This window comes from Athene cunicularia, assembly GCF_003259725.1.
Source record: "Athene cunicularia isolate RWA chromosome 2 unlocalized genomic scaffold, athCun1 chr2_part1, whole genome shotgun sequence".
Taxonomy (NCBI): domain Eukaryota; kingdom Metazoa; phylum Chordata; class Aves; order Strigiformes; family Strigidae; genus Athene; species Athene cunicularia.
This window is the reverse complement of record NW_020799095.1, coordinates 137,359,545-137,431,633: the sequence shown is the minus strand read 5'-3', so window position 1 is coordinate 137,431,633 and position 72,089 is coordinate 137,359,545.

The window sequence follows — 72,089 nt, the reverse complement described above, 5'->3', positions numbered from 1 at the left end:
AGGATTGAAGTGGTGATTGGTTTAAAAAAAAAAAAAAATGCCTACAGTTTTAAACTGGGCCATTTTCAATTACTGTTGACTATGATCTTACTATTCTGAGATATAAGAACCACATGTTTCTAAAACAAAAATTAAAAAATTAGTGAACAGGTCATTTTGTCTCCACTAGATTCCAAGTGTCTCATCCCTCTCAACTACATAATTGTAGAAAAGACTACTTTTATATTTTCCCACAACTACATATAAAAGCCTGAAACAAATTCCATTTCAAGCTCGGATTTTCAAAGATCCAGTTGCACTGGAACAATACATAATCTGCAAGTTGTTAGTCCAAATATTTGTGGGAAAGAGAGGAAATAAACAATGGAAACTTGTGAAGAATTTTTTTTTTTCTTGTTTTCCTGAGAACAGACATAAAGTTGTGGATTTTAGGGCATGAAGGGCAAAGGGAGGAATAATTTTTTTTTCCTTTGTTTCCTCAGTGATGCCTTCTTCCCTAGATCAAACTTGAGGACTTCAAACTGGAGTTTTAACAAGACTAAATGGAGTGCCTATATAAAATATTTGTATATAAAAGTAATAAGACTACTGTTGTGCTTTGTTATCACAGACATTACAGGTCACAAAACACTGAACAACATCTACCACATAATATTGTTGAATACAAATTTTTCATCTTGTTAGTAACTTGATTTCAAAGCAGGTTTGCAGAGATACATATGAATAGGCTCTAAAGGAGTTATTAGATTGATAACACCACTTAACCTATTTCTTAATTACATCCATGCTATACATGGATGGTAGCCTAACAGCAGCCAGGGAGCTGTTATGATATCAGTGCAATTAAACTGGGAATTTGTTGACTCATCATTTTAATGTGAAGTATTCTTGCTGGGCAAAGTCATCTCAAGAAAGGACGGACCATTCTTGCATTATTTTCTCTGAACAGGAATATAGAGAGAATAATATGGCTGAGTACTTCAAGAAAGAAAAAATGAGTTGCCGAGAAATATGTCTGGGGAAACTAGAAAATAGGTCACTTGACAACAGGTATTAACATATGTGAAGAGCACACCATGGCTTGGACACTACCACAGAAGGCATAACTCGGTTTACGATTTTTGGTGACCACAAAGTTTTGCTTATGCTCTCATTTTCAATGTTGTCTACAATACAAGGTTTTTTAGTCATGATATATATTCATGTGTGTATATACATATATCCTTACATATATATATATATACACACACACATATATGTACATAAATGCAGTTTCTTTAATTTCTGATATCTTACACTGCATTTTTAATACAAAAAAAAAAAAAAAACAAAACAACTGAAATAGTAAAAAATCTGTTAATATATATAATTTCTTTTTCTATTAAATCTGTAGGAAAATTTTGATGTACTTATGATATACACAGTCTTTTTATTGCTCCTAACCACGTCTCTGCCTACTAGTACAGAATGCTAGTATCTGTGGCATTCTAGTCCTCTAATAATCTGTTGTACTTTCAGGAACAATTGAGGCTCTGTTTTATTTATAAGCTCTTCAAAGCATAACTACTATCCTATACTCAACCTGTGTTTTGATTCCAGGGCATCCTGCTAGAAAGTATAAAACCTTTCCAGCACTCTGCCTTCTCATTTTGATTCCAGATTTTCCTTGTAACACATTTTTCAAAAGAGAAATTTTGGATCCAAACTTCTGGTCAATTCTGTGTGATGCCTGTCTTTGAATAAATAAAACTACTAATTAAATATAGCACAGGTCATACAGGTAAACTTATCTTTAAGTGAGAGTTTGTGTTTGGAATTTCCAGTAAATATTAAAGAATAATATGTTTATTGTTCTCCCAAGACAATACAGAACTTTAAACAAAATTTGATATATTCATCTTGGTGCACACATCACAATATATTTTTTTTAAAAAAGTGCTTCCCATAGATGTCACTGAAAAGTGAGAAGAGACTCATATCTGAAACAGGTTCAGTTAATTAATGATGCTGAGTTTTTCTCACTGATGAGATCACTGTGATTAAATGGTGCTATCCATGATCAACTTGAAATATAGTCTACCTCCTAAGTAGTCTAACAATGAAAAATTTTAGAGGAATAAATTAAAGAGGGTGAATCATATCCAAAAGAATTGGACTTTTTTTCCTACTACATAAATCATGAATTATTTAAAATTAAATTTTCAGAAATATTCAGCAAATCCACTGACTGGACTGTTTTTATATCCTTTAATTCTGTGAAAAATCAGATGAGTGGCTTTATTCAGGGAGCCACTGCATGTTGATTTTCGGCCTTGTTATTGTTACTAATTTTCCATGTGTTTTCTTCAACATAATCCTCAGTATCTTTGTTATTACTATATAAGGAGAGAATACTTTTACAAATTACAATGCCAATGTTATAAATAGCCCCACTATACAACAGTTTTCCCATGGGTATCCTCACTATTGAGGAAATTGACCTTACACAGGACAATAAGTCATTTATGACTAAGAAGGTAAAACTAGAGATAGTGGAATAAATTTTGGAATCATTCAGTCCCTAACTAGACACAGTTTAGCTTCACCAGGACTGTAAATATGCTGTGCAAAGTATCCAGCTGAGCTCCTAACCAATAGGTCTTCTGGTCAAATCTGTATTTGTCTGACTTTGACACCGTTTCCCACAGAATTCTCCTGGCAAAACTGGCTACTCGTGGCTTGGATGTGCACATGCATTGCTGGGTAAAAAAACCTGTTTGAATGGCTGTGCCCAAAGAGTTGTGGTGAACGGAATTAAATCCAGTTGGCAGCCGGTCACCAGTGGTGTCCCCCAGGGCTCAGTTTTGGGGCCGCTCCTGTTTAACATCTTTATTGATGATCTAGACGAGGGGATCGAGTGCACCCTCAGTCAGTTTGCAGGTGACACCCAGTTGGGTGGGAGTGTTGATCTGCTCGAGGGCAGGGAGGCTCTGCAGAGAGACCTGGACAGGCTGGAGCCATGGGCTGAGCCCAACTGGAGGAGTTTCACTGAGGGCAAATGCCGGGGGCTGCCCTTGGGCCACAACAACCCCCAGCAGTGCTACAGGCTTGGGGAGGAGTGGCTGGAGAGCTGCCAGTCAGAGAGGGACCTGGGGGGGTTGATTGACAGCCTGCTGGACAGAAGCCAGCAATGTGCCCAGGGGGCCAAGAAGGCCAATGGCATCCTGGCTTGTGTCAGCAATAGCGTGGCCAGCAGGGACAGGGAAGGGATCTGAGCCCTGTACTCGGCACTGGTGAGGCCGCCCCTCGATTCCTGTGTTCAGTTTTGGGCCCCTCACTCCAAAAAGGACATTGAATGACTCGAGCGTGTCCAGAGAAGGGCAACGGAGCTGGTGCAGGGTCTGGAGCACAGGTCGTACGGGGAGCGGCTGAGGGAACTGGGGGTGTTTAGTCTGGAGAAGAGGAGGCTGAGGGGAGACCTCATCGCCCTCTACAGCTGCAGCTGCCTGAAAGGAGCGTGCAGAGAGCTGGGGATGAGTCTCTTTAACCAAGTAATAAGTGATAGGACAAGAAGTAATGGCCTCAATTTGCACCAGGGAAGGTTTAGACTAGATGTCAGCAATTATTTCTTTCCAGAACAGGTTGTTAGACGTTGGAATGGCCTGCCCTGGGAGGTGGTGGATTCTGTGATTCTATATTTCATATATTCTGCTGAATTATGCTTCCATAAATGTATTTTCAATGTGGAAAATGTTCTGGCAGAAGAGATGTTCAGAAGTGTAACCTTTGCTATGTGGTATTTATAAAAGCATCTTCACAATTCTAGTAATGAATGTAAAGTTCATGGAAAGATCATGTTCCAGTAATAGCTTACAAAATCACAGAATCATCTAGGTTGGAAAAGACTTTGCAGATCATCCAGTCCAGCCATTAACTTAACACTGACAGTTCCCAACTACACCAGACCCCTCAGCACTATGTCAACTGATCTCTTAAACACCTCCAAGGGATGGGGACTCCACCACTGCCCTGGGCAGCTCATTCCAATGACTTAGTTACTGAATAGCTAAAAAATAGGCATATCTTACCTTATCTGCACTTTAAGAGAACAATTAAAGTTAAAAAAGCAGATCACTCTCCAAATTCCTTCACTTGTGTTTGTCTGGTGGGGCTTCGAGCATGAACAATAGCTACATGGCAGCTTTGTGATATGTGCTTGGCTTGAAAGTCCTGGTCTTGACAAGGATTTAAGTTGCTAACAAGCTTTGGGTCAGTACCTATCTGAGAAGTGTTGACTGTAGTGATGGAAAAGGGTCATTGAGCTGTTCCTAGAAATCAGATCCTGGATATCATCTTGCTTAATGTGACTTACTGATTATTCAGATTTAGAATTTATGTTGCTAAATGAGAAAGAGGAAAGCTAAAAGATGAGAGTTTATCTTCAGTAATATCTTATGTACACCAAATTTTCAGGTACCCCTTTCCCGTCAGAATAACACAACTAAATCACTAGCAAATGAGGCCACTGCATATATCCACAAATAAATCACTCTTTCAGCTCTGGTAGGTAAGATACTTTCAAATAGGGATAGAATCTTTAGTTGTAAAATATGTCTGAATTTATTTTACTACATAGGAGTCTATAGGCAGACTATATTAACCCAGACTATGTTGAAGTCCTTAGTGGAACACTTACTTAGAGGGAAAATGAGGTTCCGGCTCCTACCTCCTTTAAAAAAAACTGCAATTATTTTGCTAGACATTACCAACTGTGTAGATGCACCAATGTTTGTGAAACTGCTTTGTGCTTTCAGGCCTATTTTCCTTCGTTTCTTCACAGGACTGAAAATGATAAACACAAAGCTCTGTACATAATAAAGTGCAGTCACCTGATGCATAGCTGGGAATGCTTTATGCCATATCTCAGGGCTGGTTTAATGCTCCTTGGTGGTATAGGCAGAACTGCAATTTTGTGCCCCAGATATCAAGAATGGTGTGGAAGAGGATAGATTAAAGTAAAACTCAGAAGAAGAGCTGAGAGGGAGAATACATTGCTGGAGTCTCTTCTGCTGAGGTGATGGATGTGAGGAAAGGATGTTCCCATCAAGGAGGAATTACCCCTCCCCTCTGACAGACTATCTGAGTCTGATATCAGGTTCACTCTAACAGATTTTAGTCCGTGATGTGATAGGTAATGAGGGCTTCCCAAGAAAGGTGAGAAGATGGATGGATGGATGGATGGATGGATGGATGGATGGATGGATGGATGGATAATTACAGTGATGGGTAGAAGAAACAAGTACATATTTGGAGTCAGCAATGGAGGTGGCAGATTTAGAACTATGCAAGAATTATGACAGTTCTGCTTTCAGGCAGAATGACTCTGGATATATAACAAGGTGGACATTATGGGAAGGTTATTGTCTATTTTCCTATATTGAAACCCTTCTTTTGATATAAGGAAGGATATAATAAATGCAGTAAAATGGTCATTGTCCTTCCCATACTTTAATCCCAGTTCTTGTGATGTCTGTGGTCACAGAGGCTCCCATCTTCTCTTGCTATGCACCAGAAATATCTCTCTTCCCCTAAATTTGATCTAATACTCCTGCTTGTATATTCTGTGGAGCACCATCTACATTGGAGATGAGAAGGAAAAAAAGAAGAGAAGATTCAGAAAGATGCTGGCCCATACAGAGATCTGACATTGTTGCTGGGGTCTGGATTCCTTAGCTGCCAGTATCAGCATTCAGATCTAACATCTTGTCCTCCTCTCATTTGGAAAAAGTGGTGAGATGGAAGCTTCTCCAAACCTGGCTTGTGCAACATTGATTCAGTTGAATTCTAAGCCTCAAGGCAAGTACACCTTCTGTTCTGTGCAGGCTGTTAAACTGCTCAAAGGGGGTTCTCTCCTTCTTCAGGGGAAAGGGACTGAGAAAAGGGGGCCGAGTAACCATCACAAGAAACCTGAAAGTTAGTGGTTTAGGGACAGATAATCTTCTCCTGGAGTAGTCTTGGAAGAGTGGAGTAGGGAACTAGAAGCAAAACTCCAACTGTCAGCATCTAAAGATGCTGCTAGGAATTTGAATGCCTTCAGTATGCCATTACCTATTCAGAGTTGTTTCTGCCACTTAACTCAGATCTCAGAGGAATGCACCCTACACTGATCACTATAATAATGTAGACAATCCACCACTAACCTTGATACCATATTCTTGGCAACCCTTAAAATGTGGGGGGTTGTGGGTTTTTTCTGTGTCATAAAAAGACTCTTTGGTACCAGATTTTGGCTGCCTCAGAGAAAGGAAAAGAGACACAGGATTGCATGTATGCTTCTCATCCCTGCATTGCAAAGTGACCAGAATTTTGTCCATAATGTTTGAAATCAACATCATACTAATGGTTCCAGAGAGAGTATAATATTACCTGCACCAGATGAAGTACAAAGTTACTCTGTGGAAAGTAATTTAAATCAATACAAAATACTTCAGAATGCTCTGGGAGACTTTGCCTTCCAACCTGTTCTCTACTTTATTGATGTACTACTAAACCAAACTATGTAGTACATCAATACACAGTTTTAATTAGGATACTGGGGCCTGAGGAGATACCTGAGATTTTTTGGTGGGAGAAGAAACTATCAACTCTAGCAAAGAAAAAACAGAGCTAAAGGAAAAATCAGTGTCAAGGGAATAACAAGAAAGCTAACAAAATCACCAGAGCTTGCATAAAGCAATGGAAGGTAATAGGTGAAAATCAATGTCTCAAAGCAAACAGAAGGAAGAAAATGGTGCTATTGATAACAATAAAACTCTGTGTTTCCAGTTATTTGATAGGTTTGTTGAAATTTTTATAACACAAATGCAAGTGAAGATTTAAAAAGAGAAAGACAAAATTGTTAATTGGAAAAATAGAGGTTTTTCCCTTAAGCCTGGATGGCAAGATTTCTTTAGTGAATTGTATCTGAAATCATCACCTGTTATAATATATAACATATACATAGTCATAGCCTAATTACTAAATTATCATTAAGACTTCCAAACTGCATCTACCTATAATAAAAATGACCAAGGTTTATTTGTGTTTGACCACAAGCATGCTGTGGGCGGGCTTTACCACTTTTATGTTGTTATTTGAAATGGTATTTAAAAAAAAATAAAAATTGCATTTTGCCTGACTAAATAGAAGTGCCAGTTTTAATACACTACTAACCACTGTAAAATGTCTGTATATATATATTAAAAAATAGTCAGGTTCAATAACTTACCTTTTCTTTCCAGCAATAAAAGGTTATCTAAATCTTTTCTGAAATAATTTATTTTTAGATAAACAAAACTAATATAGAATAGCAACGTGTTAAAGAAAGATACAAGGAGACAAATTCACCACTAATGCAGTTTCAGTGACTTAAAAGTAATTTTACATCATTCAGCATGAATGCTACAAATTCATTGAGAAAGTTTTCAATTTTAAGAAATAAATAATTATGGAAAAAGTCAATTTTTATTTTGTTTTTACAACAATTATGTAACAAAAATATTAATTTCCTTATGTTCTTTTCTGAGACTGGTAAAATTCTAGTGACTACTGTCTTATTACTCTTGACCTGACAACACAGAAATAGACTCAAAGGCATTTTATTCCTGGTAGTAGTACATAATGAAGTCAATAGTCATTCAATATATTAATGAAGATTAAATTCCTAAGCCTTTTACTTGAGTAAAATAACAGTAGCAACAAGCAATAACAACAAGCAAATTAAATTTTAAAGTAATCCTATATTGTCAATGTATGTGGGGGGTTTTTTAATTACTTCAGAAATCCATTAATTTTATGTTATATTACTGATGTTATATCAGGATTTCAGAAAATTTCAGAAAACTGTGAAATTATTAGACATTTCAAATTCCTGAACAAATGTATGATAGAGATATAAGGATAAAGACATATTTTAAGAGTCCATAAAGAAAGAGGGCAGCAAGCAAAAAGTACTTTAATTGCAAATTACATGGAGAAAATACAGTTTAAAATATCAAGGCTGTGTTTTGTGACAGACTCTCAGGTATGAAAGAACTACAACAGGATAAATAATATCACTTAATTATCAACTTGGAAATATGGTTTTTTATTCCTCGTTAACCATTAAATCTACCTTTCTTGGACTATTTCACTTGGAATCTGAGTCATTCCAAATATTGACAATTACTTAATACCCATTGTAAAAACTGTAAAATTAATGTTTAACTCCGGTCTGTGAATTTATGTCATGAAAATCTTGAAATTATGCTTCTTTATTTATTATTTATTTTATTGTTTTTTTGTTTTAATCAATATTATATTTTAGTACTTTTCTCACCAGGATGACTGTAGATTTGATAAGAGCTTTAAGTGAATTTTTCAAGAATATTCATAATTTGCTCAATTCTCTTCCTATAAAAGTATGTAATCAAATGTCTTTGGCATCAGGAGAAGAACCAGCATCAGGTTTTACCTATTCTTTTAAAAGTCTCCCTTTTGGCTTCTGCATTTTCTTTGCCAGTAGCAAAAGAAAAATCAGTAGAAGCAGAAAAAGCAAAATTAGAATCATAAGTAAGACAGACTTTTTTTTTAAGAAACTTGCTCTTATTCTTTAGCAAATCTACAGTAATTGCAAAGATGAATAGATTTTTTGTCAGCCAATGAATGACATAATCTCAAGACATCTATATCTCCAAGTTTGGGTGGATTTCCTATGTAATTTGGGACAGCTTGTAAAACCTTCTGTCTCCGTCCTCTAACTAGAAAAAAACCAAACCAAAACAAAAAAATCAAAACGTCCCAAGAGTTATAATCTGTATGAGAAAGGGGCAGTGCTAGTTAAACTCATTAGTGTCTTTGATATGCTGAGATACTATTGCCATAAAGAAATTACAGGCATGGTATACAAGATCTAGTTTCCAAAGCAACCACAGCAAATACTGAGGTTGTCTTGAAGTTACAGAATTCTGTTCAGCAATTGATTACTCACATGGTTAATGATTTGATGACTAACTGCTCTTAGGTGTTGTCACAATTTATTGCATCAGCTATTGGTTAAACTGGAGATAGATCTAATGATCTTTTAACATTTGGTTTAAGAAAATTATAAGATCCAAGGCTGCAGTTACCTACATCATCAAACAATTTAATTTGCCATTAAAGGCTCTCCCAATGCAGGTCTACCACTGCAGATGGTCTGTGATTAATAATTGATGAGATCTGTAGGCAACATTTAATCAGTGGGAGAAAAGGAGAAAGAAGTAGAACCTATAATATGGGCATTGTGATTTTTTTTTTTTTTTTTTCTATCACTCTATAAATGCCTCTTCAGAGTCTTGTTATAAGGTATTCTTACTTTCTAAATGTATGGCTGTATAAGTCTGAACTAAGGCAAAAAAAGTTCCATTCTTGTTCAGTCTTCGTTTACTTTCATTTAGTTTCGTTATTTTATTACTCATTTTTTTGTTCAAATATTTTCTTTGCAGACAAGATTGTTATTAAACTTCTGCTCAGAACATGGTAGACTAAGTGTACCATTTTGGAGGTTGAGGAATGCAGTAGGAACACTAGAAGAGGGCAAAAAAGCTGCGAAATAACATTAAAATGTATAGAAGAATAATAGCTATACATATGGTTCTCTTTTAAGCAATATTGGACACAAATACTGGGTTAGTGCAATAGCAACTAAGTAAAGAATATCACCTCTTTAAAGTTTATCTTATTGAGCGAAACCTAAAATGAAAAAAAAAAAAAAAAAGAAACAAAAAAAAAAGAAACCCAAAACCAATAACAAAACCCACCAAACCTTTAAAGGAATTAATATTCTGAAATATCAAGCAAAACCTCAGACATTTATATTTTCCTTTACATTCATGTTTACAGAAATGCTGGAATCTGTCTCAAATCCATTCAACCAATGAAAGCCTAGCACTGGGTTGTAATCAGATTTTACACATTTCCACTCATGTTGTCCTTTAGTATGTTTTACATATTTGATGGTTTGTACAGGTTTTGGGTAGAGAAGTAGAAATTCCTCAGCTTAGCAAAAGAGCTATTTTTCCTTTGCTTCTTGGTTCTCCTTCTTCTGTCCTGCTTTACTAGTCTTCTGTAGGGCTGCTTTTTGGACCTTCCTGTTTAAATACCATCAATGTCCTCCTCAAAACAGTTAACAATTTCAACAGAGGAACTGTCTGACAGGCTGACCATCCAAGGAAGAGTTAGTTACAAGTAGCATCAAATTCTTTTCCTGATAATGTGTTTTATTTCTTACAATAGAAAAAATAATTTAATACAGAAGGTGTTCTTTAGCTTTGGCTGATTAGGAGACGGAAAGATATCTCCATCCAATAACATCTATTTTAGCATCAGATTACTCTTCCTTTTGTGACATTCTTATTGCAACTCATTATATCCTGGAGCCAAGGAAATGATATTGTTTAGAGTAGTGGTTATTCTATGGACCTAGACTGTCTGCATTTTGCTAGTTTGCATACAGACATACAAGGTTGGGAGGTTGAATAAGATAACAGATTTGTATTTCATCAAATGAGTCTTCAATTACCTAATCATTTCCTCTTCTCCACACCTCTTCCAGATGCATCAGAAACACCAGCAGATATTTGTCACATACATAGCAAAAATCTTTTTACGTCTGTCAGTGTCAGAAAGTGTGAATATGTGGAATTTTAGTACAGGGAAACCCAGTAATCAAATTGAGAATGCTAAGAAATAATTTGTTTGATTTTTTTTTTTATTAAAATAATTACATATTTATTAACAGACAAAAAGGATTTAATTCAGCATGAAAATTATTTCAAAAATCGAACTATTTTAGCTGGAAAAGATACTACTCTAAAGCACTGTGTGCTTTATGACAAACAAGTTTTACTACTGTGAATTCTGTTGCTGTGAATCACAAATAAAAACTGAAACCTGAGCTTTAATTGCGATTCATCATAATAGCAAAACATAGTTAAATGAACCATCACTGTTTAGCCTGCTTGTTTTTCTTTTCAGAAAGTGTCAGAAACATTATTTTTGTGCCAAAATTAATCAAACATGTCAGTATTTGAAAGATTCAGAGCAGTATTAATGCCTGATATGGAGTGTGTCCCCATGTCACAGACATGCTCAATAATAAGTGTGGTGGAGAACTGAGGGACAAGCTGCCCCATGAAGGGGTCAAGCCAGGCTGTGATCTCAGCATTGATGTCCAGTCCTGTGTGGGCTGACTTGGTGGCAGAGCCAGGAACTGGTAATGGTCCATTGGCAGCCCCTGACATGGCAAATGATGAACCAGGTCTGGAATCCTTCCAGGAGTCAAGCTGAGGGCAAAAGGAAAAGAGGTCAGGAGAGGAGCTACAGTGTAGGGCCAAGAGATCCATCCAGGGGACAGGAACTGGGCCGGAAACTGGCACTCACACAATGTTGATGGGACAGGGCAGGGGGAGGCCCCGGGTGGGACAGGGCAGGTCCAGGAGGGGTTGTTAGTGTTCTCAGGGCCCTAAGAATTTTGACCAGTGCACATCTGTCAACGCCACATTGCACAATCAGTCCTATCATCCTTTCAGTCATACCATAAAACAATACCATAAAAATGTTCTTTATGTTGAAGGTGTCTTTTCCATAAACCCATGGAGTTTTTCATCGGAACACCCTAACAGATGTTTAAAGTCAGGGCACACTGTCTGTGTTTTGTGTTCTCTCTAACAAGCTCCCTTGTTAGCTAATGGATTTGTGTTCAATTAAACTACCAGAAAAAAAAAAAAAAAAAAAAAAAAAAAAAAAAGCTGCAGCACAGCATTACAGTTTTCAATGAACTTTTGAAAAATACTGTAATAAAAATCTCATGTACTTCTTCTTACGTAAAGTAAATCACTGAATTAATGTTTAAAAATGGTATTTAGGTGACTAAATAAGGATTTATGTCCAAAATATTTGTACTTGACTGCCTAAAATTAAGAAGGGTAAAGAAATCCCTAGTTAAGAGAAAGATACTCAAGCAGAAGTAGATTCATCTTCAAAGCTGGAAAAAAATCAGTGAATGTCCCTGAAATGGTTCAGATTCATTCTGCTTCCTACATTTGGCTCCTAATCTTATCCTCCCTCAGACATTTTTTGAAATTGATGGCATAAAAGATATAAATGATGAAATAGGGGAAAATACGTAGATGCTATAATGCAATTATTTTAATTATTTTCTTATGACATGGAAAAGATATATAAATTCAGATTCACCTGTGGGGGGGATTCATTTCACTCAAATCCATCGATAAAAATGTGCCTTCATTTGGAATTAATTGTCTAGATGTAGAGGTTTAATTTAGAACAAAGTAAATTAACCTTAGCTTCTGCACCGATCACTTTGCCAGCAGTGAGGGATCTTGGTGATTTTAACCAGCAGTCACCAACATTTGGTCAGAATAACCCAGTCAAATCACAATATTTAAAACTTAATGAAGTTATTCCTCAGTGACAATGGTATGAGAAAATAAATTATAGTTCCTTGTCAATGTATAATGCAATACTGGATCCTTTCTCTTTATTTTATAACAGCTTTTTCAAATTCAACTGAAATTAGGTCTTTAAATCAACTTATGAATTTCACTTTTTCTTTCTTTACCCAAGTGTACTATCAACAAGTGCTGAGCACATTTAATTTTAAGAGGAACATAAAAAAAATCAATATTAATTTGTTCTGATATTTTTCTGTTTTGTAACAGCTTTGTGATGTGGTCAGCATACTAGACAGACATAATTTTCTATTCATCTCTGCACAATTGTTTGATTGCTAGATCTTGCCATGGCAGGAATTCACTACTAGATTCAGGCAAGAAAATCACATATATTTGTCCTGTATTGGATACTTTAACAGCAAAACGGTGTGTTGTAGGGCAGTTATGCGTGACATCTATGGGGACAGAAAAGCTAGCAGTCATTTTTGCCTTGGCATTTGATTTGCAGAGAGAAGAACAGGTGATCTCTGGAGATCATTTATGCCATCTGGTGTTAGTTTATAGGTTAGATAACTTCACCATGTGTAAATGAATGTTTTACTATAGTTCAGTCTAGGATTCTAAGATTATCAGCTTTGTCTTCTGGTTGGGCTATACATGTTTTCATGTTGAGGTACTACATGCAATCTTTGGTTGTTTTTGGTTTTTTGGTGTTTTTTTTTTTGTTTGTTTTGTTTTTTTTTTTTGGTTTTTTTTTTTTTTAATAAAATGTAATTTAGTTCCATATCAGAAGACATGGGACAGAGGCATAGTCTTAGTCCCTAGTCTCCATGATGAGCTCACAGCTCACAGCTTCCTTTCCTGCTGACTATTTCTGCAATATTCCACCAGGACAAATGCTGATGATTAAGATATTCAGCTTAATGAAAAATATTTTGTTCCCTAGGTGTCAAAGAGCTTTCTGAAGGCAATATACAGAAGAAAGGCACCGTGAGGAGCCTTCTTAATAAACCTAGGTCTTCTTCTCTTAATTGGAAAAATGTTTATGATGTCCTATGTTAAAAACAGTTGTTGAAATTATGTGTTTCTCACAATGAGGTTTGCAGCCTGCTTATGGCAATACATTGAATATTTCGTCGTCATACAAAGCACTCTACAGGTTACCAACTCATGTCATGATTGCTGAACACTAAGAAAAACATACTGAACAATATTATCTGCCAACAACAGAAGACAGTTTGTAAGACCTTGAAATCTCAGTGCGGGAGTAAACAGTGAGTACCCGTATAGTATTTTAATTTTAGGTAAGGACAAATCCAAGACAACACGTGAAAAAAAGTCCTTAAGCATATAGGTATAAATGCTGTATAAATTCCACCTCATTGTTTTGTTAGTAGCTGTCTGAAGAAGATACCTTATTTTCACAGTTGGAGGATTAAATTGCATAGAACTATATGACACTACAAAGACTTTTACATGGAAGATACTAATACACTTTTTTTCCACACCTGTGAGACAGACTAGACGTCTGGGCTCAAATTCATCTGCAATGAGTTTATCATTCCAGGATGATTCAACTTAGAGTTGCTTGTGATAAACAGGGTGGTTTTTTTCAGTGCAGTACTTCCACCTCAATTGAGACACCAGCAGCCAAATTAGATGAATCTGATTGTAGATGGGCCTACTTCTCCTTATGGAGTAAGAAAGAAGTGTTGAAGATTCAGGTCTACATGCCTACCTTATAGATGTGGATTATAAAAAATTTCCTAGCAGAGGGTAGACCAGGCTATAGATTATTTGACATGAGATATCAGAAATATATTTCCCATAGGTGTCTCTGTGTGACTATTTTACTAGACCATAGCTTGATCATTTTTCTTGCTAGTGGATATCTTGAATGCAATAAAAAATAGCACAAACATAAGCAAAAAAATATGTGAAACAGAGAGCCAGGTTTCATTGCCAAACATTTATGTGATTAACCTATGTAAATGGTACTCCATTTATGTTTGTGTTATGTAAACCAGACTTTTTCAATTAAGAAATGCATTAAGAAATAGTACATCAAAGTTTTTACTTCTGCTATCACTATATAGCAGCTTTTTGCTGATTTTTGAGCAAGAACTTTGCTGTTAAAGATGCCAATTTTTCAAAACCCCATTCTTAGTTGTTATTCATCACTATAAACTATTAATTTTAATCTCTTGATTTCTAGTTTAATACCTAGAAACTGAGAATTGCCCAGCAATAATAACCCAGTTGAATCTGGATGTGTGGAACTGAAGCTCAGAGCTCACAGGACACGGGTCCAGTGACTGCTCTTTGTGTTGATAGAAGCTTACAAAGAAATTCAGTACCCTATAGGCTTCAAAGTTATACAGTTTTTCCTTACAGCTATTGAATTTTATTTATATTTTTAACTGGAGTGGCACAGCTTCAGTGGGAACATAGGAAGCGTCTCTGTTCCAGTTTTGTAAACCACATGTTGGTTACAGCAGATCTCTGAAGTAAATGCTATAGCTCTGGAGGCTAAAGATGGTCAAGAATCTAGACCATGCTCTTCATGACCATCTGTGCCATCCTCTAAGGTACTATTGAAACAGTAGGCATCAACCGTTCCTTCAGGGGCTGTGTTTTTAATGAAAATCATTGTGACTATGGTTTATGCTGTCAGAGAGTATTAAATGAGCAAAGAATGTGCATATCCATTTAGCTCCCTTGGGGCCTGAAGCTCAGCGAAACTGGTTTTGTGAATCATAAACAACTTAAGGATGGATGGGGTCCTGATGTGCTTGGTTCAGTCAAGATGGCAGAGTCTCTAAGTATGTATGTTGCTAAACTTCAGGCATTAACATTTTTTTCTGGCACAACTTTGGTTGCCTGCAGACTGTTAGGCACCTAAGTAGTTAGTTGGGAACTGCTGATCAACTTTTTGGACTTTCATGCATAGATCCCAATTACTTTGTATTTTGTCATATAAGTGGTTTTTGGATCTCTCCCTGAGCTCTTCAGAAGACACCAAATAATGGCTTGGTATAAGGCTTTCAGTAAAGTTATCTACTGTAAATAAATAAATAAATAAAGATAGTACAGTAAATATTGTATGTAGTATTTTTCACATTTTTTGTTTATCAGTGGTTTAGAACTAAAAAAAAAAAAAACAATCTAGGCAGGATTGAGTTGAGTTCTCTGCCTATTGCAGACAACTGTTTCATATAATCTTCTTTGGAAATTTATTAAATATTATTATAATATTAAAATACTTGATCTTTTCTTCAAATGTATAAAATGCATGAGAGCATTATGTACTTCCGTGATTTTTAATTTGTGAAGTTATTTTGAAATCAGGTTGTAAGCTCTGCATTGGAAACTGTTCAAAACCACAAATTATTAAAAAAAAAAATAAATCAGGAGGCAAACTTATTTTTAAAGTTTTTATCCCAAGAGAAACTAGACAACTTCTTGAATTTCAAAGTCTTGACAGTGTTAGTGATGTTTAGATAGTTTCAGAGTATCTGACACTCTAAACTAATTCAATTATTCTACTTCTTTTGGATTATGCATTAAGAATTTCAGTGTGTTATTGGAAGAAAAGCTCTTAGAATTTAATAAGATTTAATTCAGTGATTCATAACCACGGCTGTTTTGTGCTGATGACAAACAGGAGAACTTACCTTGGCTGAACTGCATGTCCTGAAAAGAAATTATTTGATCCTACAGTGCTTTTCATGGTAAAGGTAAAAAAGTTTTAATAGCACTAGCTAAATTTTTCAAGAATGGACACTGTTGGTTTCAAATTTATATACTCAAAGGAATATTTGATTGCTATTTTTGTCTGGTAGCACCAGATTTCCCAAATAAGGCACATAATTCCTATACAAAAAAAAAAAAAAAAACCCACCAAAAAACCAAACCAAAAAACCTGAACTGAGGTGTTGCAAGAGCATTTTCTCTTTGCAAATGTCAGACAAAGAACACACTGAATTATATAATGGGCATAAAAATCTGTGCAAACCTACATGACTCATTTTTTTCTACAACAGCCAAGCTTGGAGTTTAAAATAAATACATGGGTAGAGAAGTTCCCATAAAAGTTTTGAGCTGAATGTCTCTTCATATAAGATCTGAACAACTTGTCAGTGAACAGTGGTCGATCATGACATAGCAAAAAAGCAAGATGACAATTTACAGAACTATCTGTCTGTCTGTCTATGTGTTTTTAAAGTTATCACCAATTTGCCAATAAATGTAAAGTCTTAAAAATCATGTTGTCTCAGATTCCAGAGTGATGATATGAGACCAAGATAAATGACGAATCAATGCTTTAAAATAGCAGTGCAGTGCTCTCTGGAAATTTTAAAGCTGAGAGGCTTTTGATGAGTTTTAGTTTCTTTTCTGCTATCTGCTAGAATGTCTAGCAACATGGTAGATACTGGTGCAAATTAACCGAGGTTGTCTGATCTTATAGATTCATTAACACCATTTAATACAACACTGATATTATTAATAGGATAACTTTTTTTTTTTTTTTTTTTTTTTTTTTTTTTGTGCTATGTTTGTACTTAGCTGGACTTTTGTCCACAAGAACAGTGATTAATTGTGATGCTTCTTAGGAAATGCATATCAGAATATGTAGAACAAGATCAGCTCAAAGCCTTGGACTGGATACTGAGGTGGAAAAAAATGCCATAGTATCTTCAGATAGAGTGGAGATAAAATAAATTTTGGTCTCTGCATAAAGACTGAAAAGGATCTGCATAATTATGTCTAGCTTGCTTTTATTTCTGACAACCACAGCACAGAATGTCACTTATATATTTATCATACTATAGGTGAAAATTCAGTAAGATCCAGTACCCTACAGGAAGGTTATTCTGGAATAAATTTATTATTTCCTACATTTATTAATAGTCTATATACATAGATTCTTATAGCACATTACCTTCAGTCTTAAATAAATCTTCTTCATATGTATTATTTTATATTTTAAAATATCACCTGTATTCAGATTCTCTCATATCTCTCATCCTTCAATGGACAAATGATCTCATGAAGTTCAAGGGAAGGCAAATGCAGTGTCCTGCACCTGGTGGTGCCAGTTCATGCTGGGAATGACTGGCTTGAAAGAGACTCTACAGAAATTAAAGTGAAGGCCCTGCTGGACAAGTGGATGAGGATCTAGCAATGTGCTTTGGCATAAAAGAAGGCCAACATCTTCCTGGGATGTACTCAGCAAGTTGAAGGAGATGAAACCCTTTCCTTAGCATCAGAAGTGTAGTGGGACTTGTATGGGCTCCCCAGTACAAGAGAGGCAGGACATCCTGGAGTGACTTCAGGAAAGGAACATAAAGATGATTAAGGGACTGGAACATATTTTATGTGGGGAGAGGCTGAGAGAGCTGGGACTTGGATTCAGCTTGGATAAGAGAAGGCTCAGGGGATTCTTATATATGTATATATAAACCTGATGAGTGGAGCAAAGAAGATGGAGCCAGACTCTTCTTAGTAGCACCCAGTGCCAGTGCAAGAGCCAATGAGCACAAACTGAAAGACAGGAAATTGCATATAAGCATAAAAAACCCCCTTTTTTACTGTGAGAGTGACCAAATAGTGGAACAGGTTTATCCAGAGAGGTTGTTGAGTTTCAGTCCTTGGAGATTTTCAAAACCAAATTGGACATGGCCTTGAGCGATCCGATCTCACTGACACCACTTTGAGCAGAAGGGTTGGACCAGATACTTTTCAGAGTTGCCTGACAGTCTCAACCACTCTGTGACTAGACGAAATCTTGTCATTCAACAAGGCAAACTTTAATGCACTGTCTAATTTTGTATAACCTGACCAGATGGTACATGCTGGGACTCTTTTTCCCCATTCAGGTTGTAAGAAGAATTGACTGGCACTATTGGATGCTGCTTCTGCCTTTCTCCTCTGTGAAAAAGAACGACTGGTGAGCAAAAGTTAGCTGTGTGCCAACACTGTACTCTGTCCTAAAATCTGGCCAGATCATGTATTAGGAATTTTAAAGCACTCTTGGGTCATAAGAAAATAAGAAAACTCATACGGGCTGCATCAACTGAAGTCTGGCCAGCAGGTTGAGGGAGGGGATTCTCCCCCTCTACTCTGCTCTTGTGAGACCCCACCTGGAGTGCTGTGTCCAGCTCTGGGGCCGAACAAGGACATGGACCTGCTTGAGCGGGTCCGGAGGAGGCCACGAAGATGATCAGGGTCTGGAGCACCTCCCCTGTGAGGACAGGCTGAGAGAGTTGGGAGTGTTCATCTTAGAGAAGAGAAGGTTCCGGGGAGACCTTAGAGCTTCCTTCCAGTACTGCAAGTGGGCCTACAGGAAAGATAGGGAGGGACTCTTTATCAGGGAGTGGAGGGATAGGATGAGGGGTAACAGTAGGAAATATTGTTGTGGCTTAACCCCAACTGCCAACTAAGACCCACCCAACTGCTCGCTCACTCCCCTCCCATGGGATGGGAGAGAGAATCAGAAGGGTAAAAGTGAGAAAATTCACAGGTTGAAATATAGACAATTTAACAGGTAAAGTAAAAGCCGTGCAAAGAATCAAAGCAAAACAAGGAATTAATTCAACACTTCCCGTCGGCAGGCAGGTGCTCAGCCATCTCCAGGTAAGCAGGACTCCACCATACATAGCCGCTACTTGGGAAAACAAACACCGTCTCTGAACATTCCCCCTTCCTTCTTCTTCCCCTAGCTTTATATGCTGAGCATGACTTCATATGGTATGATATTGGTATGAATATGGTATGACATGATATCTCTTTGGTCAGTTGGGGTCAGCTGTCCCAGATGTGTCCCCTCCCAACGTCTTCTGTGAGAAACAGAAGAAGCCTTGACTCTGTGTAAGCACTGATCAGCAATAACTAAAACATCCCTGAATTATCAAAACTGTTTCCACCACAAATCCAAAACATAGCCCCATACTAGACACTATGAAGAAAATTAACTCTATCCCAGCCAAAATCAGCACAAATATGCAAGATGATAACTTTAACTGTAAATTGTTTTGAATAGCATTATAACATTACTGCATAATTGTACAGGGCTTTACATAGGATTTGCTTATTCTGCTACCATCTAGAGAAGGATTTAATATCTATAATATTCAGATTTGTAAAACATTCACAGACCATATATATTGTTATTCTACATATATTATTTAAATTTAAATAAGGATTTACTAACTATTTAAGAGCTTTAGAAAATCTTATATTGAAAATGTGATTGTAATCTGTACTTCAGTACAACTACGAATAATTATTTTCTTCATAGATACTGGTTGTGATTTTGATGTCACTTAGATCAGATTTATGAGGGAAACTTCACTTAAAAAAACCTGCAGCTGAGATCACAGCCAGTCATTAATATCACTTGAAAAGGTAAATATTAAGCCCTTAGAGCCTCACTAAACTTTGCATGACTAAACATCTAGAAAAAATAATTTTGATTACCTAACAGAAATGAAGAAAACTAAACAATTCCATTTTGAATAATGAAAGCCTGTGGTGAAAATAATATGGTTTCAGGGGTGTTCCTTTGCACTAAAGTTATGACAAGCAGTATAAAGAAACACACTACATCTGTAATGCCAAGCCTCTCCCTCCTCACCAAACCATCACCACTCCAGAACAATGATAAAGGTTGGAACACAAATAACCCAGCTTCAAATTGTTGCTCTGCTTTACATAAACTTGGTATTTGAACCTGTATTTTGTTAATTAATGGGGACTGACCTGATAAAATATGGATTGTTCATGGGAACTGGAGAGGGAACTCCTTGCTTTCTATGATTAAAAAAAAAAAAAAAAAAAAAAAAAAAAAAAAAAAAAAAAAAAAAAAAAAATCCTATCTTTCATTTAGTATTTTCTCCTTTCTGTTGTAAAAATCAATATATCATTGCTAAACATGTATTCATTGAAGCTTTTTTTGCCTTATGGAATCATATTTGAGAAGGTTGAAACTTTGATTGTTCCCTCCCCCCCCAATTCAATATCAATGATTTGCTGCATACACTTTTTATGCCTCTCTCTATTTCTGTGATTATATGAATTACCATACCATATATTCGAATTTCAGAAACCGGCAGTCCATGTATTCCTGTTATAGACCCACAATAGTGTACCTCTTCTTTATAATACATATGTTTATGATTTTAAAATATGACATTTCATGTTGAAATGTGAAAAATTTGAAACCATTCTGAGTCTAATGGATATTCATCAAGCTTGACAGAAAATTATTTTCCCTTTACATAGCAAACTGAGATTTTTAATTTAGTCACATCTTGCATGGAATAAAAAAATCCCCCAAAATCTCTTTCATGCATCATAAAGAAGAACAAAAATATATTTTATTGTGGATAATACATAAGATTTTAGTTGCCATAGGATTTTTAAATTTTATTATCAGTTTTTAATTTAAATTAGGTCTTATTTAATAAAATATTAAATGCTTCATTTTATTTCTCCTCTATGATATTCAGATATTATTAAAATTATTTCTGTGAAAAAGGTTTAAGTAAAAGATATTATAATAAAACATTTATAATAAAAGGTATTATTATAATACAAATAAAGATATAACTGAATTTTGAATTAGAAAAAAATTAGCTCCAGTTTTCCCTCTGGATACCATGGGTAATGGAAACTTGAATCCCTATATAATCTCTGATTAGCTTTTTCTATAGCATTAAGTACGCTACAGAATGTTTTAGACAACATTGCATTTGCAAGAAATGCAGCGAGGATTAATGAGCTGCTATTTGTTAAGGCTATAAGACCGACAGTCATTTAAGATAAGGACCACATTTGGATTTGAATAAAATCTCTCCTAATTTGCCTAGGACAGCAACTGGCATAATAGTGTCTTTTGGATTTTTATACAAGGATTATATGCTGGACTCAACCTCAGAAAGAGTAAAACACTCAGAGGTTTATGAGAAGTTGATGAGAACCAGAGCTGAATTCTACTCAGTTCTTCCCTGTGGACTTATATGACTCCAGAGAACAACTTCATCAGGCAAAACACAGAATCACAGAATCGTAGATTGGTTTGGGCTGGAAGGAACCTTAAAGATCATCTAGTTCCACCCCCCCGCCCTGGGCAGGGACACCTTCCACTAGCCCAGGTTGCCCAAAGCCCCGTCCAACCTGGCCTTGAACACTGCCAGGGAGGGGGCAGCCACAGCTGCTCTGGGCAACCCATTCCAGCGCTTAACCACCCTCACAGTAAAGAATTTTTTCCTAAGTGCAGCAGGTGCACTGGCCCAATGAAAATAAGGCTTCTTGGCTGCTGAAGTGTAGCAACTCCTGACTACCTTTGTTCTCAGGGCTTCACTGTAGTTGGGGCCTTTGGCCAATAGGAGCCGCTATTGACCACAGATCGGATTCGGCCTGGGTATAAATGGAGTCCCCTGGGGAGCCATTTTGAGTTTGCCCCATGAAGCAGCATGTTGCAGTTGAGGACTTTTACCTTGGGTCAGGACTGTGTTCAGTTTTGGGCCCCTCACTGCAAAAAGGACATTGAATGACTCGAGCGTGTCCAGAGAAGGGCAACGGAGCTGGTGCAGGCTCTGGAGCACAGGTCGTACGGGGAGCGGCTGAGGGAACTGGGGGGGTTTAGTCTGGAGAAGAGGAGGCTGAGGGGAGACCTCATCGCCCTCTACAGCTCCCTGAAAGAGGTTGCAGAGAGCTGGGGATGAGTCTAACCAAAAAATAAGCGATAGGACAAGAGGGAATGGCCTCAAGTTGTGCCAGGGAAGGTTTAGACTGGATATTAGGAAGCATTTCTTTCCAGAATGGGTTATTAGGCATTGGAATGGGCTGCCCAGGGAGGTGGTGGAGTCCCCATCCCTGGAGGTGTTCAAGAGTCAGGTTGACATAGCGCTGAGGGATCTGGTGTAGTTGGGAACTGTCAGTGTTAGGTCAATGGTTGGACTTGGATGATCTTCAAGGTCTTTTCCAATCAAGATGATTCTGTGATTCTCTGATTCTGGGATGCCATTCAAGGAAACTCCTTGAGGTAACTTGAGTTGGGATGCTGCCCTGAGAAGTTCCTCGATGCTGAGAGCACTCACTTATTAGCTGAGTGATAGAGCATTTTGGGTTGTCATTTAAACACTAGGAAGTTATTCTGTTCTCCTCTCATGGACATTTAAACCCGTAATTGAATAGTTGTGGAGGGCTAGTTAATTGTGTTGACAATAAATTTTTAATTTTTGGTGGTTGCTTGTTAATTTGAGAACCTCCATAATGCTATGATCTAATCTAAATCTAAGCTCTTTCAGTTTAAAACCATTATCCCTCATCCTAACTACTCCCTGACAGAGTCCCTCCCCAACCCTTCCAACCCAAACCGTTCTATGATTCTGTGACTCTGTAGAGGTGATAAGTTTCTACTTTCTGTTTATGGGAAGACTGAAGGAGCAGAGCAGCAGTTTTCCATCATGAAAAGGAGAAAAATCTGAACATTACCAGGCCATGCACTCTGTATATATTAATAATGAGCAAAGGCTGAGAAGCTTATTCTGTGTATGAGCAATAAATCAACTGTAAAGGGCAGAGGATTTGGGGAACCATATTTTCTCTTTATAGTTCTTTCCCATCTAGACAAAAGAGTGCTCCTGTGATTTAAGCTTCATATGAGATGAAATCCCACCATACTTTGTACTTTTGTATGTCTTCAAATTGGGGTCAGAATAACATTCAAGGTGCTTGGATTTCTGCTGGTTAACAAGAAAACTATTTACTTTTCTTCATCAGATCTTTGGATTTCAAATGTTTTAATACATGGTGCTTTGATGCAATACTGCTAAACTTTATCATTATAAGCTCTTCTCTCGACAAATGAAACTCTGAGCTGGGATCTGATCTGGGGTCATTTTAGACTGTATTAATTTTCTTTTAAAAGGTATGTCAGGAAGTTAAACCTTTATTCATGGCCTGATTTAACAGTCACATAAAATGAAGTACAGCCATTAAAATCAAATTAGGTATGCTTTATAACATGGACATCTTCTGCAGCAAGCTATTTAGATGGAGGGTTGGAGGCAACTTGCACAATATAGAATTCAAAACAGCCATAGATTTTGACATGTGTTGAAGAATTATCACACTGATCTATTACTTTACTTGAATTTGTTTTTAAAACTATATAAGTAAATCAAAGTAAACAATGGAGAAAAGGGAGGCCAAAGGAGGTTAAGTTGTATTTGTTAACCTTTCAGCACTATTTATTAACATACAATACAGTTTGCAGACAAATTCAGGATCAGTAAGGAGAAAAAAAATGTTAAATGGCCAGAAGCAGTATAGACAGTACTTTTAAGTGACTAGAAGTTAATGTAAAAGTTAGCCATCTCAAATGAAAAACAAGAGTCTGAGCAAGAGTTCTTGAAGTTAGTATGAGTTTTTTTATTGACTACAGAAAGGTTTTAAACATGTCCCATATTATTATTTAGCTTTTGTGTCCTGATAGTTCCTCAAGGTGCACTTAGGATCACTGACCTCCATTGTGCTAAATATTTTATAGATAAGACAGAAAACACAGTTCCTGCCCTAAGAACCTGACATTTCACCTTTGATAATCAGCTAAAATTCTGCATAATATGGAATGACATTGAATACAACAGGAAACTAATTTTAAGCCAAAGGTTGAATATTCATCTTCTTTAACTGAAAAAATGAAACAACTACAAATTTACCCAGGGCAAAGTATGATGAAAAAAGGTTATATAAAGAAGAAACAACATCTGCTTCTAAGCAAAATGAGACAGGAATAAACACTGACTCCAACAGAAATCCAATGCTGCACAGTCCTACCCAAATTTAAGCAGAGTTAGACAAAGCCTATTGTGCTCTGGATTTGCTAGTATGATTGGTTCTTCAAGAAAGTTAATTTGGAAAGTATCCCAGAGACAGTAAGGGAAGAAAGCCTATACAGACATACTATTTAATGTACTAGTGGCCATATTTTCCTTCTGAGTGCACAAATATAGGGAAAATGCACTGTGGGACTTCCCAACTGGAGAGAAAAAATTCTTCTTGTCCGTGGCATGGTACTATATCTTTCCTGCTCTTAAAGTTCCCACGACCGTGTAGCCTCATCAGCTAGCTGATCTCTTGCATCTCACACTATGTCTTGAAAAGCTAGAGAAAAACTGCAGAGCTGTGATGGGAATGTAGGAGCTGGCAGAAGCACAGCAAAGAGACAAGGGGGTAATACCTTGCAGGAAACCTTAGTGTAAAATGGCATGCAAGAACAATTGTCAGTGTCTTTCTGTTCTTGCACTGCCATCACTCCTAACCATGGAAGCCTGAGAAATCTTGAAACCACGAGCCTCTTGAATCACAGCTGCGGTGCATGACACTTTCAACATCACAAAACATGCCAGCAGGAAATGTTCCTTTGAAAGCCGTTCATGTTGTGACATTTTCTTGCTTGTTGCATGCAAATTTCACATGGCAGATATCATGTTGTGAAGACATTCCTCAGTTCTCCAAGGACATCTACCCCTCCATTTGCTTTTAACACTGTCCACTTGGCAAGCTTACCTTTATAAATAAGGAGCAAAAGTGAAAAATACCTATAGCAACCCTGTCAAATAATTTGTTTTCCCCTTTATTAATCATTTCTTACTGGAATTTATTTCTCTTTGGAGTTTTACTCACTTCCAACTAGGAAAATGTATGTACAGGTTTTTCACTTGTTACACAAGATGTAGAAGAAAATAACCAACAATAGGAAGAAATACACATTGAGCTAAAACACCTAAAACTTTTGGACTGAGCCCATAAATTGGGCTCAGCACTACTGTGACTGGAAGTAAGTTGATGTTGACATGCCAAAGGGCCTATAACAGGATTTTAGCTCTGTTTAAGAATTCCTTTGGGTATTTCAGTCCCTAAAATATAGCTGTTAATATTGCAGCAGGCTTTCCCAGGACAAATCTATATTCACAAATGTGTTTCACTATTTTACAGTGAAAATTGTTTGGTCTAGGTAAAGCTTATCATTTAAATCAAGAAAACAGGACAGAAAAGGAAAAAATACTTCAGTATGTTAGATTAGGAAGAATATCTTTTTTCTTTTTCATTAGCTTTTAGTATTAAGACCATGAATAACCTAGTCAGTGCATATTTTCATTTATACAGTATATAGCTGTAGACTCTTCCCCTCTCTGACAGAAGCTGTCCTTGATTTTCCATTTTCTGAGAAGTAGCACTGTGCATTTTTCCATGTCTTCTTAGAACAATTTACAGTCCATGTAAGAAAACATCCAAAGAGCTGTTACACTGCTCCTCTTTAACTCTCTTTGCAAGATGCTGGTGATACAGCTACAAAACAACTATTCATTGCTATGCATTCAGTAAAACTGAGCATAAAACTTATTTCAAAGATCTGATTGTATTACACAGGCTATCTATCTTAGCTATCCATTACCTGTTGTCTAAAGAGTAAGGAATTAGTTGTTCCCTGAAAGGGATATTTTTCTTATGTTTTTAAGTAATGTTTTATAAAAAAAGCACCAACTTTTCTAGTACAACAGGACTGTACACAGTCAGACTAATATTACCGTTTCATTCCTAATGATAACCATTATGTCAGTGACAATAAAAACTAATTTTAATTAAAAAACTCCATGGATAAAGATGAAAATATATTTGAAACAAATTATTTTGGTTCCATTAGTTACACAGGCTTAGCTCAAGACTTCTCAGAAAGATCGGCATATGTAATGTTGCCATACCAAAAATGAGAAGGAAAAAATATATTATCCTTAAGGATGGATAGTTTTTTCTCCTGCTGCTCCTGTTTCTATGCCTTTTTCTCTTTCCTCCATCTGGTACTGGCTTTCCCTCCAAAATCGATATCCTCTTCAATCCTACAACATAGGACTTCCTTTGATGTACCATATAAAATTAGTTGGAGAGTGTAGCCTTGGCTTGGAGGAGCTATAGCTAAGAGTGCTTCATACAGGGTGCTGCTGGAACCTACAGTTAATGTGGAAACAAAATACAGAGCACCAAAATTGACATGAATTACAAGAGCATCATCCTGGATAACTAGAGCTTGCACCACTATATTGTTTTGAGTTGTACTAGATCAGCTTTATACTCTCAATTACATTTAAATTTCTAAATAAATATTTAATATGGGCATACATTTATATATATATGCACATATATGTAAATACACATATACATGTATATATAGTTATGTACATATATAATTATAAACATATAAACATAAAGGACTATGAATAATGCTTTATATCCACTGTTCCAAATAAAGACCAAATAAAGTATCTTACCAAGATTTGAAAATTATGCCCTGGAAAAATAATTATTCATAGATTTGTAGTAAAACCAACGTTTTAGTGACAGTGTAATATTGATGTTCCACACACAAAATATACATACAAACATATAAACACCCAGTGCCTTAGAAGGACTGCTTTTACCAGTTAATTCTGGAAAAAAAAATTTAAAAATGACATTTTTTTTAAGGGTTTGGTCTTACAGTTAAAAAATATATCAAACATTGGTTTTAGTACCACCCTCTAATAATAGCTGCAGTCAATGTTCAGCAACAGATTGTATCAGAAACATACTTCCACTTATGCCTATAGTTACAGGTTATCAGTTACTTCAGAAATGAGTAAATTATTCATGTTACCCTATAAGGTAGATGACCACAGCAATGCCTTTATCTCAGCATCAGTCTGCCCTTGAAGTACAAACCCTTTGTGTTTCAGCACAGTTTCCAAGTGAGGATCTTTGGTCTTGCACAGTCTTAAAGTATTATGTCAGGTGAAAAGAACAGGAAGGGCAATAATTTTTGTGGTATATACACAATAATAGTGATTATTTACAAAAAGCATCTTGTAAAAACTTGAATAGAAAATTGTGTTGAATTTTTAAAGTACCTTTTTGGATCAATGGCATTACTCTCCCTTCCTTTTTTCTTTTGGTTAGTAATGATGAAGTTTATTCCAACTTCAGCATCTGGCTTATTGGCATAGTTAGTTGGAGCATTTTGCATTTTCCACAGGTTATTCATATATTTCCAACCATGCTCTGTCATATTTTCCATTTCCATTTGAATTTGTTGTGCCAGATCCTTTGTCAGGAATCTAAAGCCTGTTGAATTCACTGGAAAGTGTATTTCTGATTTCTGTATTGGGATCAAGGCATATATACCTCACAGATTGCTCCTGCAGGCACTAAGGCAACCTCCTAATTGAGTGTAGCTGTCAGCTGGTGAATACAAACCCATTTTCCAATTGAATACACCAGCTGCACCTCACTCTAGAGAGCAAGCAGGTAAAACAGAATAGTTTAGGAAGTTAAGATGGCTGCAGACAGATCTCTGCATATGGTACCTATTATCCAAATCCGGTACAGCCATTCCTTGTTCTGTGTGAGAATATGGCAGTGTGTAAATGTTTCATAAATTCAGGGATATGTTTTCAGTGGATTATACTGCATGAGGTGTTATTTTTTGGATTTGGAAGTCTGGGAAGTACTGGCTGTCAGTATGTCTTCCATATGAATTACAGTTGGCTCGATAACAGGAATGCCACATCACGGAAAAAAAAAACCCCAAACAATCAAAAACCAAAACCACCCCCTCCAAAAGCCCAAATCAAAGCTCACAGGTATCACAGAAAATTTTTTGGGTTTTCAATGGCATCTCAAAAAGCAAACAAGCAAATGCACTGCTTCCTCCATTCCTCCTTCTTCCCCTCTTCTCAGTCAATAGCTCTGTGGTTAAGCCATTTTTCTGGCATGCAACAGAGAAAAGTTCAAAGCCCCTCCAAAAGGAGTGCTTCCACCAGAGGTGTCCACATCTACAGCGCAAAGGGCTGCACAGCTGTGCGCTCTGGAGCCGGCCCTGAAGAGCGAGGAGTAAATCCCCCCTGTGTCTGCAGCTGTGTAACGGGAGAGGGGTGGGAGAGCTGCAGCTGGAGACTTCTCTCCTGCTCCACGGCTCGTGTGCCAGGGGCAAACCCTGGGCTGATGTGTGCTGGCAGTGATCAGGAGGGCAGAAGGCTGACACCCACACCCACGTGAGTGCACTCATGTTAGCTCTGATCATTATGTTGCTGCCCATCTTCTAGAGTAATGAATCTTGTCTCTCCTCTGTTTCTGCTTTAAGATTTGACTCCAGACCTGTGAAGTATTCTAGGGATATTTTGTGAAAACAGACATACTGCCACTAAAGTTACAGTTGACATTTTGTTGCTATTTAATGGAAAACGTTTTTGTTGAAAAATTCTTTTCTGTTTTCACATCACACTTTTAAACTGTTAGAGGAAGTGGTGGGTGTAGCAGGACAGAAATCTCAGCAAATGATCAAATGAAAAGCTGTGAAATTAAGCCTTGAGCCAAAGGAAAACCATGAGCAAGTAAGGGAGGTTTTTACAAAAAAGCAATAGGAAGCCAATGTGACTTCTGCTCCTAAATCTTTTAGACTTCTTGATACTTCTGTCTTAATTCTTTGCTCAGATCAACTTTCTGTGATCTGAATATTGCCACTACTGATGACGATTTCCCTTCACTAGGAAATATTATTCTGTTGCTAGGAAGGTAATGTGGTAACCAGGGTGCTATAAAACAACAACAAATTTATAATAACTTCCTTAAAGCATGATATTCAAAGCAGCTAATATTGTCTACTTATATGGCAAGTGTGTGATCATTCAATAATAGAACAGTCTGAGAAATTAATCTCCAGAAATAAGAAACTGCAAAATTTCCTTACGAATTGGTTACAGAAGAAGAAACATCTGAAACATTGGCAGACAAACTAATGTGTTGGCTCATGCAGTAGGTGATTCTGAGAATAAAGTAGATGATACAGGAGAAACCTTTGGAGATCAATGGAGAAACCTGTGAAGATAAGCCCTCTTATAGGTATAAGGATTCTAATTCAGGTTACTGTACTGCCTTAAAAATCTCAGAAAATGGTGCTGATTTACTGTCCCTCTAGAGATAGAAAACAGCTGCACGGAAGATACATGTGGCGGTTCGATACTTTTCTTTCTTATCCTTTGTCTAGTAATCATATGAATAAAGAATAAAATAACATTGAATTGGAATGAAACTTTTTCATTACCACTCTGCAGAAATGCCAATAACTTCACAGGTACAGGGAAAAAAACCCATCACATGCACCTTCTGAATCTAATCTCTTGACCACTTTGCTGAGAACTGTGGGTAAATTACAATTGTTTCTATTTAGCATCTTGCATGTCCTATGGGAGTGTCACAACTATTTATTTTTTTAAGTTTTGTTATTATAATATGCAGGATTATTATTTTCCTGGAAGAATCTTGGGATAGGGTTTTGTGGTTGTTTGCTGTTAAGTGGAATGTCTAAATAAAAGTACTGTGGTTAGACAGAAATAACGGAATATGTAGTTTACCATATAAGGATTTTTTTTTCTCTCTTGTTTTCAGTCTTATTGTAGCTCAATTTCCATTTTTGTGTTTGTATTTTTGAGTCTGTAATTAATCAAGGGCTCGTTTTATTGTACATTTGAGTTTAATTACTTCTTTGGTGGGCCCAATCTAGTATTTAGTCATTTAAGTACTTGAGAACATCCACCATTATTTGCAAACAGAATTACTTGCAGTATCAAAAAAGCAAGAAGAAAGGTGGAGTTCTCTTTGGAAATCATCCATTCTACATTATCTACTTATTTACATAATGCACATAAGAGGCCAATTTACTTTTGGAAAGATAAAGTGGAATTCTTGGAAAATCCAAAATCACTCTTTTCTCACTGATGCTGTAAGAAGCAGTCAAAATGAAATGTTCAGAGTAGACAGCAGTGCAATGCATTACACACAGCAGTACTGAAGATTATACTTAAGTTCTAGAGTATTTTTTTTTGTTTGACATATATCAAATAGTCATGCAGAAATTAATAAATACAAAAAACTTATTAAGTGTTTTTGCAGAATTGGCTGTGAAGAAATAGATTTTGATAGATATTTCTTTAACTATCCTGTAAAAATGTGATACATAAATATTTAAGTAAAGCTTATTTTCAGAATTCAGCAATTGCCTCTGAAACTACTTTGCCATAAATTGAATTTTATCTATTTCTTATTTGATTATGGAGCAGCTTTCCTATTTTACATAGAATGACTTCCAGTTAATCCACTTATTGGTAATTTGCTTTGCTGTCAAAATATCTGGAACTGGATCATGGGAATAATAAACAACTATTTTTAAGCTATTTTCTTTAAGAAAATATTTCTAGAATATTCAACAATCCTCAACAGAGTTTTGTTTGTTTGTTTGTTTGTTTGTTTTTTTAAGGAAAAATTAGTTGGGGAATGAGAAAAAGAGAAAATATTATGACAGACACAAAAGAAATGTAGCTAATACAAAATATGATTATTTAAAATACAAAATTATTATGCAGAACATGATGGTCCTTTGGATAAAAAGATCAGCCATTTATTTCAATTTAAGGAAGAAGAACAGATTTAATGTAAGTAAGAGAGAGGGCATCCTACAGATACGTTATTGCTGTACTATTTCTGTAAAAATTACTGCTAATGAAACTTAAATAATATTACATATTAATCTTCACTTTTAGTAGAGAATTTTGATATCCTGCCACATGACACACAGGACAACAACAAATGAATGTCTCAAAAATAATTCTGAGGAATTAACAGGGGATTAAGATAGGAAAGGCTATCAGAGTTTTCAAAGCAGGGTGCAGCAAAATGTCAGAGAGGATTAGAGTCATTGTGTACATCTTGAGCATGCAGGTGAGAAATGTGAATCCTGCATTTCTTCTAGAGCAAAACTCAGGCTGACTTTTTCATGGTAGATTCTGAATATCTGGAGAGGTGGACATCTGCAAGACTTTTATCAGTCTCTGGTATTATGGACACACGATTCCCAGTGAAGAAATTGGTAACTACCCAGGAGCATTTCAGAGAATGACCATCCAGTGATTTCCATGACAATTACATTTCAAACTCACTGATGTGGTTCATGCTCTGATATTTCAGTGTCTTTCTGGAGCCAAGAATAATTTTTAGTTTATACTGTCAATGGTATCATCATAAGATGGAAAAGATAGGAAAACCAGACATAAATTATGGTTATCATAACCTGAAGACTAAATTTTTTACAAGCTGTTACTAGATCACTAACCAGTAGAGCTATGGAAGACCAGTTCAGAATTTAATGTCCATTCTCTATCCATTCCTTATTGGTAAACAATTTAAATAAATAATAATAAAAAACCCCAAAAAACAATAAACAAGAACACATTAAAGGTCCTACCAATATCAGTCTGACAGTCTTCAACTTCTACTGCAAATAAAAAGTCATGGTATTAGACAGGGTAAATTTGAACTATAGCAGGGAAAATCTTAAATTCTTAGAAATCTTGCTGGTTTTAAGTGTATTCTTTTTTACCCTATATCTCACTATAAAGCACACTGAAGCATCGCTGCTTGAGGGATGCTGAGGAGGCATTACCTTTCTGACAGAATGGATCATCCACTGGGTCCTGGAATGGATTAAATGTTTACCTCACAGACAAGAATGAGAATCAATCGCAGATGTGGTGTTAGGGCCCAACGTAAAACATGAGGACACTTCATTCTGAAGGCCTATTTAAGTCCAAGGGAAAATAGTTTTCAATCATGGCTTTCATTCACCTCTGGGAATGTCTTAATTTTTGAGATACATGATTGTTGTTTACTTTGGTTGAGCCAGGATACTGATCAAAGCTGGTGTAAAGATGAGTTTAGAAGGATTTTGGACCACTGGTCTGTCAGAGAAAGAAAAAAAAGGAACTGGGTTAGACCAGGCTGTATTCATCTTTTAGGTACTAGCATTGTCTTTGAAACCCTTTAACACCTCACAAATAATTTTCTTGTCATAGTCAGATTTTCCTCCTATGTGGATGTATAGTGACATCATGATTATTTCCTTGGAACAGTTATGCTTCTCTCAGGAGAAGAAATATGTTCTTACTGCATCTGGTTAAGCAGTGAGCATATTGCATGAGACAAAAATCAATACTGTGTAATCAAGAATAATTTCTTAGTATGTTAAAATGTTACTTTTTTTATTTTGACAACAATAAGAGTTGTTCAGTCTCTCATGTATCTAAGAAGTATCTCATGGAGGCAGAGATAAGACTGGGAACATCAAATAATAGTAGCATAAATATGTGATTTCCACAGCTTGCTTGGGTATGAAATTTCCTTTTCCCAAACCATCACTGACCCGAGAGATGTTATCAGCTACTAATTTTTTGTTTCCCTAGAGCTGTTGTAACTAGTGCTGTAGAACTTTAAAGGAACATCGATATCCAAACCAGTTGATAAGTGGTTCTTTTAAGTAAAAAATAGATACTTGTTTTAAAATAATTACTCTGGGAATACTTTTGCTTGGCTGAAAAATAGGACCAAAGGAACAGACAGAAGAATAAATTCTCTTTGTTGTTGACTCACATAATATACCAGTCAGATTTAAGGTGCATTTTCAGAATGCAGAGTTACAATTTCATCTTCTCTGCCTCACGACTGCATGATATTGAATGATATGAGGCATCACCTTCAGATTTACATAGTTTTTAAATATGGGTGGGAATGCTTTAGTGTGTAATAACACGCAGTTTTAAATTTAGTCTGAATAGCAGCAGAAATGCTAAGATTAGAAACATCTGTAGTATAAGTTTATTTGCTAGGTTTCCTAGGTTTCAGTGCCTAGCAGACAATAATACATACTTTCCAATTTTGCTATTCTAGTACACTGATTTTTTTTCTTCCTTCTTTCTTCTTTTCCTCCTAGTTTCTTTGTTTCTGTATCCTTGAATAGCTTATAATTTAAAAATTCTGAAGTGAAAGACAGTAGGATGGCTGCTTGTCTTGCACAGCTGATGAAACTAAGTTTGTCTTTTTCAGCACAAGTTTCCTCCTTTTGGTGGCCTGACTGTTTTAGGATGGACTTTCTTAACTGAGGATTGCATACTGTACAAGAATGTGCTGGATGCTCTTGATGTAGTTTGATCAAGTTCAATCAAATTGCCTATTAGAATTGTAATTGCTTCCAAAACCACCTGCAGCATTTTTGAGCTCAGCTCTGCTGCCTGCCTCCAACTTAATACACTTTGTTGTCATCTTTCTTTTTCACTAGCTTCTTACACCTTTTTGCTAGTAGAGCATATAGAAAAGATGTCTAAGACAGACCCTTAGAGGACAAGGAAAGGAGGAAGAAGGGAGGTCCATAAGTTCCTCCACCTGTGTAGAACTCTGCAGCTGGTGTCTTCTCTCAACCTGACCAAGTATGTTGAAAACTATTATCAGGTAAACTCTGGCTTCTGGCGTTTTTTGTTTTTTGTTTTGTTTTTTTTTGTTTGTTTGTTTTTTTGTTTTGTTTGTTTGTTTGTTTGTTTGTTTGTGTTTGTTTTTTTTTAAATATATATTGTAATTAGACATAGATTAGATATTAGGAAGAAATTCTCTATCTCAGGGTGGTGAGACACTGGAACAGGTTGCCCAGAGAAGCTGTAGATACCCCCTCCCTAGAAGTGTTCCAGGTTGGAACTAGGTGATCTTGAAGATCCCTTCCATCCCAAACCATTCCATGATGATCGGTGAGTAAAACACTGTTCTAAATGCGATGAAGTCAGTTTCACATCTTACATATTTGTATTGTCCTTTGGGATGATCCAACATCCTTGCCTAACATATATATTGTCTGGCATGAACAACTTTGGATGTGGCAACATCTTTACCGCGTTTTCTTCTAGGATTTAGGTTGCACCAATGCACACAATGCGCAAAAGACCTTTGCTGCCTTAGAGCCAAGAAGGACAACTGAGAGTCAGTTAAGACACACATTAGTGATGAAAGTTTTACTATTTTCATCTAAAAAGGACTGTCCTAAAGGTTATCCAATGAACGGTTGTTATTCTATTCAGAGTATACTGGTGCTTGGAGTTATTTCTGCTCATGTGCAGGACTTTGTATTTCCCCTTGCTACACTTTATGAGATTCCTCTCTGCCTGTTTCTCCAATGTGTCAAGCAGGTTGCTGCTCTACATGGCAGCACAACATGCTGGTGTACCAGCCAGTTCCCTCAGTTTTATATGATCTGTGAAATTGCTGAGTGTACTCCATTCCCTTGTCCAGGACATTAACGAAAGTTTCAACAGTATTAACCCCTGGGATATACAACCAGTGACTGGCCTCCAGCTGAACCCTTCACCACTGATCACAACCATCTGGACCTGGCTGTTCAGTTTGTATTCAATCCACCTCACTGTCTACTTATCTAAACCATACTTTGTCAGCTTCTCTGTCAGGATGTTATAAGAGAGTGTGTCAAAAGCTTTGCTAAAGTTGAGGTAAATAACATTAACTGCTCTCCCCTTGTCTATTAAACCAGTCATCTAACTGATGTTGGGCAAGCATGATTTCTCCTTCATAAATCCCTGCTGAACACTCCTGATCACTTTCTCATCCTTCATGTGTTTGGAAATAGATTCCAGGTGTATTTTCTCCATCACATTCCTGGGGACGGTGGTTAATGTAAATCTTCTTAGAAACTTGAACTCCACCATCTCCTTCTTACCACAGCCAAGGCTGTCCTAATTTTCATATCCTTGAATAGTTCTTTCTTTTTCATAAGTATCAGGTCTAGCAGAGGACCTTTTTTTTTTGCTGGTTATTCAGTTACCTGTGCCAGGAAGTTGTCTTCAACACACTCTAATAATATTCCAAATTACCTGAGTCCTGCTGTATTGTCCATCTAGCAGATGTCAGGGTGGTTAAAGTCCCCCATAAGGACCAAGGCCTGTGAATGTGAGGTTTCTCCCAGTTGTTTGAAGAAGTACATATATACTCCATCCTGATCAGGAGGTCTAAGTAGATACTCGCTAAAATAGAACCCATGGTGGTCTGCCCAGTAGTCTTTACATATAAGTCCTTGACTGACTCCTGGAGGCATCATGGAGGCAGACCTCCATGCATTCCAGCTAGTTCACATAAAGGGCAACTTCCCCTCCTCTCCTTCCCAGACTCTCATAAAAAGCCTGTATCCCTCCATTGAAGCACCAAGTCATGCGCTCCTTTCCACATCTTCATGTAGTCTTAGTATAGTTGTAATGGCAGAACTGTAAAGAGAAGATGGGAAGGAAATGGTTGCTTTAACAACATTAAAGAAAAACAACCTGGCTTAAGGCAATCTTTTGCTTTACTTATTTATGTGATCAAAATAAGATTTTGAAAATGAAAACAGCTAGTGGCCTAGTGCCTGTTTCGTATGACAGGTTTAAGATGTAGGGAGTGCAAGACTTTGGCTCAAAACTGACTGACTAATTAAATTTGATAGCCTTGTAATAGAATTTTATAAGACTTTGCAGAGGTGTGTGGTATAGAAATGTGACTGCATGCTGAATAAGCTCTTATCCCCCGTTTTTTATTACCAATTCTCTGCAAACCAGGCTCTGAAATATATTCCTTAACTAAAAGATTGGCTATATTTAATCTATACAGAGGGGCAAACACGTGGGAAATATTAAACTTTTCAGTTATTTGAACCAAACTAACTAGTAAAATGTGCACTTCACAGACTGTACAGGTTCTTGTATCTTATCTTTTGAAAATTGCTTAGAAGAGATACAGCTGAACTGCTTCCTGCTTTCTTTTTATCAGCAGTACTGTCTTACTCTGATATTACCAAAACATAAATCAAATTCACTTTTATCAATCAAAGTTCATTTAAAGGATATTTCAGCTACAGAGATAAAGTACCAAACTGAGGCTAATACAATCACTTCTGAAAGTGAAACGTGACATTTATAGAATTATTTTATGAAAGTATAAGGCAATTCTTTTTTTCTGTTTCAAATCTAACATTTCTCTTCCATTCCAAACAGATTTTGCTACAGAAGACCACTGAAATAATAAGAACTTGGGATTTGATAACACAATGGTTTCTATAGCAACATATTAATGTGACGAACACAAGGTAATTAGAGAAAATGAAAGAGATACTTCGAGCGACTTTGAAATATATTCAAATGTAAAACAAAATGCAAAATACTGTGTAATACAGAAACTCTGTTCCTGATTAATGTATGCTGTTGTGTGTTTTGCAACACTAGAAAATTTAAGTTACAAATTAAGAAAGTAATAATAAGCAAAACAGAAATCCTTTCTGTTTAGATAGAAAATATTTTAGAAAAAACACTGTCATATAGAAATTAATCTTTATCAAACTACTGATGGGAGTGGTGTATTCTACAAAGAACAGAATGGTACATATTGAAGGATCTAGTAGACAGAAACATGACTGATTTGTTCATTTTTCTTTACACACATTAATATAAATGTTTTATATACATGCACACATACATGTCAACATATTTCTTACTGGAATAGATAATACAAAATAAGACACAGTAACCCAACATTTTTTCCTTCACTTGAATGTTTTATAAACTTCCACTGTACTATATATATTTAGCCAAATTTGAAGACAATGACAAAACTCTATTCACAGCAATGGGGAAAATAATGAAGTAGTAGGAACCCAGATTTAGAGATTCCTAGGGAATATAGGGTTGGTATGTATCATACAGAATCAAAATGTTGTTCTACAGCAATATTCTTTTCACATAAAGTCTTTTGTAGTTCTACACGATCAACTGATTTTTATTGTCTAGTTTCAGACTCATGACATAAGGAAAAAAATACTGTGAACTGGAAATGGGAGCCATTACTTACAAATAACATAATGGTAGAAGCTCAGGGATATTCCTAAAGCTCTAAACTTCCCTACTTTGTGGTAAAAGCCAGAGAGATAGGCATGATGGAAAGGTCTGTACAAATTCAAAGGACACTGAAAGCAATTTCTATTACTGTGTTTGGACTTCTTATTGTTTAAATACTTGTATTACTTGTTCTCACTAGTGTAGAGAGATGAAAGCATTGGAGTTAAATGCTATTTTAAAAAATACTACTTGTTTCTTGGCCTTCTAGATGTGACACATATCATGTCTATAAAATAGTTTATTTATCACAAAACTAAGGACAACAATCCATACCCAACCATTAATCTAAAAAAAAAAAAAAAAAAAAAAAAAAAAAAAAATATCAAAGACACAGCTAGAGATACTGAATACTAAGGTTGGGAAAAAAATCTGAATCCTCAACAGATTAAAGGATCTTGCTGCCTTTTCTTGGCTGTCTGCCAATAATTAATAACTTTGAACTTCAACAGACTACAGATCATTTCTTGTAAAAATGTGTTTCCACTCCTCCCTGGAGTTTTGCAAATGTGGAACAGTTTTGCAAAGGCTGAAAATTTTATTATCAGTATTTAGCTTTCCTTGATACATATAAACCATATCTGTCAGAGGTTTTTTAAGCCTTGCTTACAAGGTGGGCCAGCTAGCACATGTCCACCCAGCCTCTCTCTCATTCTCTCTCTCTCTCTCTCTCTCTCACTTCTCTTCCTCAGGAGGACAAGGGAAGAAAATAAGACTAAAAAGTTCATGGGTCAGGATGAAGACAGGGAGATTAGTAACTGGTTACCATTCCTGGCAAAAACAGACGACTTGGGGAAAATTAATGTAATTCATTGCCAGTTAAAATAGAGCCGCATGGAGATAAATAAAAACAAATTAAAAGACCTTACTCCTGCCCCCACTTTTTTTTAGGCTCCACATCACCACTTCATTCCCATCTCATCTGCATCCTCCCCAATCACCTCAGCAGCACAGAGGGAATGGAGATGCAGTCATTTAATAACTGAGGCACTCTGCTGCTTTATCTTCTTCACACTGTTCCCTGCTCCAGTGTGAATCCATCCCATGTCCTTCAGGATACGCTTGCTCCAGAATGGGCTCTCCACTGATGTGAGATACTGAAATGTCAAATGACTGTCTCAAAGCTTGCTTATGTGTGTGCTTTGAGTCATGGAGTGGTGTCAGTAGGGCATTGACCTTTCATCAAGGACCAGCTGTGGCCTTAGTAATTAGTCTAAGGAATGTCGCCCAAGGAAGCAGGAATGTATTGAAGGGTGCATCTTCCCACTCCCTTGCAGTTGTATTGACAAACTCCTTAGATAAGCCTCAAACAGGTGGACTGAGTGAAACCAGGTATTTGTCATCAAGCACAAGGACTGCGGATGACTAGCTCCATCATGTAAGCCCGGTACTTTGTGGCTCCATTGTGTGCACCAGATGCCATGCATGCCTTGCAGATGATTTTGCGATTTCACCAGTGAGGAGGTGATAGCAACTGATAAGAGGTGATCTTTTTTGCCCCAGCAGCAGGATGATTGCTCAAGAATCATGAAGTTAGCAGATTGGTGGGAACTGAGGCAAAACCAAAGGTGGGCAGGGTGAGCATGACCACTGAGTCAATTGCTCATGGAAATGAGTTTGTGGAATACCTACCTCTCTTTGTCTAGTATGCAAACCAGTTGATGAGCTTAAAAGGTGACAGAGAACTTTGCTGTGTGTGCATTCACCACCAAAGCTAGATCCATGTGCACCCACCACTGAAGAACTCAAGACTGAGGAACAGGACACTGATAGATCCATGTGTGCCCAACACCGAAGAAATAAAGACTGAGGACCAATGGGATGCTGCTGTATCCATGGTGGTGACTATTCTTGTGACTATTCTGGTTATTGCTTGATTTCTGTCTTTTCTTTCTGTTCTATCCTATTGCTACCACTCTTCACTTTTAATAATAAATACTGTTTTGGGTGTATGGCATTTGACCTCATCTGTGTCTTAATCTCGCTCTTGGGATCATATCAAAACTTTCTCTGAAGTTGAACCTCTGGACAGATGATTGCCGTTCCTGTCAGGAAAAGCCCACCTGCTCTGGCATAGTGTGCTCCATGGGCTGCAGGGTGGATACCTGGTCTACCATGGACTTCTCCATGATCTGGAGGGAAACTTGCTCTACTGTGGTCTGTCCTTCAGACTGCAGGGGAATCTGCCTCAGCGCCTGGAGCACCTCCTCTGCCTCCTTCTTCTCTGAGCTTGGTGTTTTCACTGTTCTGTCTCACACTTCTTTTCCTCTCTCCTCATGGTGTTTTGGCTCTTTCTTAAATGTGTTATCACAGAGGCACCGTCAGCTCGTCTGACAGGATCAGCTTTGTCCTGCAATGGGTCAGTTGGAGCGGGCTTGAGCAAACAGTGTCTGGCATGACGCGACCCATGGCCTCTCCTCAAAGACCCAACTGCAGCTTCCCCACTGCCAAACCCTGGACATGGACATCCAATACACACATGCACAAAAAAGTTGCTAAAACCACCTTAAACATCCACTGTGATTTTGCACTTGCACTAGAAAGGCTTCAATAATATCACAAACACTCAATAGCTGACAGTAAGACTGAAAGCTTCTGAGTTTGATATAGCCATGATATTTAAAGAGATTGTGAAGGCAGAACATCAGTCCACAGTGGTGAGTTTGAGCTTCCTGCTGTGTTTATTGCAAAGGCTGCCCCAGGCCTGTGACCACTGAGCTATTGGGGTAAAGAGACAAAGACCTCAATGGCCCTGAGTATTAATACTGCTTCCTTCTGTGCCCTTGACTTCAGAACCTGGTGTGTTTTAGCTATGTCACATAATGATCTGTGCAGGCTTAAGAAGGACCTTGGCTATTTCTTATCAGGAACTATAAAGCTATAAAATTTTTTTTCAGGCCATCTGAAAACATCTGCCAATAACTTTTAAAACTGTAGCTCATGTGTTCACAAATACCACATAGTTTAAGAGGGGTTGTGTGCATGAGAGAAGCTATTTAAGCAGTGGCTTTGATTATTACTTGCTTATAGATTTTTGTATCTCCCCTCTGGCAAATTGTTTCATGGGCCTCATAAAAATAATTCACTACCTGTCCCAATTCAATATCAAGGAGTGTTCTTATACGATCCCAAGAGCGAGATTAAGACGCAAACAAGGTCAGATGGCTCACAAACCTTGTAAACTTTATTTAATGAAATAACTGATAATAGCAGCAATAGGACAGGAGGAAGAAGAAAGGAAAAGTCAGAATACCTAAGTAAGCAAACAAAAGAGATGAAGCAATACTAGTTACCACCACCATGAGTCTAGCGTGTTCCATTGATCCTGTTCCGGTGCAGGTGGCGGGGGGTGGGGTACAGATCCCGTAGATGATGTGGAATCCTCTAAAGGTGATGGGGGAAATCCCCTCCTAGGCGATGGGGAAGAATGCAGCTGGTCTAGGCCCGGTGTAGGTGATGGGGAGAAAGCCAGCAGACAAAGGTATTGGCAGACGAGAGAGCTCGGTAGACAAAAGCTTTGGTTGGCGAAAGCATGAAGGCACAGCAGGTGAGGCAGCTCAGCAGGCAGCACCTGGAAATCTCAACAGGCGAAAGCGAGGAGGCTCGGCAGATGACAGAGCTCCGGCAGGCGAGAGCTTCGGAGAAAGATAGAGCAAAGACAAACGAAAACCTGCTACAAGTGAGAAGCCTCCCCAGAGAGGTGCACGCAGCCCCTTTATAGAGTCCCCACCACTAGTCCCCTCGTTGCCACAGAGCTCATTTGCATATTTGCCGCCCCACGTTCCCCCATGTGCCCAGGTGTCCACAGTGCTCGTACCGGGGCAGGGGCTGTGTGTAGGCCATTGACACCTTCAGCTTCCACACGTCGTCCCTCCCATCGTCCCGGCCCTGTGCACACACACACACAGCTTTTCTAGCTCAAGGCACATTTTGTCCTCCCAGCAACGGGACATGAGACCAGGCCTATGAAATGGCGTGGGGTAAAGCAGAGAGCTGCCATCTTACACCACCCTGTGGCTGGGGAGGGGGAGGGTAATGGCATAACAGCAATGGCAAAAGAAAATGGCTGTCGCGGTCCCTTACACTACCTGAACCAGTACCCCGTTATTGCTTCTTCCTGTGGTGTGGGAGGACTCAGGGAAAACAGCATCCACAATGACAATGCTGGGTCCCACGGGAAAGGTGCAGCTCTCCTTTTTCCAGGACATAAAGGTCGTAGCAAGGTAGGACAAGAATTCATACTTCCAGCCTGTCACTGGCCCATTGCCACTGCTCTTCTGAGCTTGCAGATAGAGTGACAGCAATGTGCAATTCCTTATCAGATGATAAACAGAAGAGTAAGGAGAAAAATAGTACATATATAAAAGAAAGTGTAAAGCTTGTTATGAATATTCCATCGCCTTCTGGTATATTCCATTGATTTCTAAGTCATTTTGTTAATCTAGGTCTTCACAGAGATTTGATTAGGTGGGTTTGGGAAGTTTCTGAATGTGACTAACAGGTCAGAGTAAGATGGGGTGGAAAAAAAATTAAGCTTCTCCAGAAGAAATTAGTATGTTGGGGTTTTTATTTATAATTATTTTTTTTTGGCAAGGAAACAAACAAACAATTAACTCCAAAAACGACTGAAATCTTTGGGGTTTTGGCGTTCCAGCATGAAGCTGAAGACCTCAGAATTTTATTTGAAATCAAACTTCCAGCCTTCTGACCAATGTTATCGGTTGATTTTGTGGTGGTTATTTATTTGCAATGAAAGTGTGAAGATAAGTTCTTCAGAAATCAAACTAGCAAGAGAACATAGTGTTTAGCATGGTTTTATAGCATGCAACACATACAAAAATTGTTTTCATGGGAAAAGTCATAGCTGTACTCACAAACACCACCATTAACCATACTTCCCTGCTTTCTGTCTTTCTGTTTCCATCTTTTTTCTTTCTTCATTTCTTTCCTCTTTCCTTTCTTTTGAAAGTACTGTTTGGAAATCCTGAAAAAAATGTATCCTAAGTTTATCACAAGATAAATTTTTGCATAAAACCCAGATAAACATGAAAAAAAAAAAAAAAGAAAACATGCAATTAATGTCTTAGAACAATTATCTTGGACCCTTCTAGTCAAGTTTCCTTTGACTTATCTCTGAATGCTGAACTAATTTTTTCTTGAGAACAGTGAAATCCATCTCTAGCATGTTATAACCCTCTATGAAATATTTCTTAATCTTATTTCCCTACTGCACTAAGCAGAGAAAATTCAAATGCCAGCATAAATCTTGGCAGCACACACCCAAAGAGAAAGTACTCACTGAATCTGGAAGGATACTGCCAGCTGAGACTTCCACCAGATGGAAGGCAGCAGAGCTGCTACTGCACAATAAACACTGGAGGGTTAAATGAGTTTATTGATCATTAGAGTAATTTTACTGCTACATTTCACATAATTTATGAGCAAAGCATTACATGATAATCTACTATTTGGGCCAAGAGTGCCCAAGAACTTACTGTGCATAGATATAAACACATTATGTAAATATGGAATAAACACTCTACAGAAATATGATTATATATATACAATGTATATATATATATATATATATATATATCAATGTCTAATATAAACTCGTTGTACATCTCTATTTATAGTATTAATTGTTGTAGTTTAAGACCAGAGGGCAACTGAGCACCACACAGCCGCTCACTCATGCCTTCCCCCTCAGGAACGAGGAGGAGAAAATGAAACTAAAGGCTCAGGGATTGAAAAAATGATAGAGAGGGATAATTGACCCATTATGGTCACTGGCAAAAGACAAACTTGACTGGAGGAAAAATAGAATGTCAATTTAATTTGAACACCAACACAACTTAATGTATTGATCAAACGGAGTAGGACAGTGAGAAATAAAATCACATCTTAAAATCACCTTCCCCCACTCCCCCACCCCTGCTTCCCAGGCTCAGATTTGGTCCCAGTTTCTTGCCCCACAGTGGTGTAGGGGATGGGGGTTGTGATCAGCTCATCAGCCATTGTTTCTGCCATTCTTTCTCCTTGGGAGAGGACTTCTCACACTCTTCCCCCGCTCCAGCTTGGGATCCCTCTCATGGGACACAGTCCTACATGAACTTTCTCTAACATATGTCCTCCTCATGGGCTGCAGCTCTTCACAAATTGCTCTACTGCGGGTCCCTTCCACAGGGTGCAGTCCTCCCAGCAAAAGACTGCTCCAGCCTGGGCTTCTCACAGAGCTCTGGCCTTCTTCAGGTGCAGCCACCTGCCCCGGTGTGGGGTCTTCCATGGCTGCACGTCAGCATCTGCTCCACCATGGACCTCCATGGGCTGCAGGGGGACAGTCTGCCCTCTCACCATGAGCTGTAGGAGGGGTCTCTGCTCTGGCACACCTCTCCCTCTTTCCTCCTCTTTTCTTCAACTGACCTCAGTGTTTGCATAGGTGTTTCCCTCACAACTCCTCCTTCTCTCAAGTTCCCCTTCGTAAATATGTTATTGCAGAGGTGCAGCCACCATCACCAATTGGCTCTGCTTTGGTCAGAGTCAGAGGCAGGTCCAATTTGGAGCCAGGGGAGCTTTGAGAAGCTTCTCAGAGGAACAACCTCTGTAGCCCCCTTCCCCACTACCAAAACCTCACCACACATAGACCCAAAACATTTATGAGTATTATGTATTCAAATATGCACTTCTGTAGAAAATGAGAACTCACTGAAGTTGGCACAAGTTGGATTTAGAGCCACTGTAAGTCAATTCTATTCATCTGATCCATTTTACACTCTTTAAATTATATATCTGTAACTAAGAAACTATTTTTTTCTGAATGTAGCTATTCTCTTTTACTATATACCCCATGGAGAAATTTCTTCAGACAGTCCTTGTTTTTTTTATTTGTTTGTTTGGTTGGTTTTTTTGTTGTTGTTGTTTGTTTTTTTGGGTTTTTTGGGGTTTTTTTGGTAGGTGTATTCAGGTTACTTTGTTTATTATATAGGTTTTGACTGTGAGTAAAAAGACCGGACTTGTTTTTAAATTTCCCATTAAATTCCTGCCCTCTGCTCTATTTCACAAAACATTCTGCCTTTAAAACCCCAAGATGTGATAAAACCTAGGTAAGAATTTACTCTTAAAGTTACCATGTATTTAATTCCCTTTCTTTTATTGTTATGTAAAGTGATAATTTTGTGAGTAAAAAACTGGGTCCACAATGCAGCTCTCTATGTAAACTGAAAAAAATCCTTCTTTCCCTATATAAGCCCATAATGCATCAGTACTGTGATAGTTTAGGCCCTGCTGGGACTGGAGACCATGTTGCCGTTGTCCCTCCACCCTCGGACTGAGTAGGGCACAAACCGCAGATTAAAATAAGGAGAAATTTAATACAACAGTGTAATAAACAATCTGAACAACAACAATAGCAATAACAACAATGATAAACATGAATAAGAGTAAACAAGACAAGAGATATACAGAGAAATACTGCAATGAACACAGCCAGCCCGCCACGCGTCCTTCCCGCGAAAAAAGCCACAAAGGAAAGCTTCCCGTTCTGCAGCACCGGACCTGACGTCAGCATGGTATGAATAACCCAGCTGGAGATCCCTTCCCCGTCTCTGCTGGGGAAACTTAACCCTATCCTAGCTGAACCAGGACGAATACCAAATGTAATTCTTATTACCCCATGTCCCAAGGTCACTCAAGGAGAAAGAGACAATGGAATTACAAAAGGAAAAGAGAAGGGTAAGTTAGATAACTGGAAGTAGAGGGTAAGTAAAGATTGATTTAAGATTAAATGGGGTAGCCTGAAAAAATTAGATGAGTAAAAAGGGAGATGTGGTACTGATCTGCAAAATCAAGAAGGTTACAGAGAATCTGAATCAGAAACAACCAGTGTTTCTTCAAATGTAAGAATGAACCCAATGTAATTTATAGTAAAAAGTATAGTAAAAAGGGTATTTTCTTTTTACTAATGTGTTACACATGCTTAGAGTATCTTAAATCTCAAAACTATAAATGAAATTAAAAGGGAATTAGTGGGAAAAGGTCCACTAAGATTATTAAGCATGATGATAGGTTACTGAAAGCAGTTAAAGCATACAGTGGGGCATGTATCACTTTATATTTGTCCTCTTACACTTTTAATAAGTACATCTGCTGGTGCTGGAGAAAGGAGATGAGGTTAAGTCTTTGGCCTGATTTGGTGGTGCTATCCTTTCACATTCTTTTACAGAGCCATCACAGATTATTTTCACTAACTAGAAAGTTGTTAATCAATGATGATGTAATTAGAAGGCCTGAAATGCTCTGTAAGCATATTTTATTAATGTGGGAAATTAAGCAAAAGATTAGACTGAACTTGTTTAAGTTTAAAATTTATTTGCTTTACAGGCACATGCTATTCTGTAGTATTGTAAGTATGTACATGTGTGAATAATCTCTGGTAAACTGGTAAATCACTGGGACAGTTGGACTGTCTGACAGTAGATCTCTAGCCATGTTTTTTTGTTGTCCTGGACTTTCCTGGATGGTGCACTAGTTCTTTCTTTGATGCTCATGTGTCCAAGCTTCAGATGCTTATGATTTTAACAAGGTGATTTTTAACAGTTTATATCTCAACAAAAGCCATACAACTGGCTGACAGTATAAGTAATGACATTTACTCTCTCTAAACTTCCATTAGTGCTACCGGTTTTGCTTTACATGCATTCGATCATATCAGTAGCTAAAAATCTTAATATCATATGCAAAGTTTTGTCACTCATCCATTCTAAAGGTTGTAGAATAGAACTGGAATCAGCACTCCGGTGTTTGTGGCCGCTCACTCTTTGTTTTCTCTGCTACATCTTTTTCCTGAGATTTTCTCCTGATCTATGACAGTCAAGATAATTGGGATGATGGGCATTAGATCTGATGCTATAGCTACTATATCTTTATTTATGCTAGGCTGAGCACACCAGAATTCCAGACAATAACAGTGACATTATTTGTCACTTCCAGCTAATAAAGTTGTAAGCAGGATATTTCAGCTTGATGCTGGTTTTCCTGCATTCTCAGCAGAAAGACTGAGATGAAGAGAAAGCTGGCATAAGATAAAGTCTTTATGCTTCCCACTAGGCCTACTTATATAAACACAGATCAGCTTCCATTTTTAATTCAGATATAAACAGTTTAACTACAAGTAGCTGTGATTAAAATTTGATATTATACTGTAAGAGAAGAACAAAGAAGTTTCACATGACTAGTAGCAATTGTGGATACCCAATATGAAGTTAGACCAGTGCCTGCCAACACTTTGTTAAGACAAATGCTCAAGTCTTAATTTAAAGACTCTTCTGATCAAGGTCTAAAACTCATACCTGGATGGCTGTGAATAGACACAAGCTGCTTTTCCTTTGGAATATCTAAGACTAGCAGATCTAGAACTCTTTGTTCTAAGTCATAACTGGCAGGTCATAGCCAGGGGTGCCTTCTCCTTAGTTAATAAATTTTTCTCCATAGGTCAGCATATTGAGTGAATAAGGAGTACCTCTGTTCATCCAGAAAATATATGTCTTAGCCAAAAGGGAAAAGTCACTGGAGAAATGCTTTTGATCTAAAGTCAGAACAGTATAAGGGTCTGATGGAGTTATATTTCTAAAGAATTCAAATTATAGAATCAGATTACTGCATGTGAAATTCCTGAGGTTTGAGGCTGACCTAGAGACAAGATGTCTGCATAAATAAAGTCCAGGCACCTCATGGAACAAAAGCTGCTATAAGTATTATACCTATGAACATCACATCATTCTATGTTCAGAAGTCTTATCACAACTGTCACTGAACACACTTTGAATAAAATGTTTGTCGTGGTTTGAACCCAGAGGGAAACTGAGCACCACACACCCCAGCCTTTCTACCACCCCTTCCTCCTCAACACTGGGAAGAAAAAAAAAATAATCAAAAGACTCAGAATTGGAGATAGACAGATAGGGGTCACTCACCCATAAACAGTCATAGGCAAAAGACAGACTCATTAGGGGAAGAAAAAAGGACATCACTTTAATTCAAACCACTAATGATAATGACACTTCACAGACAGAATGGGACAGTGAGAAGCATCAGCATATCTTAAAAACGCCTTCGCTCATGCATCCTCTCTTCCCAGGCTCAGTTTCTTCTCAATATCTCTACCTCCTTTCTCCAACAGCAGAGGGACAGGGGATGTCAGGTGCAGTCAGCCCATTGTTGCTTCTTCTAGGGTGGTGATGGGGGAGCACTCCTCTGCATTCTTCCTCTGCTTCACATGGCATCCCTCTCTGGGATACAGTCCTCCATAAACTTTCTTCATCATGAGTCCTGCCCATGGGATGCATTCTTACCAAGATGCTCCAGGGTGGGTCACATCCACATGTTGCAGTCCTCCCAGCACCAAACTAAAACAGCAGGGGTTTCTTCTTCCCACAGAGTCCTCCACAGGCCACAGGTGACCTCCATGGCAGAGGGGATGGCTCTGCCGTCTCACCATAGGATACAGGAGGGTCTCTGCTTTGCCACACCTCCCCCCTTTTTCCTTCTCCTTCCTTCCACTGGCTTTAGTGTTTGCATAGGTGTCCTCGTAATTCATCCTCAAAGTCCCAACCCTCTCTCAAGTTTCCCTTCTTGAATACGTGATCATAGAAGCATGGACACCATCGTTAATTGGCTCAGCTTTTGCCAGAGATAAATCTGGCTTGGAGCTGGGGGAGCTTTCAAGAAGCTTCTCACAGGGGGCCACCTCTGTAGCCCCCTCCCCTGCTACCAAAAACTTCAGCACACAAACCCAGCACAGCATTTTAGACATAAAAGAATGCTTGCAACATTTCAAGTATCAGCTCATTTTTATGGAGACCCACAAAAGTAAAATATGGCAATTAGGCTGGCATTTATTATCATCCCAGCCCTCACAGTGTGTTACGCCTATCTAGGGGAAGATCCTGACCTCAAGGAAGTATATGTAAGTTTTGTCATTGACTGAAATTGGTACAGGGATCTACTCAGTCTGTGTTCTGAAAACATTACAATTGCAGAAGACAAGGAAGATACTCTTCAGAGGAAAGGTATAATTGACAACATGAGTAGCAGTCTGAAATGGATGAATAGGTCAGCTACCCTCATTCAGGCTAAGCAGAGGGGCGTATGCATTGTTTTGTAATACTGTCATACTTTGAAAGAGGAAATTCTCATCTTCAAAATGGAACCATCAGTTCAAGGTTAGAGTCAGCCAGTACAAGAATTTTCTCTAACTGGAATTACCAGCACAATATTCATCACAGTTCTTTGTTTTGAAAGAATGAAAGGAAGAAAGAAAGTGTATAGAAAGAAAGAGAATAAAAAGTGTTTCTAGGGAGAGAGTTCTTCAGGGTAACAGGAAGCTTGAAAAGCAGATGGGAAGCTGTAAACCAGGAAACTGTGGTTCAGCACTATACTGTTGAACATTATAATTCTCTCTCCTTTTACAGAGGTGTTATCACCATCAGTGATGGGCTCAGCCTTGGCCAGTGGCAGGACTCTCTTGAAGCTGGCTGGCATTGGCTCTACTGGACATGGGGGCTTCCAGCAGCTTCTCACAGAAGCCACCCCTGTATCCCCCCCACTACCAAAACCTTGACACACAAACCCAATACAGATACAGAGAGTTACTTGTCACCCTCTAATTTAGTTGTATGTCTCCACTGTGACACAGTAAACTCTCAGTCGTTCACAGGGCTAGTATTATGCTGGATGGGTCAGTATGACAGTGTGAGAGACTGAAATGTCAAATGATGGTCTCAATGCTTGCTTGTGTCTGTGAAAACCTCAAGGACAAGCTGTAGCCTTTGGATTAGTCTAAGGAATGTCACCCAAGGAAGCAGGAGTGTAGTGAAGGATGGACCCCCCACTGCCTTGCAGTTGTATTGACAAAATCCTTAGATAAGCCTCAAAGGAGGGGACATGGACTGAGTGAAACCAAATGTTTATTACTGGCTCCATTGCGTAGCCATTTGTGGCTCTATTGTGAAGGTCAGACACAATGCATGCATTGCTAATGAACTGATGATAGGTGAGCATTTCTGCCCCTGAAGCTGGATGCAGCAAAAATCTGTGGAACCAGAGAAAAAAAACATAAAGGTGGGCAGATACAATAAACAGCTGATATGATGAATTTAAAAGGTCACAGAAAACTCTGTTGTGTGTGCAGCCACCAGTGAAGAACAGAAGACTGAGGACCAATGGGATGCCGCTGGATCATGGTGGCAACTCTTGTTGCTACTCTATCTCGCATACTTGCTTGATTTCTGTCTTTCCTTCTGTTCTGTCCAATCGTTACCCCTCTTCACTTTTAATAATAAAAAACTATTTTGGGTGTACAGCATTTGACCTTGTTTGTGTCATAATCTCGCTCTTGGGATCACATGGAAACCTTCCCTGACATTGGATTGGGACAGACAGCAAACATGGTAAATCAAAAAAAGTGAACACTTAGCCTGCATGAAATAGGTGTTATGTCCCAGATCATAGGTAATGAAGAGCCAAACTATGGTTTCTTTTCAATGTTCCCTTCAGTGGTTTTATCTTCAGCAGATTCTTAATAAAAATCTTCATGAGAATTCCTTCAGAATTAATAGATCTCAGTATTTTAGTAGTTTTATAGGCTGCAAGGATGCTTCTATTACCTTTTTTTTTTTTTTTTCTTACTGCTGTCTTCTCCTTGTAATACACAGTGTGTTACTACAGTGTGTAGTTCTCCTTCTATTGTGCTAGGATGGTATGCAGGTCTAGAGTGACTTCATTCCCTCTTTCAGACAATTCCTTTTTTTAACTAATCTAGAGTGACTTCATTCCCTCTTTCAGACAATTCCTTTTTTTTTAACTAACAAGTGTTTGTATGTATCTAACCTATATTTTGTTCTTCAAACAAAAAAAATGTCTGGCACATGTACGGTGCTTGGCATTGGTTATTCCTTCAACTCTTGAATGTTTGTTAATGTCTCTTGACTGAATTGTTAATGACATTGAGTCTGTTCCAGTATGAAACTTAAACTGTTTATAATTTATTTCCTTTATGCCCACTCAACATTAAGTTTTTGTCTGCTTTGGCATCATATTATCAACAGCTCAGAGTGTACATAGAAAAATTACAATTTAAACTGGGAAAGCTAACTCTCCTCCACTTTCTCATTGTGAAGGCTTCACGGACATGATAATAAAGGAGAAAAGGAGATGTTAGGAGGCAGAATTATCAGCACATGAGGGGCAGTCCTCAACAGAAGCCTTGATATAACTCAGTGAATACATATTAGCTGTTCCTCAATGGATCAAGATCAAAGAGTGATTTCCTCTTTAAAAAGTCACAAAATGCATACATTTCTATATAACTGGAAGAGCAATACATCAGTCCTGTGACTGAGCTGGAAAACACTGGGCTCCTTTGTGAAGGTTGCATCTATATTCTGATCTGCAAGAACCTGTTATTCCAACCCTGACTATGTCTTGCAAGCACACTGAGCCTTATCCATTATAATTACTCCAACAGAAGGAGCACATCAGCTGATAGAATACAGACATCTTAAGACATAACAAACATGCAGTTCCAAAAAGGCAGTTTAAATGCAGACTTCATTTCTTGATGATGTGTGGTAGAAAGTGTTCACATAATGAATCAGTCCTCAAAGTACGCTTTTATGAGGTTCAACTCTACACTTTAAATTGTGTAAATTTTGTTAGGATAAAAAGCTAAGTCAAAATTTTGTGTGAAACAAAAACTTGATAGTACTAATTCACTTCAGTGTGTTCAATAGTGTCTATCCCTCATACACCTAGCTTCCAAATACCAGAAGAGAAAAAAGTTTAATTAACTGCAGGTAGAAGAGGAGGAGGAAAGTTAAGAGAGAATGTAGAAAGAAAGAGTGGGATGAGAGGCCATGGAGGATATAATAGCAAGATTAAGGTTATTTTTGCGAAAGAGAAGCTTACGGGGACACTGCCTTTTGATTTATTGCCATACATGGTAGAAGAACATGTAGGGTTAACTAAGGTTATGTAGCATTTGAAACCACAATACATCACACTGTACCATTGTAGGCATATTTTTCAAACATTAGCAAGCCACAAATCTAAAACACATTGCATATGTGAAACTTAAACTACTTTACAGTTTACAGTACAAGACAAAGTGCATCATTTCAAGTTACATTTGGACTAGCTGTCAACCAGAAAACTCCTTATGTCAGTTGCAGCGTATTGAATCATCCTTTATTATCTGCAGCGAGGATGATAAAGTGTTATAGGCAATAGCACTTAGAAGTTGCTACTGTATTTCCTGACCAATTTGATGTCAGACAATATCCTGAAGGAGGTGACTAAAAGTTACTAGTTTGTATCATGAAAATTTGTTCAGAATTTTGTAGTTGCTGTCAAATCCATCTATATATGTAATATAGCCATAGCAGTTGCTTTAACTTGCTTAAGCTTGCTTGAAGAAAAAAAGCATCTCATGCTTTTTTTTTTTTTTTTTTTTTTTTTTCACCACAAGTTAAAAATTACACCAAGACGGATAGAAAAGAAATAAACTTGTAATACCAGTATTGCTGTAAGCACTGCAATCTACTCCCTAATATATCACAGAACTTTCATTACATAAAACTGACAATTGGAATGAGATTTGTAGAGCTGTAAATGAACAGTGCTGCAGTCAGAAGTTTTCAGAGAAATCTCAGCATAAGGTCACAGTTTATGGAACTTAATTTACTGTGCCCTTAACCTTTGTTGACTTGAATTCTGGAAGAATAAGAAAGAGCTCCTTATCTAAGGTATATCAGACATTGTCTTGAAGAGATCACTCCAAAATTCTACATTTAGAAAGCTAACCGCTGTAGAAATTTTGAAATGCATGTTTTTCTTCTGCCAAATGCATTTTCATATTCATGTTTTAAGGGACATTTTCACAAACACTTGGAATAAAACTGAAGCTGTTTTCTATGTACTTTATTTCAGGTTTATTTCAAATGTCTCTGCCACACCCAGATTTGTATATTTTCTTCAGTATTTTCTGTTGTCTGTGCCTACCCATGCGTATTCATTAATTTATTTTATTTACTTTGGTATCTCACTCTTAGATTATAAACACTGTAAATGAAACTCACTTCCATTTATTACTGTTACTTCATTGTAACATAGATCTAGCTACTAGGATATATAAGCATTAATAAAGGTTCTGCATCTAATTACATGTCCCCATACTATTCCCAATACCATCCCCCTTTTTAAAGATTGGCAGCTGTTACAGTCACACTGCAATTGTACATGTCTTATATTAGTATATTCTCGTAGTTTATTTGAATGAGTGGAGGGTACTTGAAACCAGATATAAGGAGAAAAAATAAAGAAGCCATTAGTCAACAAATATACTCCTGTGAGATTAATAGTTCTTATTTAGCTACTTATAGATTCTCTGAGTGTGACCTCTGGGCTGTCCTAAATTGTTGCTGGCAGCAGTGCATGTCAGGCAGAATAAATGCTTTATCTGACTGCCTGAAGATTTGTCTTGAACATCTCTACACAAATAATTTTCTACAGGGTTGAAAGGCTTTTATTATTTTCAGTAAAATCAATGAACAAACAAATACTTTTGATCATTTTTACTTTATTCATTCTCAAGTAGTATGAACACTTGAATTATGAAGGGGTTTAGGGTTTATTGAATATAATCATTTTGTCTGATGAATAAACCCAAAGTGTTGTTTCCCAGTGCATGGATGATTAAATTGAGTACATGAAATTTTGAGACAATTTGGATTTAGGATAAACCACATGAAGTTTATTCAAGCTGGCTGTGACTACAATGTGTCTGAAGACTAATATGAAGGCTAAAGAGGTCCTCAGAGAGTTTGGAAGTGGTGATAGGTTCATGGACTGCGTCTGAAAAATTGGCATGGGAAGAAGCTATGTGAATCTCCTTGTCATTCCTTCCCCTTCAACTCAGTTCAGTGCATAAGCAAAATCTGATTGTTTGAGACTGATTTTCAGGAGCTGATCTTCAAGAGTAAGTACAAAATACCAGTGGCTTTTTTTTTTTTTTTTTTTTTTTTTTTTTTTTTGTTAAAATAAATCTCTAGTTGACTTTCAACATAACCAAATCTTTAAAGTTTTAGTCTCTTTTCCCTGCAAGGTAGGTTGAACCAATTTCTTACATTTATTACTAGTCACTACTGTGGGATACTTGCACTGCTTGCCCTTTGCCTGGCTAATAACAGTTGTTTAAGACAGGTATGCAAACAGTGGCTGTGAAAGGGACATCCTAAACTGCCTGAGAGTGCCTTTGCCTAAACTGATCAATTTACAGCTGAAGATGACTATCAGACAGCTTAAAGAGTAGCCTAGGAAACACGATGAGACAGCTCAGCTGAAAAAGAAGTATAAAATCATGAGAATTTGCAAAATTAAGTTGTAAAATTTGTTAGAGACCTAGAAGTGTGGACAGTAGTAATCAAAATCTGTTTATGCACTGCTAGAAATCTCCCACAGGCATTAGGATGTCTGCCTTGGCCATCCATGAGTGAATGTGGCCTCAGTGGGTGCAAGCACAGATGCACAAAAAGCTGGAGCCCCCACATCTCTCACAGCAGGTGTATGCAAGACAATCCATAAGACCAAGGAAGAGGACTTGTGTGGTTGTAGCCTGCACTGCCCATGAGTATGTGTTCACATATTTCTGTGTGTACATATGTATGTGTGTGAGGTTACAACATTTTGGAACTGGTTATAGAGGGGTGTTTCGTAGCATTTTCTAATTCTAAGTTTCTAATTCTAAGTTTCTAATATGGAGATTTATATGTTATATTGCTGTGTTTGATCCTGAATGAATCCCTGTCTGCTAATTATGCCATTAATAAATCAATAAAACATTTTTATCCTGATTTGGTTTAAAACACATGAACAGTCTTTCCTTATGACAATTTTCATTACACTGGTTGCATCAATACTCATATAGTCATTACAAAAATGCATATATATATATATATATATATATATATATATATATAAAAAAAACCCAACATAGTTCATCAGTTATATGGATGATCCTTTATGGAAGGATCAAAAGATGTGCAGCAATCTCCTCCTTGCTTTACATTTGATTTACAAAAGGAATGCCTAGGTTTTGTTTTGTTTTGTTTTGTTTTGGGTTTTTTTTAAAAAAAAGAAAGCGGTATGATCACACTTCTTTGCATCCTAGTTTATGTTCATTATATCATCCTAACAACAGCTGGAAGTGCATTGTCTTTATTAAATTTGCAAACCCTTTGATGAGACGGGAGTGGTGGTTTTTTGTTTTTGTTTTTGTTTTGTTTTGTTTTTTGTTTTTTTTGGAGACTGCCTAATAGTGTAAGGGAAATGTAGTGCAATTTTTAAGCATTCCTTTATGGTCTTCCCAGACCCTTCACTTCTCTAGGCCAAATAACCCCAACTCTCTCAGTCTGTCCTCTTCAGGGAGGTGCTCCAGGCCCCTGATCATCTTCGTGGCCTCCTCTGGGCCTGCCCCAACAGGTCCATGTCCTTCTTATGTTGGGGGCCCCAGAGCTGGACACAGCACTGCAGGTGGTGTGTCACGATAGCAGAGTAGAGGGGCAGAATTACCTCCCTCGACCTGCTGGTCACACTGCTCTTGATAAGACCAGGATATGGTTGACTTTCTGGGCACACACTGCTGGCTCGTAGTTTTGCATGCACTAATACTCCCAAGTCCTTCTCCACAGAAGCTGCTTTCAGTCCACTCATTGCCCAGCTTGTATTTGTGCTTGGGATTGCCTTGACCAGTGTGCAGGACTTTGCAATTGGCTTTGTTGAACTCCATGGGGTTTACACAGCCCCACCTCTCCAGCCTGTCCAGGTTCCTCTGGTTGGCACATCCCTTCCCTCCACTGTGTCGACCACACCACACAGATTCGTGTAGTCAGCAAAGTTGCTGAGGGTGCACACAATCCCACTGTCCATGATGTCAACAAAGATATTAGACAGCACTAGCCCCAACATTGACCCCCGAGGAACGTCACTGGTCACTGCTCTTCACTTGGATATCAAGATATTGACTGAAACTTTTTAAGTGTGATCATCCATCCAATTCCTTATCTGCAAAGGGATCCATCCATCAAATCCATGTCTCTCCAATTTAAGGACAAGGAAGTCATGTGGGACAGTGTCAAATCTTTAAAGTGTCATACAGAGAAGTAACAGCAGAGAGGTAACAAAGATATGAGAAAAGTATGAAAAGCATGAAAAAGTATAAAAAATCTACTCAAACCAAGAATGTACTCCTAGCAGACAAGTGTGTCAGCAAAGTAGTTTGTTCACGCTACCATGACAGGGGGGTTGGTGTCTATGAAGATTTCTCTGGTTTTCTTTTCCAATCAGAGGAGCTTATCTATTCAAAGCTTTCCTCAATTTGAAGCATCCCTTTTCACTGATTTATTCAAATGTTTTAATCTTCCTCACCTCTCATCTATTTCTAAAACTTTACTGAACTAAATACACTAAAGACATTCTGTGGTTCTAAAAAAATGATCTTTATTTTTGGTGTTTAGTGCAATGTAGTAATAAAAAATACATTTTGGAACTTTGTGAAAAAATATGGAAGCATAAACTCACCCTTAACTTCCTTAATTACATAAAGGTTTGCTTCATAGGTTGATTGGTCCTTTACTTGCCTGTGTTGTATTTGCCTAAGTTGTTGTATTTGCCTAATTTGTTGTATGTATAGCAAATATACGGTACATGGATATGAATGAGAAAAATAATTGTTAGTTTTTCTCCAGCTTGCCAAGGAATAAGAAAGTTTTAGATGTACAATGTATCTTTATATTTCTATACATTTTTAGATAAATTGTTAAGGCTTAATACTAAGCATCAAATATTTTACTATCTGTAAAATATGATTATAGCTTTGAAAAAACATCTTTTTGCAAACTTCTTGTCACATGACACAAGTTAATTTTACCTTCCCTGACATAGCACAGTCACTGTATAAAGTTGTGTGAGAAACTGCTGTGATTATTTTGGGTAATACCCAAACACTGTTTTTATAAAGGTACCTATGAGGACATGTTAAGAACTTAAACCAGACTTCAGATTGACAACAGGAAAAATAGAAAAGGGAAAGAGTAGCCTACTGTATTAAGGATTTGATGAGAAATAGTGTAAATTGCAATTTAGTGATTCTCTGTCTTGGTGACAGGACCAACAAAAATATAAATCTCATTCTCCTTGGTAATCGTGTTTTGATGTGTATTTTCTGGAGCTGTATGATTGCAGGCTATATGGAAAAGTTATGGGGATCTTGGCCTTTACTGAGAGTTTCAGTATTTTTTTCTTCCCTTAAGAAGAGACGGAACTGATGAATCATTTGTTGATTTATACTAATCACATGTTTTGAAGATTTTTTGGGGATAGTATAATTCTAAAATAAAAAGCATTGCACCTTACAGATCGTTTTAGTTTCATTCTTACACAAAACAGAACATTGTTCTTATGCTAATCATTAACTTTGTAGTGAAGAAAGGAGAGAAAGGAAAGAGAAAAAGAAGAAAGGTAACAAAGAATTCTGTCAGATACTGACACTGAATATGTTATATACATATACAAATGTTACATACATATATATTCATGTCATACGAATATTCAATATTCCGTTGAATATATTAAAAATATCTTTTATGTTATAGTAGGAAAGCTGAAACAGACTAGGGGTAGAATTTTCTTAGGAAGTGAAAATACTACTATCTTAGAAGTGAGAAACTAGCTTTCTGGAGAGAAGAGCTTCCAGCATTGGAATATCCAGACTGAATATGACAAAATTTATTAGCCATTAAATAACTGAGTTTTTAGAAAAATTCAGACTGTCTAACTGACTGGCCAAAGACAAAGTAACTGGACTTATTCATAAGAAGCAGCAGCTATAAAACATATGTACTTTCCTGCCTACACTCAAGACAAACACAGAGTCATACTGATTTCTTACACTTGTTAAAAATATTCCTACCCACAAAGTGGAAAGGCCACAAGGCACGGTTTAGATAAATTCTCATTATTTCTTAAATGCAGCTGTTATTATCATATAAATCTTATGAACTTCTTATTCATATACAGTTATATGTCCTATTCATCTCTTACTCATACATTTCATACAAATCCCTTACATGTAACGTTTGTTTTCTTAAGGGCAAAGGGTCCTTTTTTTTTGGTAGGAACTGCAGTTTGTCTGTAGTACTCTTTCACAGCACACTGGTTATCTGCATGTTGAATGATATACTAGATGATTCCTGTAGGTCAGTAGATGAATTCTTAATATACTAATATCTAATTCTAAGTTTTCTGACAATTACAGGGTAGAAAAAATATTATGTGAAAAATTAACCCTAGTAAGAGTGTGTGGGAGGGCTGACACACAGTAAAAAGACCAGAAGATCACAGCTGGTAGGAAGAGGGAAGTATTGTATTAACATTAAGTGATTAACTTGCAGAAGATTAAAATGAGTAATATGACATTAGCAAAGAAAACATTGTTCTGTCATTTATATTGTGTCAAAATGTACCTGATGCTTCATAGATGGTTATTATAAAGGAATCTCACTGACCTATGCCAAATATGCTCTTACATGACATCATGATAGGAAATCAACATATGTTTCTCATTAACTGTTTTGAGATGAGAAACTCTGGAAATGAAGAAAACGGTATCTTTCACAAAAGTTGACTGAATTAAACTTTTGAATCTGCCACGTCTTCAAGGGATGTAAAAAGAACAATGATAAGATTAAGAGATATTGTAGAATAACTTGATATTTAAGAAAGGTTATGGCATAAAATTTTCATAATGTTAATTCATTGGGAATCTGTGGTGTAATCCAGTGAGATGAGGATGACAAGAGGGTAAAGCCAAAGGGATTACTAATTTTTTAAAAATAATGACCTACATTGCCCTTTACATTCATTTTGTATCCCTGCTCTATAAAGGAGACAAATGGAATTTCTTACAGGAAAGTAGAACCCATTTTTAAAGAGAAAAAAAAAAATATATATAGTTTTATTTTCATTTCTTGTGGTGAATTTCATACTACCTTCTGGTACTGTGTTTGCAATCACTATGAAAATGTTCCATGAATGAAATGGTGATGCTTTTGAGGGAGAAGACACTACTAAATATTTCCTTTAGTTACTTCCTTAGGTTACTTTTATTTCTGTTTATACTTTGATTTCTGTGTAAGTTTGATATAGCAGTTTCTCATCTATTTCACACACTGTGGTGGGTTGACCTCAGCTGGTTGCTAGACACCCACCAAGCTTCTCTCTTACTCCCCTCCTCAACACGATGGGGGGAGAAACTAAGATAAAAAAGCTTGTGAGTCAAGATAAAGACAGGGAGATTGCTTACCAGTTACTGTCATGGTCAAAAAAGACTCAACTTGGGGAAAGTTAATTTAGTTTATTGAAAATTAAAAATAGTGTGGTGAGAAGTAAGGATAAAAACTAAAACACCTTCCCCCCACTCCTCTCTTTTCCCAGGGTCAACTTCACTTCTTCATTCACAGCTCCTACTCTGAACAGCACAAGGGAGAAGAAGAATGGGTGTTGTGGTTAGAGCAGATTGGAAGGTTGCAGCACCCTGCCTGTCCCATCATTTGATTTGTGAGGAGAATGTGAGACGTTATGGTGTAGTTGTGTGCTCCATTTCGTCATGACGTTAGTGAAGTAAACTTTTTTGGGTTGAAAAGCAAGTTCAGGAAATATACTACGGAGTCCTCATGCATTCATGTATCTGTGAGTAGCCCTCAGTGAAGATTTTGCAGGCTGTCCCCAGGCTTGCATGGATCAGAATTGGCATCTTGTGTAAAGGGATTCACAAGGGAGCAAATTACAATGTCTTTTATATTTTTTTACCATTTTTTCTGTTTTCTAATGTATAACTAAAATATTTTTTTTGTTATACATTGTCTTGATACTGAATAACTGATAATGACTGATAATGATAATTTTGAGCATGCTGTTGTTCTTTTAAACTTCTGTTACATCAAACACACTTGTGCGTGCATGCAAGTTCACTGCAACATGTCATGCTGTGATTCTTCCCAGATAAACAGCATTAGAGACACCACTGGATGCACTAGAGCAATAGCATTCTCTATCTGCTGAGGAAACAAATTTGTACGATGCATAAAATTTGTATGATTCATAAATACTGTGGTTCACACCAAATGATGACTGTACTAAAACTAACAAAAGCTTATCAGTATTCTCTATAATCAAAGGGGGAGAAATATAAGTTATCATGCTTCAGCCCACTGTTATAAAATTCTGCCGAAAGATGATGTTTTGTAAACAGCTGCAGAAATACCCAATATATGTCATAGTGATTAAGAGGATAACTGAGTGACCTGATTTGTCTCAGTACTGTTCAACACCTGGTCTTGAGATACATTTGAGAAAGCCTAGGATCAGTGATTAACAACATGAGAAAGAATTTATTTTCATTTCCTGCTTAGTACAGGTCACACAATTTTGACAAATGATTCTAACATCAGTTCCATGAGTCTGGTAGAGAAATAGGTGTGCATTACACAGACATTAAATCTGGATTCAGTAAATGAATATTATGAGAAATCCAGTAAATCCCTAGAAAAACTGTTCCATTAATTAACAGCATTGAAGTGGAAAACGCAGACTTCATTATCTTACTTTTCCTGATAAATGTTTTGGGGTTTTTTTTGTTTTTTGGTTTGTTTGGGTTTTTTTTCACCCTAACATTACCTTACAGCTATATTTTAAATCTTTTTTTTTCATTGTAGTACTAAAGAACAGCAATTTCTCCTTATCACCTTTGGTGTATTGACCATAGCTGGCAACTAAGTCCCCATCTAGTCCCTTGCTTATTCCCCTCCAGTTGAGATAAAGTCAGTTTAATAACTGAAAGAGGGAAAAAACCAAAAAAAACAAACAAACAAACAAAAAAAACCCACAAAAAACAACCCACACAACACAAAAAAACCCAAACACAACAAATTATGCAAAAGCTATCACTAACCACCAGCAAATTGATGTCCAGTCAGTCCCTCAGCAACAGCTACTTTGGAAAAACTTTCCCCCTGTCACCCTAAACTTGACACAGTTTTATTGTTCAGCATGGTGTCATTGGCATGGTTGATAACCATTGATTAGATTGTGTCAGCTGTCCTCACTGCATCCCCTCCCAGTATCTTGCAGATCCCCAGCCTACTTACTGTGTGGACAGTGAGAAACAGGTCATAAATTTAAAACAGCACCATACAGACTACTATGAAGAAAATTAGCTTCATCCCAGCCAAATATGATACACACCTCTCAAAATTTCTCTTTGCTAAACTAATTGAACTGACCACGTAGGAGGTTAGACGATAGGTTGCAGAGGGATAGATGGTACGTTGTGGCTGCTGAAGAAGACAAGGGGTAATGTCATCCATTCCCCTGTTCCTATCCAGTTGCAGTTTTACTGAGTACCCCACTGGATCAATCCTCCAAACCACTCTTTGACAGTTTCCATAATTTCACTAGGGAGAATAATATTGAACAGTCAGTGACCTTAAGTTTTCTTGCAGCTACACTAATTGTTTTACTGAGTATGAAGATGTCCCTGTATGACTCACAGATTTGTTTTGTTTCTAGAGAAAGAAAAAACCCACACCCAAACTTCTGCTTTTTCTATGCTGCTCTGACTTTACGCTAAAGTTGCTCAATAACTTGCTTAAATATAATAGATTAACATTATATTAATTAAATTAAACTAATCTTTATACATGTTCTACCTGAGTGATGGCTTTTAAATGAGCATATCAGTTTACATATGCACACACGTGTGAATTTATATACACATAAATATATAGGATAATTACAGGACCCCCCTGTTCACAGCTATTTTTAGGATTTCCATATCAAGTAATTGATAAATGCTGGCAAATTAATAGTGGAAAAATCAAAACAAGAAAATGAAAGACATTTTGAAAACAATTTACTAATGAGATCATAAACACTTAAAATAGTTTATCAGTACTTGTGAATAGAAAAACAACCATTTCAAAACTTTTCCATTAACATTAGATTTTTACAGTGTATTACTCAGTCTTTAATATCTATTCTGACTGTTCTCAAATTTATTTTAATTGTTTTCTGCCTAAGATGTTCCAGAGTTGATAGACAGTCCTCTGATGAGCAATTTGAGAGTCTGCCAAATAAAGACTTGACTTAGCCAATGTTATCTTTCATAAAATTATTTACCATATCATGGCTTTAATAAGATTAAGAAATTCAATAGAGCTGATTTACATTTTCATGTGCAGGTTTTATTTTTTTGAAAATGGTGTTTGAGAATGAAGGAACAGATAAGAGAGAGGAGAGAAAATGGAAAGTTATCAGTCTGACATTTACCATAGAAACTGGAGAGTCTTTACAAGAATTAATATTAATAATTATACCTGCATGTCATTGTAGAAAATGGTTTATGCAAGTAAATTAACAATAGTTTGCCTTTAATTATGTGAAAAAAAGTCAAACTCCTGTATACTAAAAATGTACCTGAGGCTCTCTCAGTATTACATAGGTAAATAATACTAATAAAGAAGAAAACTGAACAACCGATAATTATTTATGGTTATTTTTAAGAGCAAGTGAAAACTAAAAAAAATTGTACTTCACATTGATGGGAAAGGCTGCTGGTAAATCGAAATGTTTAATATAAAAAAAAAAATCAGAAACTTTTCATTCATTTTGAATTTATTTGGTCATTAATTTGGAAAAGATTTAATCTAGATAGACATTCCTGAATTTGTGCTTGCATGGACAGTTTAAAATCGTATTTTTACTGAGTGCAAACAAGAGTTAGAAGAAGAATAATTTGAAACAGTTCTGTGCTGAAGGTAGACTATATTTTCTGTGTAGTCATTAAAAAAAGAAAGACATTCCTGAGGTTGACTAGCATATTAATACGGAAGCACCTTTGAGAGATCACAAAGGTCTTATGACTGAGTGCAGAAACGGGATCAGCTGTAATCTCTGTCACAGGCTTCTGATATGATCTTGAATGAGTCACTTAAGGCACGTGTGCACTAAGCAGTACCAGGTCATAAGTGAGCTAACTGGAAAATCAGAATTGACATAGCTATTAGGGGCACATTGCTAATTAGCTGTAACACAGTGGTGCACTGTATAGCTATATTAGCTAACACCTCTGTAAAGCAGTATTTTGTGTCACGTGAATACACCCAGCCATGAATTTACCATGACCAAAGCCAGCACTCTTAGAGTAACAGTCACAGCACTACATATCTTTCTTGTTCCTAAATTCTTCTCTGCTCCTCATTTAAATTTAAGTAACATCCTTCCTTGCCAGCTAACTTGTAGTTAACTTTTAACTAACCTGTCACTGACAGACCACTGTACTGCAAGATGTAGACAGAATTAGTTGCTCTGTTCCTTAACTATAGCAGTGGGAACACACAGACTTTCTTATTCTTCTCTCTTTCTGTCTTTTCTATCCTCATTGTAAATGATTTGAACTGTAATTTCTATAAATTGGTTCTTATCATATGGGTATTTCTGGATCTAATCTATGGTGTAGCTGGTCTGCTCTGAGTGTGACAATGCAGTCAGACTAGAAAAGACACCACGACAGAGTGGATATAAAGTGTCCAGTTTGGAAAAAAAAAAGTGACAAGAGTTTTCTAGATATGAAATAGAACTGACATATATTTACTTGAATGATTTGGTGTTGGTTATGTACCCAAATAAGGAATTTCAAAAATATATTTTTCTTTCCAGCAGTTTTTCATATTCTTTACAAATGAATTGCATCACCTCAACATTAGAAAGTATGATATCACAAATCTACATATTATCTAAGAAAATGAGATAATTCTTTTTAGTTTAACACATATACTCCAGAAAGGGTGATGTGTCTCTGAAATCTCTTCGTAGGGAGTAGGGAGTAGTCTTACCAAAGATTAGACGAAGAAAACCAGGAAACTTTTTTAGTTTTCCACACCACCATGGTAAATGGTACTTGCTTAAACTAGATGTCTACATTTTAGATGGATAAGACTGGATGAGATTAATCTTCTCCTGTGTTACTGTATGTCAGACTAAGAATTAGTAGTACAAAGATTAAGAAAAATTAATTCTATATGAGTTACATGGGATGAGATCAATTTATTTTGTAATCCATCTCTGGAAAACCCATTTCTGTACAGGCAATTTCTATTATCTTCTTTATCTCCCACTCATTCTGTCTCACAAGAATCTGACTGGCTTCCTTTCAGTCACTTTTTATTGTAGTCCTTATTTTCTTCTTCTTTTTCAGAAGAGGACCCTTCCTCGAGGTCATGCTGCATTCACTCCAGTTTTGAATTTAGAACTTCCCGATTTTCTCTCTTCATTCTAATTCCAGGCAGTAATCACTGGAGCCTACCTTGGACCACTTAATTTTCTTTTATTTTTTCACCCTCCACCCTTTTTCTTCTATTTGATTCTTTCAAACTCTTTTTTTCTTCTGAATTCTAGCTTTTCTGCAGAGAAAATCTACCTTACCAGGCTTTAAGAGCTAGGGTGGGATTCAGCTACTTAGAGCTGTAGGAATAGTTTCAGCTAATAGGCTGTCTAGATAGTTGATCAAGACAAATAAACATCTTCAGAATGGGAATTTTACAAATATTAATTTTTCTCCATCTGTAGTAGATGGGTAAATTCTACTCAGATGCATGTTGCTGTTAATAAAAGGAAGCTAGACCCTTACCTTCGAATAGGTGCCTTCATTTTAGACAGCTTTCTGGAATGTCAAACCAAATCTGATATGATTCCATGGGACTGAGGACAAATACCAACAAACTGAGCCTTGTGTCAAATTTGATAAGAATAAATCTAGGAAGTTTGATTTAAAGCAGGGAAAAAAAAAAAAAGATAGAGGAATTTTAAGAAAGGACATTTTACCTGTGCAGGTATCTATAAACTCTCCTTTCACCATAAGCACATGCAAATTGTCACCACAAATATCTTCAAAGTGCTGGCAGAAGATCAGCTGATTTGGGTTACAATGGACTGAAATCAAATATGTATCATGTTAATAGGATAGCACAGAACTGGCAGACACATAGCAGTGTAGAAACCACTGTGTCAGAGACACGAACATTCTTTGACTTGTCTATGTTTTTTTCACTAAGCAGTAGACACATCTGAGAATATAATTTGTGAGCGCCTGATTAAAAACAAGCAGAACACCATCCTTGGTCAAACCAAAACCAAGTCCCCTTTTCCACATGTATTAATTTTTTCACGGATTTGACACCTGCATTTCCTAATGGACAGTTTCCTTACACCATCAGAAAATCCAGAATGCTATTCTACATCCGTAAAAAGGATGCATCTTCCTGCATAGGGATTTTATGCCTTGTTGTTTGTTTGTTTGTTTTTTTGTTTTATTTCTATGACTGTGTAGCATGGCTTCCTTACAAAGTAAGAGAAATCTGGTATGGGAATTAATTATTTTTTATTATTTGAAATGACATTGTACTCTCCCTCAGAGAAAATATCAGAAATTTTATGTTATTAATTGTAAGCAAACATAATATGGGGATGGATATTTCCTCAATAGCCACTTCACTTTTGTAAGAAGGTCTAACAAAGCTATGTTTTTCTGGTAGCCCAGGTATTTCCTTGAGCTGTACCTCACAATACAAGTCCACTTAAGGAAGTGAATTCCTGTGTAACTACAGCAGTGCAGTTAATTGTAAATTAACCACACAAGTTTTGCTTTTTATTGTTAGAAGGAAACACAGGAAGAGTAATGTGTCTGACAGATCTACAGCAACTGAGCACTATACCAGGGACACCTATGGGTTGATACCAGGGACAACTACAGGAACATTTAATTTAGGAAAAAAAAATGTATGTGTGCATGTGTATACATCTACATTGAAATGCTATGCCAATAGTTGAACACATATTTACATTTCCAAGTACATTTATGTATATATATAAAAATATATGTATTATACAATTGAATTAGTTACAAGCAAACTAGTCTAAATTTCAGTTCTTCATAACCTAACTGATATTTCAGTGCATTTCAATTTCCTTGAGTATATGGAAAATTAATGTTAATAATAATTACTGATAGGAGCATCAACTTAGTAATTCAGAACATCCATACCAATTATCTTATTACTATACTATTATATTACTTCATTACATTATTTTCAATTACTGCAATTATATTACTGAGCAGAGCTGATGTTGCTCAGAGGAATTTCAAAGGATTTAGTTTAACATAGCAACATTTATCATTAACACCTTAATAGGAAGTTTTATGTAAGGATAAAAACATACAGCTTTTTATGTAAGCATTGAAGAAAATAATTATATATTAAAGCATGCTTTTTCATGATAAAGAATGTATGATGTTGTTTTCAGAAATAGAAGGGTACAGTATTGCTGGAGGATTTAATAATTCCAATTTCTAATGCCTGTGACTCCTAGTTACTAGTTACTGGTGAAATTTAAAGTTTTGAGGGCTGTCCTGTGCAAATCCTTGACATCCACACTCCCAATTTAGTTAACAGTAAAAGCAGGTGCTTTTTGTCAGCTCCTGTGAACTCAGGATGGAGATTTGCTTCTGAATTTGGTATTTCCTCTTCTGTTTGTTTTTTTTTCATGCTTCAGCTTTCGAGTGGTTTTGGCCACTGTAACTGAAGTGGGTAACAGGACTAATGTGTCCACATTCTTCTGTACCAATCAAAGATTAATTCAGGATGGAGTGCAGTGAAAGTGTGGTTACTAGAATGAACAACTTTTTTTTTTTTTTTTTTTTTTTTTTTTTTTTTTTTTTTTTTTTTAATGGACACTAAAAAAAATTGCTTTATCTTGCTTAGGAAAAGAAGAACAAGGGGAGGTATAGTTCAATTCCTTAGGAACTCTCCAGGAAGTAAAATACAATGAACAAAAAATCCCATGAAATTATTAATATGTATAAACAGATCAGGATGAAATTTAAGGTGGAATCTGGAAGATGTTTCACTACCAAGGTGAAACTTTAGGACAGCATTCTAACAGGAAGAGAAGGAATGAAAAGACTGCAGAGGCACTTTTGATCAGTAAAAGAGATGATATGTAAGTATTTGCTGCCATAGCAGAGAAATAAGCTTGGTATGGTCTACTGACTAGATTTTATTTCCTTCAATTATACTAATGCCATGTTTTTTGTTTCAGTGAATTTGTTTCTTATGTATGGGAGCAAAAGGTAATTCACATGCAATATTCTTTTTGTGTTTGTACAAACACAAAGAAAGAAGCTAATGCAGGATCTCCTTCATCTTCCAACTTGCCTACCCCACTATCTGTCTTCCTTCCCTGACAGTTTTAGAAATAATATATCTCTATGTTTTGACCCAAGCAATCATGTAGAGTACTTGGACTGGCAAGTTACTGATGCTTAAACAGTGGCACTGCTATAATGGAGAGTGAATGGGAAGTTAACACTTCCCATCTTCTCATATATAAATTAAAAATAATTCTGAAAGTTATGGAATATATATATATCTATGAAACATTTTCATTATTTTATGAAATATAATTATTTTAATTAATAAAAGTGTCATGGTTTGAGCCCAGAGGGAAACTGAGCACCATGATGCTGTTCACTCACTCTTTTCCCCTCAGGGAGGGGAAGGAAAAAATAAAACAAAAGTCTAGGGAATCGAGATAAGGACAGGAAGGAGTGATCCACCCATTACAGTCAAGGTCAAAAGACAGGGCTGTTAGATGAAGTAAAAACTCCATCACGTTAATTCAAACACAAACAACAACACTTAACAGACAGAATGCCACAGGAAGAAATATTTCCTCATCTTAACAACACTTCCCCTCACTCCTCCCTTCTTCCCAGCCTCAGTATTTCTCCAGACTTCTCTACCTCTTCCCCCTCAGCAGCGCAAGGGTCAGGGAATGGGGGTTACGGCCAGTCCACCACCCTTCCTCCTCAGGGAAAGTACTCCATGCATTCCCCTTCTCCAGAGTGGTGTCCCTCTCATGGGACACAGTCCTCCACAAACTTTCTCAGCCATGAGTCCTTCCCACAGCCTGCAGCTCTCCCCAAGCCGCTCTGCCATGGGTCACCCCCGCAATCCTCACAGCACCAAGCTGCAACAGCGGGGGCTGCCTCTTCCCACACAGTCTTGGCTGTCTTTGGGTGCAGTTGTCTGCTCTGATGTGGGGTCCTCCACAGGCCTGAGGTGGATCTCTGCTCCTTTGAGGCCCTCCATGGTGGCAGGGAAGGTGGCCCTGCCATCTCACCATGGGATACAGCGGGGGTCTCTGCTCTGGCACACCTTCCCCCTTTTCTCCTCCTTCCTTCCACTGACCGCGGTGTTCACACAGGTGTCCTCTCCATAACTCCTCCTCGCAAGTCCCTGCCTACTTCCAGGTTCCTCTTCTTAAATACGTCATCACAGAGGTGCAGCCACTGTTGTTGTCCCAGCCTTGGCCAGAGTTGGGACTGACCTGCAGCCAGGGCAGCTTCAAGAAGCTTCTCACAGGGACCACTGCTGTAGTCCCCTCCCCCACTACCAAAACCCCTGCCACCCAAACACAGCACAGAAAGAGAACTGTATGGCTCAACTTTTTACCTCTAGTAATGCTGCCTTCTGCACTGGAGTGAGGTATTGCACTTCTGCAGCGTAAGAATTATCTAAAGCTAATAATAATAATAATAATAATAATAATAACTGCTCTTGGTAGCTGTTTCTTTGTCTTTTGCCAGTGATGGTCCTAACTGAAGATTTTGAAATGCTAAGATGTAAATGTGAATTAGCAAGAACATAAGAAAATTTTGTAGAGAGAAAAGCCAAGAGTTTGTTTACCCATATTTAATTGAAATAGAGTCCAGTTAGACAAGAACAAATACAGCAGTAAAAAAAACCCACCAAAAGCACACACTGAAAAGATTGAATACTTTAAAAAATAGCTGGAAGGGGAAACAACAGATGAACAAACACAAGGGAAAGGAGAGAGAGGAGGAAGACCCTGAAACGTTAGATCTTTAAAATCCTCACAGCAATCTAAGTTTTTCAGAGCCTGAGGTAAAGGAAAATTTGCACAGCACCTTTTATTTTCCTCCAGTTGCAATCACATTTGCATTCAGCCACGAAGTGTAATGCATGTGGACTGTAATCTGCACTGATCTGTGTGTGATTCTTATGTACAGCCTCCAGCAACTATCCTGAGTGAGCTTGTATGTATGGGTAACATGTGGACTCTTAGATGACATGACTGCAGTGGAGTTTGTTTCCTAAAAGAGAATGATAAAAAAGAAAAGGAAATCTTTCAGTTGTTGAGTTCCACTTATGTGGAATGTCAGAGAGGAATTAATTGTATCATAATTCAATACAGTAAACTGTTTAAGCCTAGATATATGACATGAAGCAGGCTCTGCTGGCCTGGTCCAACACATCATTTAATCAGCTTTATCTGAATTCCTACTGGGAGCATAAATGCCTACCTTTTAAACTATGCAAATTAGGCAAGATAAATTTATTATACCCATGTTTCTTCACAGACTCAGAGACTGACTAAATGTGCCATTTATTTGATTTAGCTAAACACAGAATTAAGTTTTAGTCAATGAAAAAAGATTAGATTAATAATTATTTTCTAAATTCTGATTTACTTTTTTCCTTAAGCTACAAATTGTCTTGACAAGCTTACCTAAAAGTTCACAAAGAAATCAGTATATCCTCTTTAAAATCATCTTCTTCTCTCCTCCACTTTCAGTGTTTTGCCTTCCTATAAAATGTTTCACTCCTGGCAAGATTTCTTGCCAGGGAAGGCTAGTTCACAACCTGTGTTTGATAGCGGTAGTTCTTTGGTCATCAGCATGGATTGTTCAGTGCTTCTCTACTCCTAGATTCAGGTCTTACATTCTCCTAAGTTTCCAAGATACAATGTGCCATATTTGGAGGTTCAAGCAGTGAGGTCCTAATATATTACAGTACTGAAAGACAGGCTGGAGCACAAAACATATGAAGCAGCTTCGATTGTCAAAGATCAATGGATTTTCCATTGACTACATTTTGTTGTATGGTTTTCTTTAGCTAGTACATGTGGGTTGTATTCACTGGATGGGTGAAACTTCAGAACAGATTTTATTTTATTCAAACCATGAATCCATATTTCTATTAACAATAGTCAAAAAAGATGCTGGATACACCAATATCACGTAATATGAAGATCTGCTAGAAATGTAGGATTTGAAGACCTCTTGACACATATATTTAACAACAAAGTTATAACCTTTTTCCTTTTAAAATATATTTTAAAACTAAAATTATATTTAAAGTATTTGAACATGTATCAATCAGAAGGTTAATAAATAAAAGCTTTAAAACCAACAGAATTTAAGCAAATATTCGGGGTACATTTCAGGCTTACAAACAGTAAAGTTATTCTGTGTCCTTCTATCAGAGATATTTTAGCCACTGGGAAAGATATTATAGAAATATTTTTTCAATTAAAATCAAAATATAAACTACTTTTCTTTGCTATCCTATTAAGCTAGGACATGCTGGATATTTCAGTGCCCCAAAGTGTGGTCTGCCTTGTGAATACAAATGATACTTTCTTGGGCTTATTGTTATTTATATTTACAAAGACACAACTTAAAGAAGCCTACAATTTTATTTTTTTTTTTCTTTAGGACTACACAGAGCAAGAAAAACACAAAAGTCACTTGGTCTTGGCTCAAAATATTGGTTATGAGGCAGATACTGTCAATGAGGGATGAGAAAGAAAACCTCAGAAAAAGTCTTAAGAGGAAGAGGCATAAAGTAAATCAGAGCTGTTAATAATTCATATGATAAAATCATATGGATATGCACACAGCAACCACCTAAAATCAGTAAACATCAGATTTGAAGAAACAGGGATGGTAGGAAAGTAATTATGTTTGATATACAACCTAAATCAAGCAACAAATAACTGTTTGATATTTTGCCATAATGATTTACTTCTGATTTCAAAACAGGTTTTTGCTCTTGTCCCATCAATATTTAAACATACTTAACGTCCTTATTTCTAGTTCTGAGATAATCTGGGTGTACAGCTCCTACAGATAAAGCAAACTGAATTTTCTTTTTGATGAAGCAGCTGTCCATCAAGAAAACCCATTTTATCTAAAACTTCTTGTTATGAATGCATATGTCAAATTCTGACAATATGATTTAGAGGAAATAATTACATGATCTATAGATCACAGATTATATGAACAAAATAAAAATATTTTACTCCAGTGTTATTAGAACTTTTCACTGCAATCTATTTTCCAGTTCTGTTGATTTATATTACATTACATCTAACACAATAAACACATCTGAGATTTTGAAACAATGTTAGAATACACTGTGAGCTCTTCTGTAATATTTAAAGGTTTTTGTTGTGCTGCTAAGGTAGAAAAAAGACAAAGTAGAAAATACTTTAGTTTTCTGAAATTATATTGAAAGAAAAAATATTTCAGGCCATTATTACTTTCCTCTATTCATGTACACTTTCTTTGACTTGATATAACTCTCAGTCCCCAGCTATGAACCCTCTTGTTTTTAAGACCCTAAATCAGCCAGCCAATCAGTCTTGTAAGACAATATTTGTTTCCATCTCCTGCATCTGATATATAACTAAGTTTTCTTTTGCTCTCTGCGTTTTGTTTACTTCCCCCCTTCCCACCTCCACAACATTTTAATGCACATGTTGCTTTTCCACTGTTTCCTTCAGCCCTCCTGTTGCAGAGATTGATAATTCAGGCAGGTTAATCAAAACCTGCTTATCCCAGTTCAATTGGGACTTGTTGGTATTTGGTCTTGAGAACTCTATGGGCTCCCAGGTCTTTACGATGAGCTAATAGTACCCTTTTTGCTACAGGAAACATCTCAATTTATGTAGCTTTATGAAAGACAGCAGTGAGGATCTTAGTTATCTGAGAGATTTTTAGAGCCCATGAGGTTAGGCTGCAACCAAGTGGTAATTTTGAAAATGTTGATGTCTCGTAAATGCTGAACAATGGAGCCTAAAGGATTTTAGTTCCAGTAACGGGGTATTGAAAACTCCAAATTGTAATTTCTTACAACTTAAAACCATCAGCAAAAAAATTTCTAAACAAAAAAAAACCCCATTATACAAAGTAACGATTGTTTCTCCTTACTTTTTTCTTTTATGTAAACAAGTAATAAAGTGTCAGTCATGTTATTGGTCTAATTTTCATGTAAAATTAATAAGACTCTAGAAATTTCTTTTAACTCCTTTGCTTCCCTGCTTTTCAGCTGGTAATTAATTCAATTAAGAACTGTACAGATCTTATATATAAAATATATGTGGACAGTTTAGCTATACAATTCAAGATTCAAAAAATAATTCTGTCTAGCTTAGAGCTGAGAATACCCGTGACAGAAATACAATTTGTCTCATCGAAATTCAATTTATTAGATGACAAAACTGTATGAACCACAGAAGACTAACAAATAAGCAAGAGAAGTCAAAGGTTATCTGACCTTGCTCCGTAGCCTTTAAGAGCCAAAACTTATATCACATGGGGGGATTCATTGCTAATGTCTCTTCCAGTGAAGTGACTGAGCTCTCCAGGCTCCTTGAGAACACTTAATATGAAGCAGGGATATATCAGGACTGAGCTGCTCTTTGTAATTTATTCTTTAAAGTAAATAAGATACAGCAGTTTGAGATATGCAGAACATGC